The following is a 72,089-nucleotide window of genomic DNA, read 5'->3' as shown; positions in this document are numbered from 1 at the left end:
TTTAATAATCTATTCTAAAATATTGAAAACTATTTTTCAATATTAATATATTTTATTCAAATTTTCGAATTTCTGAGTTCTAAACTATGACTCCAACTAGTATCCATGTAGATGCATACTGGGCAACTTTCCTCTAGATAATTAACAATCTATCTCTTTGTGTGTGGTTGTCTTTAGGGCTAACACTTGTTGGGTCGACCAGGGTTGGATAGATGGTTCAAAGGGGTCCAAACATGTCAGGTTGTTCTATTACAGTAGGATCTCCTTTTGCTGGGATTATGCCTATTATAAAAATATTATATCTCACTCTAACCATCAAGATTGGGATTTATTCATAAATTTCTGACCTAATTGTATTATTGGTGAATTATACATGTATTATGTTGTATTATTGGGAAATTAGGGGTTACTCTTGTCTTGTATACGTGTATGTCAATTTATGACTACCACCATTCTATATTTCCTTCATGATTATGGTGGGGGTTCAAAAGTGGATATGTGTATCTAGAACTGTTTAAATCTGAATACCTTAGGCACATAAACTTGGATATATTTTATTTTGCCAAATTTTAAATGAAGAACTTGAAACATACTCATACTCGATGCCCAAAATGTCCACCTTTGAGATGGATAGATATATGGACATCTTTGATTGCAGGCTAGATCGTATAAAAACAAGCTTAAGGAGAAAATCAATGTTGAGGGGATAATTAAAATAGTTTAAAGTTTGACATATATAGGAAATGTTTTCGGTGGGACCAACTAAATTGTGGGGCTTTGATGGTGATCAGCCAATAGGAACATATGTATAGGACATCTTCATGGTTAGCAGAAGCCATATCTCAAAGATTTAAGGACCACATAGGCACATAGGACATCTGATATGAGTGATATATTGTAAGTTCTTTAAATAGATGATTAAAAGTTTAATAATTGGGATGACTGGATGATGATGATGTTTGACCTTTCAGAGACCCAATTAATGGTGGGAGAATGTACCTCATCAAATGGTAGCATGGTAAGTTGTGATCCGCAAATAAGTCAGTAAGGGAAAAATTCGAAAAATTCAAAAATAATAATAATTTAGATAGAGTTTTAGAGCTGTGCATTACTCTTGCTAAGTTGTGTTTCATCACATCCCATATATAAAAATATATTAATATAAAATTCACAAAACTTAATTACAGGTCTACAACACATTCAAGATTTATATCTATATTATTCAAAATATTAAACAAAAAAGATATGCAATCCTGAATCTAAGTTTGGATTTCTGGTCACCATCATTTTATTAATGTCATCTACTCCTAATGATTCAAATGGGAAGGTTGGAATTTTATCTAGGCTGACAAACTCTAGATTACTAAAACAATACTGAAATACCCCTTTTATGTTTTTCCCGATTTAATCGTGAAATTTGTGATTTAATAAAAAATTCGTAAAACCACGATTAATTGAAAAAGTCATGATTTAATTGTAATTTCTTTTTGTAAGTCACGAAATTTGGTGACCAGGGATAACAAGATATTCTCACAACGTGGAAAAAAAACTTATATTTGACAACTTAAGGCTGTTAAATTTCATAAAATTCGACAGATCAAGATAACAAATTTTTCATTGTCAAATAATTTTTTTCAATTGACCGAAATCGTCAAATTAATGGAGGATGAGAGAGATTTGATGGCTCTGAGCCATCAAATTGGGGAAAATAAAAAATTTCAACGGCCATTAGCCATTGAAATTCGGTTTCTAAAATTTGTGGGCCTTGACCCGTCACATTTTCTTGTCAAAATTTTCAGTTTTCACATAATGTCTTAGGATTCCTTGAAAAAAAATTATTGGGAAATTACATAGTAAATGGGTGAAAATTTACTTTTCTTGGAAAACATGATTTTCAAGTATATGATTGACTATTTTCCTTCTACGTTATTTTCCACCCAGAGTGATTTTTCACCGAAAATGACTTTTCCACCTTGTAATGTCACTCTGTCATGATTACCCATATCTCCAAAACTAAGAGTTAAATTACTTTTTCACATTTTCCTAGGTGCAATCAAGCAATCGAATTCATTATGAGCATTTTCTCAAGAAATTTCAATTCCCTTGAAAACGAATTCCCTACATTGATTTCTAGTAAACCTAGGCTTTTCTCTTTTTATGTTTGATACTTTGTCTCAAAAGTTGCTTGAGGCTTAAAAGGTCCTTTGAATAATGGTAAGAGTAATTATAAAAGCACCCTACAAATTAAAAAGGGCAACTCACACCATGGTCAAATTGTTTTGTATTATATGGATTTAAATTTCAAAATGAGCTGATTTTTTATGATCCTCACTAAAAATCAGCTTATTCCGAAACTTCTAACCCCATCAAAACTAGTTTACCAAAAAATGGATAATTGATAGGGTTAGAAGTTTCAGAATGAACTAATTTTTGGTGAGGATGATCTCCTCATCACCAAAAACCAGTTCATTCCGAAACTTTTAACCCATCTAAGACAAAAAAAATTCGGTTATGGTGTGGGTTGCCCTTATTAATTCGTGGGGTGCTTTTATATTTATGCTAATGGTAAAAGGAAACCTGAGAGGTTGGCTCAAAAGCAATTTCAGACCAATAGGCGGGAAATACCCATAGGTCGTGAGTTCGATGCTCAATATGAGCATTGATTCCTCAAGGGTCACCCTTAAGGGTGCATCCTCACTTACTTGGTGCATGTGTTGTACGTGCCTTGGGACTACTCTTTGGACGAGACCATAGTCTATGAACAAGGCAAAGCCCATATATGGCCCGGTCCACTGTCTACAGGGATACTCGGTTATCTAAAAAAATAAAAAAAAAATTGGTAAAAGGAAAATATCATTTTCAAACAATCTTCGATGCTCTACATGACTGCATCAAATGAATGGTCCCCAAAAATATTTGGAGAGATTCTATTGTCACACCAACTTTTTCTAATGCCACCCCAATTCATATGTTAATTACTAAAGAATTAGCATATATCTTGGGTGCCATTAGTAAAAGTTGGTGTGGCAATATAATCTCTCAATATTTATTCAAAATTATTTATCCCTAGAAAATTAGTTATAATATATAACAAATGTGTGTTTTTTCTCTTCTCTCTGTCGTACTCTTGTCTTGTTGTGTTTTTTCTTTGGCTTTCCAAGGCTGAGATACCAAACAGAGCCTTATCCTAAAGTGGCCGTTGACAACTCCTAACAATATTTCACCAAAATTTAAGAAGTTTCTCTAATTTATCGATATCCTTCAATAGATTGTGTACACGGAAGTTAACAAGAAGGTTTATTCTATATTTAGTTAATTTGGTTCAGATTGGATGGATATCTAGCTAGAACTGAATTTTATAAATAAAAAGAGCAGAGTTTGGTAAGCTTTCGACCAGTTCACATGCTTACTTCGATTGGTTCACATGGTTAGGACATTCCTGTTGATTTATTCATGCATAATCTGTTTTTTTATATTAAAATAAATATTCCTAGAAAAGGGTTTTGCTACATGAGTACAATAGCAAGATTTGATCAACCACACTTCAAAACCGACAGATTTGTTTATCCTAGGATTTCACAAAATTTGGGATGACCAATTGCACAAATCCTAATAAGCGTAATTTTGTAAATTGAGGATACCCTCGACACATACGAGCCAGTGTGATTGATCGATTTGAGATTCTGTGAGATATAAGATTGGCTCTTCTATAGGTAATTTACTTATTTATTTTTAATTCAAAACCACCATGACCCACTCTCATAGTGGACCTACACTAAAAGTAAGATTCATTGATAATTTCTAGCCATTAAAACATGGACAAGGACTCAATAGAAGAAAGAGGGGGATCACATAAAAAAGAATAATAATAATTAAAAAAGAATCGACTTAATGCAAGGTTGCAAGTTACCTCAATTTGTAGGTTTACCTATTTTCTTTAAATTGCTTGATGTGTGTCTTTTTCAGGAATTGTTTTTTGATTTTCAAATAGTACAATCATGATAGATTCATGCATATTCCTTTCAATCACCACGCTTCATGCGACATATTGGGGCAAATATTGTTGAAATTTAAAGGGTTGAATTTGAAAACCCTTTAATATTCAATTAGTTGCAACTATATGGTAAATCAATCTTTTAACCATAGGGTATTTCAATCCCATGTTTGCTTTATGCTTTATGCTTTATGTTTTATGTTTTATGCTTTATGCTTTTTACTTTATTGTTTTAAGTTTTGTTGATAGTTTTATTTTTGCCTTTAATAATTTTAGTCCCACATCGACTAGGAGAAGAATTGATTTGCAATTCTTAAATAATTGTGCTTTTAATAGCTTTAAAGCGGATAGAAGTAGTGGGTGGACTCACGAGCGCACACGGAGGGCCAATGAGGAAAACCCAAGGTTTCAATTGAAATTTGGATTCACCGGTCCGAAAACCTTAATGCGTGTGCGCACAGAAGGGGTGCAAAATCCAAGATTTACACCTCACGGGGGTGCACGCAAATGCCCATTTTTTGCTTTAATTTTTAAGGTCCACTTTTATTTAAAATTCTAGATCCTGCAGAACGAACGCCTACAGACTGTGGTACCGTAGCAGGAGCGAATTTCAATCCAAATCTAAATAATAAAAAAGTCAATATTTCGTGCATAGTCGATTCCAAATATTTTAGGTAAGATTTTGATTGGAGTGATGGTTTATTAGGAGGAACCAAAACATTTAGGTTCAATGAGCTCAAAATAATGTGCACAACGCATGTGTCATAAATTCTAATTTTCCAAAATCTATTTTATTAGTGTGTTTTCACTAAGTCAATAAGATCCATAGAATGAGAATGTTTCAAATATTAAGAAATGGATGATGGATCACCCAAAATAAGTTTCTAGTTGTACCCAAACCCGATCCGACCCATTTTCTGTTCTCATTGGGATTGGAGTTGGAGATATTAGAATCTTGATTTGGCACTAGTTCCAAGATAGCTGATTGTTTTATTTATTTATGTACTCAACTTCCAACGACCATATTGTCCCCAATCTGTAGTAACGTGTGTGTGAGTTGACTTTTCTACAGGTACTTCTATGATGATGGGACATTGACTTTTACCACCGCATCCATGTGAATGCTACGTATTTTATGCAATTCAACTTAAATACCATTTTCATATAGAAAAAAAAAAAAAATTGGTGAGTAAGTTAGTCACCAAAGTTTCATTTCTGCGTGTTTAGGTGGCATTCTAAAAATATGTTTGAATCTGACATGGATATAGAGTAAAAAATTAAAAGAATGGTATGTAGTCTTAAAGTTTGCCCTAACAACCAAGAAAACCTTGTCAAACAAGTTTTTTAATACATAATGCCTCTTAAACCCAAATTGAGAAGAATTAGTTAAATGGATATGAAGGTGTTTATGCATAAATGGATTTTATATTATATATATATAAAATAAAAAACAAAGTTTATATTAATGGATAAGTCTTGGTTGATGATGAGAGAAAATTTATTTATTTTATTTTTATTTTTGAAAAAAAATTACTTAATGGATCTTATGATGGAGTTTTTTTCTAAATGCAACTTGATTTCTTTTGGACAATAACTAGCTTAATTGTTGAATTTAGTATCACATCGGACACTCATTATCTTGTCTCTCTACTTATAAGTTCTTGAGTCTCTCTACTCATTGTCAATTGATTTTGAATTGGACCCCAAACTTATCATGGTATCAGAATAAACCTTCCTCTCCTCAACGTCACCCAATTCATATCTCCATGTGCTTTGGCCCAGTCCGACTCAGACATGCGAGGGCATGTTTAGTTTAGTGTATTTTGAATGCAACTCGACTTCTTTTGGGTGATAACTAGCTTAATTGTTAAGTTTAGTATCATATCAGACACTCATTGTCTTGTCTCTCTTCTTATAAGTTCTTGAGCCTCTCCACTCATTGCCAATTAATTTCGAGTTGGACCCCCAAACTTGTCATAGTATCAAAACAAATCTTTCTTTGGCGTAGTTTGACTCACAAGTGCAGGGCGTGTTGAGTTTAGTATATTCTACTCTTTGCCCGCTCCCCTCCCCTCTTTACAAAAAATAGATAAATGAATTGATGGATAAAGAGGAGGGGGGGGGGGGGAGAGAGAGAGAGAGAGAGAGAAATTCCCTATTTTTTACCTCCATCCCTAAATGAAAAAATGAAATACAAACAGGGGAAGACATTTATGAGCAAGCTAAAACAATAATTTTGACCTAAACAAAATAAAAAAAAGGGAAGGGGACTAGGCCTATCATATCAAAAGGGTTTGCAAAAGAGCATGGCGACCTATTTCATTCGATGTTTCGGGGTAGGGGTCCGCCCATATTGGACACTCATTGCCTTGTCTTTCTCCTTATAAGCTTTCGAGCCTCTCCACTCATTACCAATTCGTTTTGAGTTGGACCCCCAAACTTATCATTAGCAAGTCAATTAGTAAAAATTTTATTTCTTAATGCTCTCTTATGCCTTTAAAATGTCAAACTCAAATAGTTGAGATCAACCATTTAAATCATCGATCTCAATAGTTTGATTCATTAATCTCAATTATTCATATTCAAGCGTGAATGTAGGTTCTACGCATTTTACATGAAATTTTTTTATCTAGTGCCTTACTTTCCCTTCAATGCATTCCAATTGTGTGTTTTTTTTTTCTTAAAAAAAATATTTAATATGGGTTTAAGTGGTCTTACCCAAAGCCCAATTTGTATTAGGGCCGAGGGTCTGATTCAGGCTTGTATCTAGTTTGGGTTTGGTCCAATTAATTTTAGACCTAACACGTAAATGAAGCCTGGCCCAATTTACATGTCTGGCATATCATCCATTTGAAAATATAATGGACCAAGTGTCATGTAAAGAGAGGATTTCAAATTATTATTATTTTTCTATAGAATAAGGTGAATCAAAAGATGTTTTTGTCGCAAGATCATATTTTTATTTAGATAACAAGCATTTAAAACATAACAAATCAATTATTTTTCTCAAAATCATGTTTTATTAACTTGGCTGCTATTTTAAAAATATCCAATGAGTCATATTGGATCTAGGACAAATCAAGGTGATAAGTAATTCACATTGAAAATCTCACTTGTTCATGGGGATCCAAAGATAACTCATGCTAGTCATCTCAATCTAAAAAGATTTTTAAAACTATGGTTCAATCTCTAAAAATTGAACCTATGAGAACTCACCTAGAAGAATTCTAATTCCATTGCTTTGTGAATTTTTACCAATAGGAACTAAGAAGCTTACTAGACATAGATGATAGTCATGATCATAACTAATGGAGACACCCCAATTTTTATTCGTTCAAGTTGTCAATTTATCATCCTGATTGTTATAGATTCCTAATGACAAGTAAGAGCAAATGAGAACTTGAAAACTTATGTAATGTCCTTCCCATCTTTTCCTATATTCTTTTTGGGATGTTTCTCCAAATATTTTTTTTTTTTTGAAATAATGCTGAAGTGACCTCAGGTTGGAACCTCATAGATATCACTTCTTGTGTGAAAGTGTATGGGATCTATAGATGCTTTCATCGAGATACAAGTGAAAAAGTATCTGTGGTTCCCATACACTTTCACGTCAAGAAGTGCAGTATGAGATTCCAACTTAAAGTCACTCCAACACGACTTAAATTTTTATCATCCAATGATATAAAACCACACACGCATAGGTTCACATTCAAGAAATCCTTGAAATTTGTAAAACCTGAAACAATGACTAAAATATCTTTGACACCAAAACACATCCAGGGACTTCACTGCATATAGGAAAACACTTTGGAACACAAAAATGACAATCTAAGATCAAATGGACCATTTCTTCAAATTTCACAAAAATGCCCAAAATGAACATGCCCTGACAAGTCCGTGCACATTTTCCACATTTAAAAAATATGAAAGACCTAAAACTGTCACTTTAAACAAAATATCATGAAAACTCTTAAAAATAATCTCAGTGAAATATTTCAGCTGCCTATGTTTCCAAAAATCAAAGAAAATGAGAATTTTCCAAAAGTGACCCCATATTGCTAAAGCTTTTCGAATGAATGATAATAATGAAAAAATAATGTCAAAGAAATCAATTAGTAAAACATTTATAGAACAAAAAATTTTAACCAACAAAAAAAAATTGAGAGTTGCAATCTTACAAATAAAACAATCAACTAGCAGTTTCAAATCAAGTAAAATTTATAAAACAATAAAAATAAAAATTAAATAAATAACATTAACTATTTAACAAAAGATTAAAAATAACGTTAATAAAGACTAAATAATAATAGAATAATGGAAGGATGGGTTTTCCTAAATAAAATCCCTAAAAGACAATTTCACAGAGATCCCTAAAAAGAATTCATACAAAAAAAAGGATTATAATAGAAATGTGGGAACCAAATGTCTTGGGAGGTTCCACAAAACCTTTTATACAAAATCTTTGAGAAATTTCACAAAAAAGTCAATTCTTGAGAATTTTTTTTTTTTTTTCACTCAAAAGTTAATCCTGAATTTCATTGAGTCCTCATTGACCAATCATAGAACCCATGTGTATTAAAGAGATCCTTTTGTTACACCAATACCTAAATGTTAGGGAAGCCTGTAATACACGCAACAGCTACCATTGATCAATTTGAGATTTTGTGAAATCTCGAGTAAAAAAAATAAAACTTCTTCAGGCTTTTCTTAGTTGAACCCATTTTGATCTTATGGATAGTGAATGATCTCAGCCAATTATTCAAAGCATACACATTGTTTGGTATCAACACAAACATTTGCCTAGTCAACCTTGACTAATTATCTTCCTCTCCTCCTACTAAGTAAAACCTAAACTACTGGTTAAGGAAATCCTATCAAGAAAACCCATTCATTTGAATCACGCATGGTATGGCAATCCCAAAAATAGGTTATATTCAAATATATAAGCTGCTAAATTTTGTTAAGAGTGCTGATTTTCTAACTCAACCTGACAGAATAACTCAAAAACTCATTGACGTGGCATATGCAAGAACCGTAGATTTTTTCCTCATTATACACAACTGCACATGTTTATGGAGCTGTGCAGTTGTGTATCCCAAGGGAAACAATCTTTGGTTCTTGCATATGACACGTTAGTAAGTTTTTTATTTAGTTTGTTAGAGTTAAGGTAGAAAATCATTACACTTAGATTAAATATTAGATTAGGTACTAATTAAGTGGATTGATTTATGAATTAATAGTGGACTCAACAAAATCTACCCATCACATCTGTCAACTATCATGCCTCACAAATATCATATCAATCTATATAATAAAACACAACGGTTTATATCCCTCTATTAGAGTAATTAATTACGTTGTATTGCAATATAGTGTACTACAACACACTCTATCATATCTATTGAGATTAAGATAATGTTAGATTGATTTGGTTGAGATTTATGAGGGATATAATTTATCCCTAGATATGATTTAGTTTCTATAAAATCCTATTAGAGTTGCTATAATTTTTATCTAAGAGAATCAATAATATCTCATTCTTCTATGTGGTATTAGCGCATAGTCTCTTTTGAGAGATTGATCTAGCGAATCCACCTTCTATTGCCGACAGTGGCAACATTGTTGTCAAGTTGTCATTCATTAGATTTTTTTTTTCATGAATAAAATCTCCAACTCCTATTCAACAATTCTCATCTCTTTGATAGTCTTTATTTTTTGTCATTTATAATCTCAATTGAGATATTATTATCAAGCCATGTTACCCAATCAATGCTTTTGGGAAAGATCATATGATCTAATTTAGTGACCACCGACTCGTACAGACTCTATGATGAGCGGGATGCGACTGTGATGGCTTCACAGATGGTCAATGACCATCGAAAGCATGATGGATACTCATTGGCAACATCAAGCATTTAATAATTTCGATATCAAGGAATTTGATATTAACTAATTGTGAGTTCCTTATTCAAATGAACATGTGATTGCAAGAGGGTATTGGAGTAATTAGTTATATTGCATTGGTGTAATACGATACACCGTATCATATCTATTGAAATTACGATAAGGTTAGATTGATTTGGTTGAGATTTATTAGGGATATAGTTTATCTCTAAATATGATTTGATTTTTATAAAACCCTATTAGGGTGGTTGTAATTTTTATCTAAGAGAATCAATAATATCTAATTCTTCTAAGAGAATCAATCAATTTCATTTTTCATTATGGTATTGGAGCCTAATCTCTCTTGAGAGACCTATTTGTTAGTCCACCTTCCACTGTCGGCCGTGGAAACACAGCCGGGGGACAGTCGTGCATTGATTCTATCTCTTAAGTATTTCATCAAGCACTTGATATTCACATTCATTCATCATCAACTTCTCCATCACTTAAATTTTTCCAACAAGACATCTTGAGGATGAACTATTCTCATCAACAAAGTCAGTTTAGAGTGTTGAAACTTCACAGTCTCATGGGACGGCAAAAGCAAACAGTTTTACCCACAAAGCATGGTTTGTCAAACATCAGGATACTTTGCAATACATCATATCCATCAATCTGCAGTTCAAGGAGAAAAGTAAGGATTTTTCCATCTTGAGTTGTAATCGCTACACCAAGATTGGTTCTAGTGTGAGTTGCAAGAAAACCCATAGGGAAAGCAACAAATGGATTCCAATTACTTTCTTATAAAATCTCTTCCCATAATTCTCCCACCAACTCTTAACAATTCAAATCCGAATCATTTCTCTACAATCTAAATCTGAAGGTCTAATTTAGTGCATCAATCTTGATCTATTTTTGCCAAATTCTTGATTTGATCAATGCAATTCTTTTTTTTTTTTTTTTTCAAGATTAATTCCATCCACAAGTCCAGTTCAATCTTTTTGGCGTAAGAAGCCACCAAAAAAAAAAAAAATGCTAATGGTTTTTATACGACCCAAAGCATCATTAAGCAAGAACCTTTGAATCTCCCCATTGATCAAGTTCTTTATAGGCCCAAAAGCCTCTGAATCCTAGGATCAAGCTTATTTTGGCCCAAAATATGTTCTTGTTTTATGAGCCTCTAAATCATTTGTGATCAAGTTCATCATGGCTTGTTGAGACCCATTCTCATTTTTAGATTAAAACTTGACAAGTTTTGGTCTAAGTCTAAACTGATCATGACTTTATCAAGGTCCATTTGAGATGAGTTGTTTGCTCTTTTCTTTTACATGTTTGGATACCATCTCGGCAACTACTACATATTTGGCAATCAACAATTCTTCATCGACAACATGAATTTAGTAGACAAAGAAAATTGATTCAGGGTTTAGAGTTTGAGAGAAGTTATTAAAGTATTAGTCATGATGCATTGTAATAAGGTGTTCTATGACACACCAAATCATTTCTATAGAGATTTGGACAAATTTCATAGTAGATAGGATCATATTATAAGGGATTTGATTTTATTAGATTAGGAATATATCTCTTGGATTTATTTTCTATATAAACCTTATTAGGATTGATTGTATTTTATCTAAGAATCTAAGAGAATTAATAATATCTCATTCTTCTATACCCCCCCCCCCCTAAAGAGTGGTTAAAATCCCAAGGGGGTGGCTCAATGGCAATTTCAGATCTAATAAGCAGTGAGAGTTTGTAGGTTGTAAGTTCAATACCCAATATGAGCGATTTTCCTCGAGGCCACTTGCTAGGATACAGACACCCTCACTTACCTAGTGCATGTGATGTGAAGGCGTTGCCCATGCCAAAGGGACGGACCCATATGCCTTGGCTCCGACCCTAGCTCTTTCAGTCCCCCTAGTCGAAAGTCAGTTTGGACACCCCCGACATAAAAAAAAAATGGGTTACTTAAGATTTGATCTCATTATGAATCTCGACAATAATTATTTTTTTCTTTATTGTTTTTTTCTCTTCTACCCTTTTCCAAGAATACCTCACTCTATTGTCTTTCCTCTACCATCCTTTTTTAATAATATACCCTTCAACTTTAGAGTCTTTTCTCTTCTGTCCCCTTAATCCCAAAGAGGATGCCCTTGCCTACTATTCTCTACTGAGTTAATATTGTATGCACCCCATTTTACACTCGTTCAATTTATCAACTCGTCACCTTAGTTGTTGTAGATTATTAATAATGAGTAAAGAAAATTGATCATCATAAGTTTATAGGTGGCCTTATAATATTTTATCTGATCCCTCTTTAGATTTCTAGAGCCATTTTAGATATTATCATCCCTCTCCCAACCCCACCCCCCCCCCCTCCCCCGCCCCCCGACAACATTCCCTGGACATAGAAATTATGCATGTTTAGGTTTGCATTCCACAAACATCAAAATTCGTAAAACTTGACAAAATGACAAAGAAAAAAAAAAAAAAAACTCTCAATACTTGACGTATGCTTAGAGACCACGCTACGCTAGGAATACACAATTTCTAAGATCAAACAAAGCTTTTCGCAAAAAAAAAGTGAAAATTGACAAAAATTCCGTTAAAATTGAAAAGCACTTAGAGAGTATTTTACGCTTAGGAAAACCCTCTGGGACACAAGAAATGATAAATAGAGACAAATTAGATCATTCCACAATTTACGTAAGAACTTTCAAAAATTACTTAAATGTCCCTCGTGGAACTACCCTCTCTTCATATCGAAAAGCAACGAAAAACTTAAAAAAAATGAAATTTTGATAAAATCAAGGCAAAAAAATAAATAATAAATAATACACGAACACTCCTGCCTTGGATTCGAGAACCCACCTAAACGACAAATGCATTTTTTTTCAAATTCATATGTAATTTCGACATGATCCCACTTACACTTTAAAATGTTTAAAATTTTGATCAATAACAAAATATTTAAACATAAAAGATTCAAATATTTTTTTTAAAAAAATTTAACCACTTAAAGAGAAAAGCTTAAAAATTAAACAAAATTAATTGATTAATTAAAAAAAACATTGGAAGATTTTAAAATCCGAGTAAATAAAAAATAATTAAATTACATTAACAAATAAAGCAAAAAAAAATAAATCAAATTTGCATGCTTCATTGGCCATATATATATATCATAGTTTTTAAACTCGTCCGAGACTGAAACGTACCGCTCGAGTTAACTCGATATCAGAGCTGAACGAGACCAACTCACAAAGTCATTTTTTGACCGAGATTTACGAGTTACGTTCAAATTTTTTATTTGTCTCACGAGATGTTTCAAACGTATTAGAAAACTTTTCCGAGATGACTCGGTATCAGAGCTATATATATCATGGTTTTTAAACTTGGTATCGGTTTTTAAACTTGGTATCTCTTCTCGTCTCGTTCCGTTCAGCTTCGATATATATATATATATATATATATATATATATATATAAACTTTTCTTGTACCTCAGAAAATTAAAATGATAAAAAAAACATGACTTTTTGAAAAAGTCGCATTTTTTTAAATGTCATTTTTTTTTTTTTTGTTTAAACACTTACTTTTTTTTTAATATGGGATTTGATATATAATAGAATTTGGTGATTCATAATGTAGAAATATAGGTTTTCATGATAATATCTTGTTGCTATGATTTTTCATATTTTTTTCAATAGCTTATTATTTTGAATAAAAGATATGTTAGTGTGTAAACTTTTTTTGGCATCATAACATGTATAGATATGTTTGAGAGAATGTTATATTTAAAATATAATAAATTAAAATAAATATCTTATATATTCTTCAACACATATATTTTTCATAATTTCTAAAATATTTTTTATATTTTATGTTTCACGATGTTTCTGTCGTTTTTTTTTTCGTTTCAAAATTTTTCCTTGGCGTTTTAAACCCGTACTCCAACTTTGTGACTATGGAACTAGGTATAGGGAGGAGGAGGAGGGACAGGTAATTATCAAACTTTAGGCCTAACATAAATAAAGAGAGAAAAAAATAAAATAATAAACATCTCAAACAAATAATAATCCAAGATTAAAAATTTTAAACAAATGCTAAAACTTTGATGAACAAAAATAACTAAATCAAATCTAAAATATAATCTCAATATGAAAGTATGACCAATTAAAAGGAAAAATCATTTAAAAAGTTAAAAGGAAATAAATTTTAACAAAAGCAAACAACCCATCTCACGTCCATGTGAAAAGCGTCTATGGTACTGTGTCCATGTCAGGAAAGTGTGAAATGAGGTCTTTTAGCCCACTTAGCATCTTCCCATGGCTATGTGCGGATCCCACCAAAATGACCTTCTAAGACTTCAACTTCTTAATATATATATATATATAAAGAAACTAAGAATCAAATAAAAAAAAGAAAAAACCCACGTTTACATGCCTAAAGTTTTGCTTTAGAAATTTTAGTTAGTCTTGCTCTAATGGGACCCATCATTGATTCCTATAATTAACCTTGAAATCTTGAAATGGAAATAGCCAAATAAACTCAACTTAAAGAAAGGAAAGAATTTTTCTTAGTCGATCTACACTAGATCCCCACCATATCATTCAACTTTTGTCTTACTGTAATCTTTTCTAAATAATAGAAATTCTAGAAAAAAAAAAAAATGCTCTATATATAAGAGGAGGTGCACACATTGGAAGGCAATCAAAAAAAAAATCCAATAAAAGTCTTTCCCATTCTACTTCTCCACTCTCTCTCTCAACCCTCCCTACGCCTCTGATTCATTGTCCCTCAACGCCTTCCCCACATTTGTTTCTTATTTACACCCAGCTATTTCTACCATCATCTATTTTAAGGTCTTTGTGATCATCTGTCCTGGCTGCCTCAAAATATTATTCATTGAGCGTATTATCGAGTTTTCTCTGGAGGAATCGTACAACCCGGGATCCTTAGCAATTGTATGCTGCAGTGTTATATCATTCAACATTTTTAAGTATCTTCTTGACTAGCATCCATTGGATTTCAAACTTTGAGTTCTTGCTCCATCCATCATATTATTGATAGCTTGCCTCAGGTAATATTCAGTCCATCAAGTAAGGGTTTAGGTGTATCTATGTATTTTTATTTTTTTTAGTAGAACCATTATTTAATAAATCTGATTTCTGATTCTTCATGGCCTGAATTAATGGTTTCTTGCTTTTCTTGTTGAACCACCGATGTTGGGTTCCATGTTAGCTTAAACTTTTAAGACTTTATCAAAATCCAAGCTTATGGCCGAATTTCTCTCTCTTTTTTGGAATTGATATTCGGCTTTAAGGTGATTGCATATTCTAAGATTTTGATCGAATATCAAGGTTCATTTTGAATCCAAATTAAAACGAGTTTGAGGACCTGTTCGTTTGGACCTATTTCCGTCATGAAAACCATGATCTAGATAACCATTTGGTTTATTTACATTCTTGACATCGGTATTGTTATCCATAATGTTCTTAATCGTTTATGCATATATATGATATTGAGATTGATATATGTCACCGTTTGCATGACATGTTTGGACAAATACTACGATTTGTTAAAGTTGTTTCTATAATGCGGAGAAGAAAAATAATGTAGTAATGAAAATTTTGGAATTATCTCCATGGAAAGTGATGTTTGGTTTGAATATTTAGTAATTCTCTATTCGTGAAAGTTCAAGAATTGTAAAGGGAATCATCGACTAGATTTAATGCAAGTGTTGTTTTAGTCACATCGGGAAAGAAGTTCTCATTCGATTAGCTGCATTTGTCTGAAATAATGATGATGAAAATCCATTTATCCCAAATCCTAGCATTTCAGCATTAGATTACTTTGGTCGGTCTTTCCCATTGTCAATGGACCATAACAGCGAATAATTTTGAGTCGGGCAGAACTGATGCTTAACCCTTTTGGATTATATAAGTAGACTTCTTACCCATGATCTCTATGAGAAAATTCATTATTCAAACTAGGAAATAACAAGTGTAATGTAGTTACCGACTTAGGAAAAATATGAAAATACCACCTTAGGTAAGCAAGAAACAAACATATTTATCAGGTTTAATTCATTATAATGGTCTAAGTTAGAAAAATGGTAATGAAAGAACGTTTGAAAAGCAAATATGATAACTTGTTGGCTTTCTTTATTATGATGAAAAAATTAAGAAATAAAAAATATAAAAAATAAGAAAGAAAAAAACTACACAACTTATGGGAATGAAAGAAAGTGAATCATGGTTATGTACCAATTATACCATAAGAATTTTTTCTTCTTTTATTTACAAATACTAACATCATGGCAAAATCTTCCAAATTTAAGTAGCCCACATTGTCATATGTTTTACTTGATGCTAAAATTTCAAGGCCATTCTTCTATCTTGGCAAGATGGCCAGGACCGTGCCTCATGAAGCGAAGGTCTTGAATTACCCTCAAAGTTTTATCCTAGAAATTATCCAGAGCACGTGAGAGGATCAGGGATTGCATGTGCCTAAGGATTAGTAGAGGCCTCTAAGAGGCCTGGTTGTACACTTGGTTAAAAAAATGTTCTCCTTCCCTTTATATCTCTTTAATTACTTTTAGTTTAAGTTATATGAGGATCGAAGAATAACACCTGATTTATGAATTTACTGGTATTTACATTTGCCAGTAATTCCAAATATGATATTTCCTTCTATTATACGACAATCAACTTCATCACTACGCTTCACCTTTATTTGGTTCTTCTGTCTAGCATTTAAGTATGAAAGGAAGTACGATTTCTAAAGTGTCTAATTGCAAAAAGACTTTCACCATAAGTTTATATGTATAATATCTCCATTGTGAAAAGAAAAAAAAAACGAAACAACAAAGTGAACAAAAAATGCATAAAACACAAGGATTTATGTGATTCTGCAGTGTGTCTACGTTCATGGATTAGATCAACAACAATTATTATTTTCTCTCTAGTTTTGAAGTCCTAGAGATCTTTATTTATAAAATTGAGAGTTGCTAGAATATGTGTATCTCTCAAAAAATAGAAAACCCTTAAGAAAATATCACACAATTATCCTTTTTGTCACCTTAAAAAAATTTGGGTCAGGTGCTCCGCTTCTGAACCCCTGCTACTTTGTGTAGTGCCAAAAGAATACAAGACATTTACACAATACCCATAAACTTATAAAGTAAGTACCCACATTTTACTTTCTTTGCTTATAGATTGAATTTGGAAAAAAAAAAGTCTAGTGATAAATCAACTCACTAAAAAATATGGGGTCTGTACAAGGATAATATGGCAAGGGTACAAAATCGTAGATCTTTTTCCTCGTGTATCCCAAAGAAAAAGATCTATGGTTTTGTGCCCTTGCCATGTCATTTGTGTACAGACTGCATATCTTTAGCATGTTGATTTATCAAGACTCAATATATATATGTATCTCGTACACATCATCCACATTCTTTGCCTTACATGTGCAAAATTTTTACCTACATCATCTTCTTCAATTGGATATCTTCATAAAATATTCTTGAATTCATCTTGAAAACTTTTCAAAAAGATGTCTTTTATAAACCTTTGACATGTGATGCAAAAGATCTTACACTTAATAATCTTTTTTTTATAAATGGGTTTTACAAATGGATTCAAAATCCTCTCTATTTACATTTTTAAGGAACCATAATCATGCCTAAGTCTTAATATGTAATTATAGACTTCAGATTATTTTCCATCCCCTCAAGTCATATCTTGAAGAAGTTCTTTATTCTAAGAGATATTCCAATAGCTTCAGGATGTTACTTCGAAGCTTTTATTTGGTTTCAATACTCAACGAACAATGGAGATAGATACTGAGTTTTCAATATTCAATCAAATAACCTTAAAACTTGAACTTTAGAACACGAATTCAAGAAACATATTGTATAAGTTTAAGATTCAATGGAGAACAATATATGATAGATAACAACATGATTCTTCTTCATTCTTGATGCCAACACAATAATTCGAAAGCTTGAATTGATCTTCAATATTGCACTACCCTCTACTCTACACACGATGTATTCATTTGGATTAACAAGATTAGAACGTGTGAAAGCGGGGATGGCCTCCAATTTAAATAGATATAGAATTTAATTTACACTCATCATAGAAATCAAAAGGAATCGAAGATATCTCTTTGATTAATTAGGAAAGCACTTAATCCACATAATTAGAAATCTAGTAGATTGTGAAATTATTGGTTTTTAAATTGTATTATATATTTCATTTAAAACAATATCTCAATCCAATCATAGAACTAATTTATTTATAGAGTCGTGATAAAGGGATGTGCTAAAACATACGCGGTCCGTACGTGGTTGACATGGCAAGGGAACAAAGTCATAGATCTTGTCATTCGGGATACACAAGGAAAAAAGACGTTTTGTGCCCTTGCCACATTAGTCGCATACAACCTGTGTATCTTTCAGTGCATTGCCGTTTCATCATTAGCTAAAAATATATAATGGCCATAGGTGAAAAGAAATACATGAGTGCATTTTTGGTGTTTCTTTAAGAGTTGTGATAAATTAACTTGCTTTTTGCGCATGTACTTGACACAATTTTGCGTGGATACAAAGTGTAAAGATCCAGAACAGCATGTCGTATCTAACAAAGGTTAGGTGGCACCCCATTTCATACCACGTGGTATTTTTGGGACCTACTGACCGTATGGATATGAAGTCCATCCCTTGTTAAACCTACCCACAAAATACCAACTTGATTGGTGATGTGAATCCATTGATTTTAGCATTGTCTTAAGAATGATTTCGAATCGTTGGATTCAAACTCTTTTTCAAGAGCTTAGATCCAGTGGATACAAGTTATCAAATACTATGATTTTTGGTATGTAGGTTCATTAAGGGATGAACCACATATCCTACGGTCAACAGGTCCCACAAATACCACATGGCATGAAATGGGGTGCCACCTGACCTTTGTTAGGTATGACACACTGCTCTGGATCCTACCTTGTCTATTTACGCCAAATTGCATCAAGTGCGTGCATAAAAAACACGTTAAACTATTATAACTCTTTCTTTAAAAGGGAATACTAACGAGGGTGTTAGTATTATCTACCAAATTCACTTTCTAATAATACATCTCTCCATTTTGTCTTTTAATGAAAACAACAATGGTAGATTAGTCTTTTACATAACAAATACATTTATTATTTCACTAACATAATAAATGCATTTATTATGTTGGCATTGATGGTTAAGACATTTAAGTTAAAAGATTAAAATGCTCTTAGTATTTATTATGTAAAAGACCAATATATCATTGTTTTTTTTACTAAAAGACAAAATGAAGACGGGTATCATTAGAAAGTGAATTTAATAAACAATGCTAATGTCCTCATGGGTCTTGAACGTTAGTATTCTCAATCACATTTTTTCCAATAATACCTCTACTCATTTTATCTTTTAATGAAAAAATAGGGGTATGTTGGTCTTTTACATAATAAATGTTTATTAGCATTGATTGTCTAATCATTTACTACAAACAAAATATTTAAATAAACAAAATTAAATAATATTAGCATTTATTACATAAAAGACAATAATTTATTATATAAAAAGATCAGCATACCCTTGTCTTTTTCACAAAAAGAGAAAATGAGTAAATGTATTATTGAAGAAAAAAATTTATTAGAAAATGCTAACATCCCCATGAGGTGTTGGATGTTAACATTCCCCATTTTTACAATAAGTCAAAAATTAAAATCAGATTAAAGTAATATCCCAAATTTGCAATAATATAAAAAATGATAATTATGAATCAAATTGTATAATATTCTAAAATTAAAAATAAATAAATAAATATTAAGAATCCATAAACTCTCTTCAGCATAGTAACAAAGTCTGGATTTGGCAATTCAAATCTTTATATTTTTGTTTTTCAATTATCTTATTTGGTTTTATAGAAAGACAAACACGTACTTACAATAAACAATTGTTCAATGGGTAATTATTTGCTTAACAATATCGCGAAGATCTTTCCAATTAGAGTTGATCAGTGCCCATCTCTTGAAATTTTTTGATTTTTCCTATCATCTTTGCCGTTCAATGATTAGAAAAGTACCATATTAAACCTGATGTGAACACAGAAGAATTATCCAACTTCTTAATCTAATGGGTTTTTGGTGAAAAATCCATCATCTTCGATCTCTCAAAAAAATCCTCTTTTGTTCTAGAGATTCAAAGGTTGAAGAAGATTTTGAGGTTGACCCCATTTCGGCAATTTTTTTTCCCGAATTTTTCAGAAAATTCGGTTTATTTAGGACTAAAGGTATGTCCGCTGGACAGTGTCTGTCCAACGACGCTGAACACTAGAGCAATCTCCTCGTTAAAATCTAACCTAAGCCAGGTCATCTCTGGTGGCTCTCCAGTACGACAGTGAGGAAGATTTGAAGGTGTTCAAAATCTCTCTCTTTTTGTTCTCTGCTTCTAACCCGCTACTGTTAACGCCAGGTTCTCTCTCTCTCTGTCTCTCTGTCTCTCTTTTTTAGAGTTTTTATTTCACGTGGAGCATTGCATGAAAACTTTTCTGAAGTTTATTTTTGAAGTATTCTACTTCCAAAAGCTTCCATTTTCATTACTGTAAATCTTTCTAAATTTGCATCTCTTTTGATTCCTCTGTCTCTTTGAGTGAAGAAGAATTGGTCCTTAGGGTTTTGCTTGCATGATTATAAAGAGAAGAGAGACATTGGTTTAAACTTGGTTTCTTTTGTTGAAATCTGATCATTATTTGGTCCAAATTTTAATTTAACTGAGAAGTCAGTGTATGCAGGTGCGAAATCTATTTCTTGATCTTAGTAGAGAAAAAATATTTAAACGGTGGGTTTGATCCATTATGATCGTTATTCTTTAGTTCTATTTTTTTTCTTTTTCTTTTTCTTTTTCTCTTTGTTTTTTTTTTTTGGTTATTGTTATTGATACCTGGTAGAGAAGCATAATTTAAACAGTAGGTTTTATCCGTTATTAGAGTTCTAAGTTCTTCTATCCATTTGTTTTTCTTTTTTTCTTGGTTCTTGATCCTAGTATAGAAAAAAATAAAAATAAACAGTGGGTCTGGTCCATTATGAGTTTTAGTTCTAAGATCTTCCATCCATGCTCTTTTTTCTCTTTTTTTTTTTTTTTTTTTTGTTCTAGATCCTAGTAGAGAAAAAAAATTCAAGAAATATCCCCAAAAGATGATCAACCCATTCTGGCTCACTGTGCACTTTAGTTCCCAAAACGTGAAGAGTTATAACACAGGTTTTTCAAGGGACGATCGCTGATATGAAGTAACGAGATCGCTGATATTTATTTGAAAAGTGACAATCTCACTGATTATAAAAGTGACAATCTCACTGATTATAAAAGTGACGATCTAGCAGGTTTGCTATTTTTTAGCGAGATCATCACTATATAAATCAGCAAGATTGTCACTTTGAAAGAAAAAAAAAAATCAGCAATTTCGCTACTTTATATCTGCAAGATCGTCACTTTGAAAAACCTGCAATGTCTCTTCTTGTTTAGGGAATAAAAATGAACAGTGAGTTGGAATTGAAATTTCATCATATTCAGCTCACGAAATGGTAATTTACCCTTAGTTTTAAGTTCTTCTATCCATCCTTTTTTATTTATTTATTGTTCTTGGTCCTAGTAGATAAAAAAAAAAATTTAAGCAGTGAGTCTGATCCGTTATGAGTGTTAATTTAAAGTTCTTCTGTCCACCTTTCTTTCTTTTATTTTTATTTTATTTACATTTCTTTGGGGGTTCTTGATCCTGATAGAGAAAAAAAGATTTAAACAATGGGTCTGATCCATTATGAGTGTTCCTTAGATTCTTTTTTTTTTTTTTTTTCTTTTTTTGTTCTTTATCCTACTAGAAGAAATCTTTTACATAACATGCCGTTCTCGTTTGAAAAACCTGTGTTTTCTTGCACTTTCAAATCGTAAAACAATGAATTTTTTAGTTTTTTATGATACTCTTGTGCCCAATATGTATAGAGACTTTTCCTGACTCCTTCGGCATCTAAGTTCTTGATATATTGGAACAGGAGGGCAGACTAATCGGATGATCAATATCATACCTAATGGTGGTACTCATAGATTGAATTAAACACCTTATTAGTAAGACATTGCTTGAATTTGTAGTTTTATTTTCTGGCTTGTAGGCGCAGTTTATGGTAAGTACGATGAATGACACATTCTTATTGTTTGTAATGGGGGGATTTTAATGCTAATATAACCATTCATCAATCACAGCCAATAACTCCAATGAAGCTTAGTGCATCAATAGCTTTGCGACCGGGTTGTTCATTCATCGTCTTGGTAATTCTATCTTAATACCCCAAAAAAATTCTTTGGATGTATGATAGATTTTTTTTATCTTTGATTAAGATATAACACAAAATTTGACATCATTTTTATACTCTATCAACAATGAAATGTAGGCATTTATCGTGTTGTTGATTCCCACTTTAGTGATCTCGGCATGGTGTGTTATGAGCAAACGAGTTGAAAATGCCGCTAAATTTGCTTCTCATTATGTCCACAATGCAACATTTTCGGAGATTAGAACTACAGCAAGATCCGTATTTCCTATTAATTCATCAACATTGAACCTAGCAAGAGTTTTGAGGTCGTCTCTAAATGCAACCCAAATGTCATTATCCATTATAGAAACTCAGGTTAGTGTTTGCTTATTAATCTCATATTCCAAGTTGTATTATTGGTACAATAGTAAAGTAAAATTGAGATTTTGATTGATGTGTAATACAGGTGGCTCCAAATATGTTTCTAGCATTTTCGGCACTTCCAATATCACAGATATCTTTGATTCGATCAGATGGTTTGTTCTTTTCGTATTACAAGGAAGGAAATCAAACTTTTGTTGTCTACTCCCACACTTCGTTTATCAAAACTACTCCAAATCCATCTATTGTGTATTATTGCTTCAGTCAAGTAGTAGACAATGACACGGGGATGCCATATGGTGAAGTGAGCATTTTGAATACAACAGTCTCCGTTGATTCAAGTTGGTTTCAGAAATCATTGAATAGTACTAATGGATACGCTTCATTAGGGAAGGGATGGGGCAAAACTAAGGAGCATTTGTTCCTTAGCACTGCCGCTATTGATGATGGAGGGGTGATCTCCCTTGGATTTCCGGTGAAAACTTTTACTGATGCCATCTCAAGCATTGATCTTCGCCTAGGGGACTTGTATTTGGTTACCAAACATGGGAAATTACTCACACAAACTGGGCCTTTCAGCATTAAGGTTTATGACGACCTAGTTTCAGTCCGATTCAATAAATCTAGTGGTGGTCTTTCAGATCAAGCAGTTAATATTCCATGTGAACCGAACAAAAATCCTTTAAGAGATTCCAATTCGAGCATTGTGGGTGCAGAATATCTGTTTTATTGTGCACCAATTGAGATAGCCGGAGTTCAATCGGTATGTTTTAATTATTTACCATAAGTAACTAGCTAATATTCTACATTGCATTGCTTATTAGATGTATTTGCACAAAACTTCAATTAGAGATGTCATAAATCATGATTTTGATTTTCCTTTTTCTTTTTCTAATCTCTTGCTCAAACCATCTAAACCAATTATTAGTTGCATGATATCTCTCCCATTTTGAATTGTTTATGTTCCAAGTTTCTGTAACAATAATTGATAACTTTACACAAAATTTAGAGTTTCTCTATCTTTGATAAATTTATAACATTGAAATATTATATCTCACAATCATTACCTCTATTGTCTATTCCATATGCATGGTATTTTCTCATTATATCTTTCCCATTTTGAATTGTTTATGTTCCAAGTTTCTGTAAAAATAATAGCTAACTTTACACAAAATTTAGAGTTTCTCTACTTAGAGATTGGGGAATAACTTTTATCTTTGATAAATTTATAACATCGAAATATTATATCTCACAATCATAACCTCTATCATCTATTCCATATGCATGGTATTTTCTCATTATATCCCTTCCATTTTGAATTGTTTATGTTCTGAGTTTCTGTAAAAATAATTGCTAACTTTATACATAATTTAGAGTTTCTCTACTTAGAGATTGGGGAATAATTTTTATCTTTGATAAATTTATAACATCGAAATATTATATCTCACAATCATAACCTCTATTATCTATTTCATATGCATGGTATTTTCTCATTATATAGGACTGAAAAAGCACAAACGGGAACCTTATCATCGATAAAGGAGGACCTTAGATTATTTTCTTTGATAAAATTTAACTTGTTAGCTATTTATTTTGGAAGCTTTATCCTGTTTTGCTATACAAGAAGGAGATTAGATAAAATGAAAATTTATAAGTAAATAAACTATTTATAGTTGCTACTTGTTGTTCATTTCACTCACATGTATAGGAACTTAGGAATCTATTATATTAGTTTTCTCCATATAGAAAATAAAGGATAATTTGTAAAACAAACAGGTTGTTATTCAATCTTCCACAATATGACCAAAGAAAATATTTAAAAAAATATAATCTTAGAAGTTAATTCTTCCCCCTTTTAGTCATGTAAAACTGAAGAGTAATAAACAAGATTTATAGACAATTTTATCTACATTAAGGTCATCATAATAAATTTTATAAAGGTAGTATGTATGTGCATAAATGCATAATAATGAAATTATTATGCTTGTGTAAAATTTCTTTCCAAAATTTGGAATGTTCCATTGAAGCTTTTCAAAATGGGAGAAACTTTGAACCATGTTGCGGTACAAAAACTTTTTATTTTCTTTTATTGTAAATAATTTGTTCTGATTCATGCATATTTGATATTCACATTTACATGAGTACTCTTATGATCATTTCAAGCCATCATTGCCTTTCATTATGGTAGTCGCCAAAGGTCATTGTCCAAGCATATGTTCATGACATGTATGTGTGCATAAATGCATAATAATGAAATTATTCTGATCGAGTAAAACGATTCTGAAAATTTGGAATGTTCCGTCAAAACATTCCAAAACGGAACAAAACTTTGAACCATGCTAACTTTTTTTTCTTTGATTATAAATAATTTTTCTAATTCTTGCATATTTGGTACAATACATTAACACCAGCAATCTTATGTTCATTTCAAGCCATCATGAGTCCATGACATGTATCACTAGAGATAACTACACATGTTATATTAATCCATCTCAAGTTGAGGTCATAATTCTCACCCAAAATAGTTGATGTTACCACTTTTGGCAATCAATATAATTTTTGTAATCTTTTGTTTTGCAGATATCTCTGTTGGCTTTCCCTCGCGGAGAATTATTGGACCTTGTTCACAAGCGTAGCAAGCTAGCTTCCATGCTTCTATTGCTAATGCTCGCATCTGTGATTCTCTCTATTTCCTTCTTTATATTCGTCATTTTTAGAGCTGCTAGAAAGGAGATGTTCCTGTGTGCCACACTTATAAAACAAATGGAGACAACCCGACAAGTAGAAAGGAAGAGTATGAACAAGAGTCTCGCATTTTCTAATGCCAGTCATGATATTCGTTCTGCTCTTTCCAGTATTGATGGTCTAATAGAACTCTCTAGCAAAATGGTTGATCATAATTCTGTGTTACATTGGTATTTGGATCAGATGAGAGTTTCGGTTTCAGACCTTCTAGGTAAGTTATATTTTTTATCGTATTATTTCAAGTTGGCTAAATGAACTTAATCAATTATAACATCGTTGTTAAGTGATTTTTTTTTTCTTTTTTGGTTAAGAGATCTACAAGGTGGACATTACTGATTTAATCAATCAACAAAGCATTCACTTTTTGTAGATGTAACCTCACCCGTGTGCATGGTGACTTGTTTCAGCAATACTGAACTCTGTTCTTGATACTAAAAGAATTGAAGAAGGAAAAATGCAAATTGAGGAAGTTGAATTTGATTTTGCACAAGTCCTTGAAGAAGCAGTTAATTTGTTCTATTCAATTGGTGTGAAGAAAGGCGTAGATTTAGTGTTGGATCCATGTGATGGATCGATTCTCAAACACTCTTTCGTAAAAGGTGATCGTGGAAAACTTAAACAAATTATGAGTAATCTACTCCATAATGCTATAAAGTTTACGGAAGAAGGGCATATCTCTATTCGTGCTTGGGCCAAGAAGCGAAGTTTAGAGGACTCGATACTTGCTTCTAACAATGTTGGTATGTGGAATTGTTTGTCATGGTTATCATGGTTGGTTTATAAGAATAATGAAGACTTGAGTGCACTTCGTTCGATTCAACACCGAGATTCTGTGGAATTTGTGATTGAGGTGGATGACACCGGAAAGGGAATCCCAAAGGAAGAACGAAAATCGGTGTTTGAGAACTTTGTTCAAGTAAAAGACAAAGATGGTCGTGAACAAGGAGGCACAGGCTTAGGACTTGGGATTGTTCAATATATGGTATGTATTCACACTTTAATAAAAATTATAATATTATGTTATTAAAGAATCTGGATATTTTTTTTTAAAAAAATTTGTGTATATGTTGTTCATGAGCAATGATTGCTCTTAAATAGCATAAAACTAAGGACAGATTTGTCCAAGTCGTGAACTATTGCGAACGCTTGATTATGTTCATCCTTAAAAAGTTGGTTAAAATGGCTATGATGTCAAGTTTATTTATTTCGTTTTTTTGCTAGTTCAAGCTTGCTAATTATATCATAACTTATTTGAATCATCCCCCAGGTGCGTCTAATGGGTGGGGATATCGAAATTGTGGATAAGGAACTCGGTGAAAGAGGAACTTGTTTCAGATTCAACATTTTTCTTCCCACATGCGAGACCACATCTACTACCGTTGAAGAAGGAGAAGGAGAAGGAGAAGGAATTAAATTGCTTGGCAAACACATCTCAAATGAGTCGTATTGGCATTTATGGCAAGATATTTGGAATCGGGCTCCCACGAGACAAGCATCATATGTGGTACTATTAATTCAAGGAGATGAAAGAAGAAGAATCTTACAGAAATTCATGCAAACTCTAGGCATAGCAATCGCGATTCCAAGCCAATTGGAACAACTTTTTTCTACTCTCGAGGATATAAAACAGAGATTGTGCCTCACCCATCTTAGTTCATCTTCACAACAATTTGAGTTTGGTCCACTTAGTGAGTACATGCATGAATCGACATCTCGTGATTTTAATCAAGGAACAAGAGATTCGCCTGTGAGCACAAAAGATAGAATGGATCAAATATTGCCTCTACACAGAAAGACAAGTTCTAAAAGTGCATCAAGTTTCGTACTAATAGTGATTGATTTCGGTTTTGATTCTCTTAGTGATGATAAATTCTCCGAGGTATGTTTGTTTCTGGCTAATTTTAGAAAAGACCTGAATGATTCTCAATGTAAAGTTTTCTGGTTAGGCACGCCTGATAGACGATTTGAATTGAGAAGACACAATGAGGAAATTCTAGCGCAATGTGAACACATTATTGTTAAACCATTTCATGGGTCTCATTTATATCGAGTGTTAAGATTGCTTCCGGAATTTGGAGGTACCACTACCACTGACGGATCTATAATAAAACCCGTGGAGAAAATTGCAGAGCTGTGGACAGATCTTGGTCCATCTACAGAACCGACTCCTATCGGATCCGGTTCAGAAATTTTAAAATCTCATCACCGCCGTGAAGCAGCTAGTGATAAGCCCTTGAGTGGAAAGAAAATTTTGGTTGTTGAAGATAATTTTGTCCTTCGCCGGATAGCTATGTCTCTTCTTTCTTCACTAGGTGCAGTTGTTGAATTTTGTGAGAATGGGGAAGAAATTGTAGCACAAGTCTGTAAGATTCTACGAGAAATGGATCAATCTATACAAGGAGCTTCTAAAACTTTTCCTTATGACTATATTTTCATGGATTGTGAGGTAAAGTATAATTCATTTATTTTGAAATTTTCACTTGAAATTGTGCATCCTCTACATTGCTTTTATTATGTATAGCTCATGAAATTGTATTCTTAGTATATAAAAAATTCTCTGAATTTTTCCAAAAAAATTTCTAATAAGGGACAAGCAGATTAAATTGGCAATATATCTATTAATCACTGAACATAATAACACTTTCCTTTTACCGTTCAACTTCAAAAATGTATCTTCTTCGATCTTCAAATATCAAGAACAAGGTGAGGTTTCAATGGAGTTTAAAGATGATGGAATTCAGGAAGAAACCCAAAAAGATAATTTGTATGATCCTCGAAAAATTAATGAACTTAGTAACCATTCAAATATTTATATATGTTCTTATATGGGAAACATTATTTTGATTTTCTAACTTAATGTTTTATGCTTATCAGATGCCAATAATGAATGGGTATGAAGCAACGAGACAAATACGGATAGAAGAAAGAATTTATGGTGTTCACATCCCCATTATAGCACTAACGGCAAATACAGACAGCGAGCACGAGACTAAGTCCATGCAGGCTGGAATGGATTTCCATTTAACAAAGCCAGTGAAGTTGGACATGATATTGGAAGCCACCCGTTTTATTGATGGTAATCAGCATATTTGAGTAATTTCTTTTGTGTGAGTTTTTTGAGTTATTTCTTATGGTTATAAGCATATCTGTGCGTGTGCGCACGCGCACGTTTTTTAAACCTAGTCTAAACCCTGCATCTTAGAGTGCTGAATTGTCATCTGAACCAACCATGTCCCAAATATTTCTTGTGGAAGCTTAGAAAAAAAAAAACTCCTATAAAACTATTTCTCAAAAAGATTTTGATATAGTTTTGAGAAATCTTCAAAAACTGCAAATGAGTACTCTACAATGTCTTGTGTAACATTTTCTAGACCCTTAATCCTATAGGCCAATCTTATACTGGCTATAAGTAGATAATCATCTTGATCAGTGACTCCTAGTAATTAGATTGAAAAAAAAAATAATGGTTGATTCCTAATAATTGGTTTAATCTTTTTTTTTTTGTTTTTTTTTTTGGGTAGAGAAATTTGGATGTACCACTACCACTGATGGATGTATAATAGAACCGGCGGAGAAAATTGCACAGCCATCTACAGATCCTGGTCCATCTGCGGAACCGACTCTTATCATGCCTGATTCAGAAATTTTAGAATCTGATCAGCATAGCGAAGCAAGTAGTGATAAGCCCTTGAGTGGAAAGAAAATTATGGTTGTTGAAGATCATCCAATCCTCCGAAAGGTAGCTGTGCATTTTCTTTCTACACTTGGTGCAGCTGTTGAATTTTGTGTGAATGGGGAAGAAGTTGTTGAACAAGTTTGTAGGATTCTTCGAGAAATGGATCGATCTATACAAGAAGATTCTAAAATGCTTCCTTATGACTATATTTTCATGGATTGCGAGGTAAAGTATAGTTCTTTTCCTTTTCAGAAATTTTTCATTATTAATTACATCCTTTGCATCGCATGTGTTTTATATACTTAGATTAAATTTGTCGACTAAAGGACCAATTGATTAAATTGCTAAATAAGTGATATTTTTACCCTTCAACCTTAGAATTTTATCTTCTTCATACTTCATATATAAAAGTTCTTAGGGAGGTTGAAGATGATGGATTTTGGTGGAAGAAACCTAAACTATAATTTGAATAATACCCGAAAATATTTATTTCCCAAAAATTTTGTGAAACTTTCATTAACTTATCCGAATTAGCCACCCGAATCCCTGTAAAATTCGAACATGATTAATGCAATTGAATTTAGAAATGTGTTAGTTATATGTTCTTCTCTTGGAAATATTCTTCAAGTTTCTAATTATATATATATTTTTTTATTTAATTCTTATAGATGCCAATAATGAATGGTTATGAAGCAACAAGACAAATTCGAATGGAAGAGAGAATTTATGGTGTTCACATCCCCATTATTGCACTAACAGCAAATGCAGACAATGAGCATGAGACCAAGTCCATGTTGGCTGGAATGGATTTTCATTTAACGAAGCCAGTGAGCCAAGACTTGATATTGAAGGCCATTAGTTTTATTGATGGTAATTAACATTTATGAGTTGTTTATATATATTGTTGTTTATTTCGTCTCTTCTATGGGATTATATTAGTTATTTGAAGATAAATGCATTTAGTGATTTTCAATTAATTGCAATTTCTAGCTTCATTTGTCTAAGTGTAGGGAATTTGTTTTCAAGGGAATATGAATTCCTTGGGAAAATGAATGCCGTGGAAAAATTAATTCCACTTGCAAAAACCGTTTTTAAGCATAGATTTAAAACTCGGTCAAGTAAACTCCACTCAATTAGATTTGAGGTGGCTTGGACTCAAAATTTGGTGGAAACAACTCGTTGAATTAGCTCAAAAATGTGCCTAGTCAGATCGAAAACTCGACTGAGTTAATTAGCTGTTTTTATGATATTAAATCAATGACAAAAAATAATCAAACTTTTGACTATAATTATCGAAAATGTACAAAGAAGTTGTTTTCCTAAAAAACTCCTCAACAAACAACAAAGGACCAAATTTTGAAGTTGTAAGACTGACCAAAAATAAAATGTTTAAAAGTTGATATCAAAGGACCAATTTTGTTACACCATCAGAAAGTCTAACAATTGAGACTTTTTATTTTAACAAAATTTATGAAGATTTTTGAAAATGAGAAAAATCTAAACATGATTTTTATGACAAAATTTGTAAAAAGCATATTACAAAACCTCTAGAGAATTAATTCAATGGGTATTTGCAAAAGAGTCCGGAACAAATGTATTTACATTAATTCAAATCCTAGACCTTTAAATTGAAAAATCGATAGTACTCGTCGCAACAATATAGATGGATCCTCCCACATTTATTTCGAATTGCCTTATATCAATTTAATTAGGATCTCTTTGTTACAGATTTCAACTTCTACTTCAAAATTTTATGCCTAGGAGAAACAAATGCTTAAAATCTGGAAAGTTGTGTCTAAGAGACTCTTGTTTGTTATAAAAGCTGACGAGAACAAGTAATAAAAAGATGTCAAATTGATTTTGTTGTTTGATCGATGAGTTAAGAAGAGTGATGGATGAAATTATAAGCGGTGAGGGTTCATAGGTTGTTTTCAATACCCAATATGAGCAATATTTCCTCAGGCCCACAGTGAGGGCGTTCACTCACTTACCTAGTGCATGTGATGTGCGGGTGTTGCACGTGCCTGGGGGAGGGTCCCATATGCCTTGGTTCCGGCCCTAGCTCATCCATTCCCTCTAGTCGGACCTAAGTCCGGACACCCACATTATCAATAAAAAAAAAAACAAAGAAAACAAGAATAAGGGGTTAAATTGTCATTTCACCCCCCGTAAGTTTTTCAGTGTTGGCTTCTCATAGTAGCTCTCATGCAAAAGGCTTCTCAAAAACGCAGTTTTAAACTTCCCGCAAAAGTTATTGAACAAAAAACCATTACCAACAAACGTAATTTTCTGACTTTTTCGACGCAAAGCCCAAACAGCTGCCAAATAAAGCTGTAACAAACTTACCTTAGATTTCTCAAAACTATTCCCAGAATCCTTTGGTATGTTAAACAACGGGGATATTAAGAACAAGTTTACATCTGAAACATATGAACATCCCTAATTTCATAAACATCAATTAATACATTATTATAGTTAATATGAACATAAACAGCACGGATCGGTATGATTGTACATGGAAATAAGTGTGAAAATGATTTTCCCAGAAAAATAATTTTCAGGTGTATGATTGCATATTTTTCCTACCCAAAGAAATTTTCCACTCAGAGGGAAAATGTTTTCACACTCCATTCCCCAAAATACCTCCTAACGTTATTCTCTTAGGATTGCCCCCCACCTCAAAAACTGAAAAACAACACCCTCCTTGACATTTTCAAGTGCAATCACATGGTGGAATTCATCTTTCCATAAAAATTTCCCAAAGAATTCATATTCCCTTGAAAATGAATTATTCCCTGAAATCATACAGATCTTAAAACAAGAGCATAATAATTAGGCCAAGTGTTGTGTAATATACAACATATGCATACAACTGACCCATGTGAAAATGATAGAACTCTCGACTCATGACTGCCGATCCTTTGATATAACCCTTGGAACCGTCTTCTATTTTGGTTTCAGTTTCAGGGAAACACTGCATAAATGACCACATTAGACACCAAGTTGATACAAGACTTGACTTAAAGAATGAGATGTAAATTTATAAGTGGGAAGAAATATTTTTTTACCTATTAATACAATATCGCTTTCCAGTCGGTGGTGGCCCATCGTCGAAGACATGACCAAGATGAGCCCCACAAGCTGCACAGACAACTTCCTGACGGGGCATGAAAATGATCGACATATCTAACTTTGATTTTACATTTTTTTCTATAGGCTCATAGTAAGATGGCCAACCAGTTCCGCTGTCAAATTTTGTGGATGATCTAGAGAAAATAAAGCCATATAATCAATTTGAATAGCTTAATCAAGGTCGCAAAAGGGAAGGCTTCCCAAAACTCACCCAAATATATCTACTTCATTCACTTTGTAAGCAAGGCTTTTATGAAAAGGAGAAACTACTTACTCAAATAGGGGAGTGTCACAACAGATGCAATGATAAGTTCCTGGGGTTTTAGTGTTCCAGTACTCACTGAAAATGAGAAAATAATAATAAAATAGATTAAGAAAATTACAATGACAGCATTTGATGAAAAATGATGTAGGCCCAATAGGAGAGAAACTAACAGAAAGTTGATTGAAATGGTTTGATCAGGTGCAACGAAGGCTGATTATTGCAATTTTTTTTTTTTTTTTGCAAGGAAAGTGAGATTAGTGGTCAGTAATTAGTACGTGAAGACGGATTAAAAAAAATCATGATCTCAGGGTACAGGATAGGGCCATTATGCAGTAATAAAGAAAATCATGTATATTAGCAAATCTTTCTAAGAAAAAAATACAGATTTTAATGAAACAGTAGCACAATGGAGCTACTGTAGGCAATATAAAGCATACCCACTGAAAGCCCTCTCGGTTCCCTTCTGACGAGTAACGTAAAATTGTTCACTTGTAAGCCGCTGCTTCCACTCTTCCTCGCTTGTGGAGGCATAATCCACCTTGCCTGCCTCTGCTTAACAAAAGGCAAAACCAATACTTGATGGCAGAATACTAGAGATATTAAAGAGCAGTGGCTACAAGACTACAGTATGAATTGATATCTTGTAAACACATCATAAGGATTGCAAGTTCAATCATAGATGTTAATTGAACTTCACCAGTGAAAGGTAAGTGTCCTGTTAAAAGCCTGGAACAGAACATGAGGAAGGGAAACATAAAACCATGAAAAATCTCAAAAATAATTACGATAATTCATGATTTCACATTTCAAAATTTAAAACCCAAATTTCACATTCATCAAAATAAAACTTAAATTGACCCAGATCCATAGATTCATACTTCAAATTTTCCAAGTTTCAATTTCTCAAACAAAAAAACAACACCTAGAGTGTCACAACCACATTAACAAAAAAAGAAGATAACACCACTCTAACAGTAGAATTAGTGGACTAGGCTCGCCGACGAGAAACAACTACAAATAGGGAATATGGAAAAATAGTGGATGTAAAAGGCAGATAAGGGCATGCAAAAATTAAAAGAAAAGATGAATGATATATTATATATATACACAAAAATGGTGTGTGCCTCCCCTAAAGCCTAAGCTTGTTCAATGTCTTAGTGTAAGGTGTAAACCTTCGAGGAAAAAGAGCCGTGCCTCAAAGCGCCCACAGCTTTCTGATTTTTACGCCATGAGGCCCTCAGCACAAAAACCATTTTCTCGATTACAACCCTCCACATCACAAAAACCAGGGAAAAACTAGAAGCGAAGAACACCACTCCTCAACTCCGGTTGTCATACGAAAACAAAAGACTTGAGGGATCAAGGAAAAATGATGATCGATGCGATGATAACAGCATCCATTTTAGGGCATATCTCCCACTTTCCTGACTATCAGTGTGCTTTTTATTATTCTCAGTTTTGATGAATGACAAGATTATCACGGAATAATGAACATACTAAATAGGAGAATAAAAAGGAGTTCCCCACACGCATAAGTTAGGTCTGTAAGAACTTGGTCAACAAGTGGGTTCATTCATTTTTGCTTTTTACAGGTATGGTCAAAATCACTTTTGTATTACAAACATGCCAAATGTTATCCCAAAAAGGACAAAAAAAACAAAAACATAGCTCCTACTGCTGAATCTTGACTATGTAGGTTTATAACAAAGACAGGGACAGATGTCAGAGTGTGACACAACTACAAAGTGTAAGACACTGAGCCCCACAAACTGGATATACAAACGCTTTGCAAGGTGAATAGTCATGTGTCTGACATGCGGTGTGACAAAATTCATCGAGAATATACACACACAAAAATGTGTCACTGTCTGGCATGTGTGATGTGCACCTTGTATATGAGGAGGATGTGGAAAAGAAAGAAGTAAACAAGCAATAAATAGTAGCCACTGCCAATCAGCAAAGAAGATTCAAAGGAATTCTGGAAAGAGATTTTGTGATGACATGTATCTATGAAGTGAAAGATCTCCAATACTTACTTATCATAAGCTTAACCCACAGAAGATTGCATTATGTTGTATTATCCAAAAGATCAAAGATAATCCTCGTGATCTTGAGTTTCAAATGGGAATGAATGCACCACTATTTAATGTTGTAGGAATGTTAGGGACGTAATAGGCATTTTTAATCTTTTAGGTTGGGGTATATGATGTATGTTGGGGGCAATATTACATTTTTAGCAATTCCTCTCCCCTACAGTGTTTAAACAAGATGCCAGCCAGCTTTTCTGCCTTTGGTCGAGATCTTTCAGAAACCTTACATACATAGCCAATTTCAATTGAAAATCCCCGGGTTTATGGTCACTCATAGTGTTCCATTAAGGGAATTGTGTAATTATACATCCAAGAAAAATAGCATTTACTGTAGAAAAGAATCTAATATTCCTTCCCTTTCTTCCTCTCTTCTTTCTCTTTCTATACATGGTATTAGAGATTCCAGACATGATTACTCTATGAATATTCATCCAAACCATCAATTCCAAAAGGCTTTCTACCGTGAAGAAATATTTATACAGTGTAACTAGAAATTAGTCGTAGGCTCATAGCCATATAATCTACTGAAGTCAACGAGATGTGCAACGAACATCAACAACTCAGACAGTCAAATCATGTCGAGATTAATGTGGTCTGACCTATTTCGCCTACTGTCTCCAAATATAAGATCAATTTCTCCATTCAAATAATCATCTACCTCATGTTTAAACGTCCTAGCAAGGCAAAAATTGTGTTTTCCTCTGATCTGATTCCTTCTTGCTTGCTTTGGGGAGCTGTATTTGTTGATTATTGGGTTGTTCTTTCATGAATAACCTGTTAAGTGCAGTGCCTGGTTGACATATGGATATTTTGAGCACCTAATTGCATTATTTAAGGTTTCATCCATGTTTTTTATCTTCGCTCTATGACTGATATTGATGATATTCAAATCTTGCCTTCCTTCTATAATTGCTAATTGTGCCTAGGGGCGGAGCCGGGATTTGTCTTCGTGGGAGAAACTAAGACCCTAAAAATATTTAAAAATTTTGTGGGGGCAATAGCGGCGGATTTTGTTTTCCACCGCTGTTATTTGTCGCAGTAGCATATAAATCATTATATTTTTTTAAAATTCTTGTGGGGGCAAGTGCCCCCACTGTAAATTCACCCTTGATTGTACCCTATGTCAATTTGATTGACACTCAATAAGCCCATAATCATATTTCTTAAAATTTGGTTATTTCAGTTTTTTTTCTAATTCCTATCCCCATGTGTTGTTCGTCCCATATCCTTCATATTTAATATTGTGCTCTGTTAATCTTCCTTGATGGGTACTATTGTTTGAGATATTACAAGTGAAGATACTTCTTCTAATTCCATTGTGGACCATAGTATTGAGAGAATCCCTACTCTATCTTTTGGCGAGGCTCACCCACTTTACATTATTACATTCCAATTGAATGGAACAAATTTCATGCAATGGTTCCAATCCATCAAGATTTTTTCTTACTAATAGTAACATTTTGGGCTGGCTTCTGTACTTAATGAAACGCCAAACGAGCAATGGGCTTTAGAAATGTAGGACTACCAAAGAGGTTGAGGGCAGTGTTACTATGTTATTAGACCTACTCATGCTAAATAATGTGGCACTGATGCATCAACTTCATTGTCGAATAGAGATACCAAGGGAGAATTTACACTGGGGGCACTTTCCCCTACAAGAAATTTTAAAAAATATAAGGATTTATATGCTACAGAGACAGATAACAATGACGGAAAACAAAATCCGCTACTATTGCCCCCACAAAATTTTCAAATATTTTAAGGGTCTTAGTTGCCTCCAAGAAGACAAAATCCTGGCTCCGCCCATTTGAGAGTCAATTCTTTTTGGCCTTGGGATGTGGATGAGCAATGGTAACATTTGAAGAAAGTAAAGTTTTTGAGCTCCAAGGATTAGAGTCCAAATCATCAATCAACCTAGTCTCTCTACCTTGGATTCGGGCAAATTTGTTGATTGGAGAGAAGAAAAGCAATACTATTCATACATTAAGAAGTCCCAACAGGTGGTTCTAATAGCCGTGAGGACATGGTCCTTAGCAATAGCCACAAAACAGTCAATGGAGACCTTAGACAGATTAGCAAAGGTCAAAGGGGTAATCAACAAAATAGACATGCTTGTAAATTAGGAGGTCCAAATAATGGGGGTTCCAATAGAAGTTGGGGTAGGGTCCTTAGCAATAGCCACAAAACAATCAATGGGAATGTCGACAGTTGACTACACATTGTCAGATGCCTAACCATGCAGTAAAACATTTTAGCACTTACTGTCAGCCTTTACGATGGTGGAAAACATTTATCTTCCACTCCGGTGACTAGTGGAGAGACTTTAGCCACCCTAAAAGCGTCTAGTCAAAATACCCAAATTTCTTACAACTCCTCTCACTCATATGATAAGAGTACAAACTCCTGGAATTGATTTCTAGCAAGTTTAGTGCCTAGATCGGTGAGCGCATCCTTTATATACCTCATCTTGCTCATAGGGTATTGATGCTTTCACTCTTATGTCATTGACTCACTCTTCCTCTTAGGTCATTGATTCATAGGCCACTTATCCATGACTAGTATGTTTAACCTTTTTAGCTCACTTCATTCCCTTCCCATGCCTACTTCTATTCAAGTAACTGATGGATCCTAATTTCCCTTGTTAGAAGGGGCAGTTCAAGTTTTACCTTCATTGTCCCTTAAACTTTACATGTTCCCAGACGTATTGAAGTTAATTTCCACTACATTCGAGTGGCTCCTAAGGCTAGATCTTCAAACCTAGTGACCAATATCTTGACTACAACTTCTTCCTAGTCCACAAATTTAGCAAGTATGTCTGAGCTCGTCATGTTTGATGTATATTTTCTAACTTGAAGGTGAAATGTAAGAAAGCCAAAGACATAATAAGCATCGTGGGATCAGTAAAATTTTGCATGACCTAAGCAGGACAAGCAGAACCTCAATATACATAAATTAAGCAACTTGACCCAACCGCAATAGAAGACCCAAACTGCTAATATTATTGAGATGCGTAAAATCAAATAGTACAATGTGCGCAAGATGGCACCCAATGTCGACTCTCAAGTATCCGATCCCGAGTCCCCCAATCCTAGATTGAAGATTACCCTTGGTCTTTGCTCATAGACCACTCTCAAGTCTAGAGATCATTTAATCCTAATATTACTAGGTCCCTAATTCGAAAGTGATCAATTACTCGGTCCCAAGTGCAAAAATTATTCAAACCAAGCTAAAAGTTAAAATCAGAATGCATCTCAAGTACTGATAATGCGAGATAACACGATTGCGAGAAAGATATGATACAATCAAAAGACATAATTTGACTTAATTGATATGAGGAATCATCATCAAATTAATTCTTTACAACAATCATTACTCAAAGCATGTTGATTTGATGTTTCACCTACCCTGCCTACTTTTAATACATTAATAAACAGATAAAAGATCTCGTGTAAGGAGGAGACTTTTTGGCACAAGCAAAAAGTTCTACGAATGTAATCAAATGAAAAAACAATTAATTGACTTAGGAGTCTAGCGATATAGTCGATGATTTGATCTAAAGTACAGCTGGCCGAAGATCTGTTCCACCAAAATGCAATTTTTATTTGGATCAATTAGTAGGGGGCTGGTTGGGGGGGGTAAATGCATCTTCAAATTCAAATTTGAATCAAAGACACATGGTTGGCTCTTACTTTTTAAAACAAGACTTCTTGATGACCCCCTACTTCTGGAATTCTCATTAAGGAAAGGATTGATAACATGTCTCTTTCAAGTTCGAAAGTAAAGAAAAATTACGATCACGCTGTGGGTTTTTTGCTACATATGAATAGTATATGTCATTTTCTCTTGAATTGTCTTTAATGCCAACAACTTTTGTCTTAGCCCTTCCTTTTTATTTTTTATCACTTTTTCTTATGGAACTAGCCTTCTTTGTAACAAATACTAAACCCCAGACAAAAGCCAAAGGTTTCTCCAAATATTGTGATAGAAACTGCAAATCCCTTTGTTCGTTATCTATGACAACCTAGAAATCATAAATCATCTTCGTCATTCTTTGGTCTTTACTTCAAAACTATAATATTGGATTGTTTATACCTTGACAATGCCAAAACTCAAACTTTGAACTTGTTTCCACGGGTTTCTTCAACACAACATTGTGGTGGTTTAATGATACGATGAAATAGGATTGGACATCAATTATAATCCGTTTCTGGAGCCACCAACTCCACTTGCTTCTTGACAAGACTTTGTGAAAACCGTTAAGATGCCCCATGGATAAAAGCTTGGTCAAGATGAGTAATCCCTCTTCTTCTAGGTCGAAAAGAGTAGCTCCTCTAGCAAGTTCTAAGCTTCCGAGTTTTCTAGAAGAAAAGAACTTGCACCATCTATTAGATGTAAACGATTTATCACACAATGCTTATTGGTAGAAACACGAATTTTTTTTGTTCCGGTTGAATGAAAAATTTCCCATAATGGTCGTTGATTTTTCAGAGTGAATCTCCAGGCAACCATTCATAACTCAAGATCCACTCTGCCAAACATGATAAAATCACTTACCAAATATTAAAAATCAAAAATAAAAAGAACGGGAAGAACACAAAGAATTTACGGGGTTCGTCACTTGAATCATCACCACGTCCCCCCACTTTTGAGCAAATTCATAAATTTTCTATTCACCTATAATTGTAACCCCAATTTTGTGTTGCGAGAAGCCCCCTTACAAGAGATGTTGCCTCTATTTATAACACAATGAAAATAGGTAGGATCGGTGAAACATCAAATTAATATAGTTTGAATAATTAGTGTAATAGGTTAGCGGTCAGACAAATAGTTATTTATCATATCAACCAAGTCAAGTCGGGCTTCTTACTTGTATCACAGCTTTTTTCAAAAATTGTGACATCATATACAAACAGTACTCGAGATGCATCCCAACTCTAACTCTTGACCCAATTCCAATAATCTTCAAACTTAGGATCAAGTAATTGATCATATTCGGACTTGGGGCCTAACCAATTTAGGATCAGATAATCTTTGGATTCGAGAACAGAATATTTCTGACTTTGGACCAAGGATAATATCCGATCTCAAGACTACGGGGTCTAGATCAAGTTTTATCCTAGTAGGTTGAGCTATACGATTTTACGAATCTCAAGAAAAATAAATTTGGATCAGAACTTTTGTTACTATAGTTATGTCAAGTTGCCTAATTTTATGTTGGGGGTAATCATATCACTCTCATTGTCCTAACCCAAGGCAACATAAGTAATTACATATCCAAGCATAAATAACACTTCGGGTAAAGAAGAATCTAAATTTATCTCTCATTCTTCTTCCTCCTTTCTATCTTTTTCCCTACAAGCATCTCTAATAAGTTGCTTACAACAAAGAGTATGGAGCTATTGAGAAAGAATGATCCACCAAATTGGACTCAAGTTCTTCTAAAAAAATATTGGGTAGTGTTGCATTTTCAAAAAGATTGGCCATAATGCTTACCAAGTAGAGCTTATTTTTTGTTATAAAAAAGCAGAGCTTATTTAGAAAATGAAGATTCCAACCATATTTAACGCCTCAAACATCGTACCTATCAACAAAGACTGAAAGCATTGAGGAAGAAATGTATAATGAGCCATTTCCAAATTCTTTTAAACCATGTAAGAATGATGTCGTCACCAACCTATGACAAGATTATAAGTCAATATGTTTTAGGATGAATTTTAGAAAGTGGTTGAATAGAAATGAAGACAATGACAGTTTTTACTTTAAAAAGTGATATTGTCATGTGAGGAATTCTGTCTGAATATAAGTAATTTAGCTAGTACAGTTATTAGCAAGTGTTAGGAGCTTATTTAGCCGAACCCAAGTCTATATAAATATCAAACATCCCATGCACACAGAATTAACTTGTTTTGCTTTGTTGGTATTTGGTATTGAAACTCTAAAGAGTCTGTTCATAAGCTTTGCACATAAGGTTAATCATTATTGGTGCATACTCTCCACTACGAATTTTCTTTTCAATGCATTTGGTTTCACCTACCTCCCCATAAGTTCCAGATTGACCAAAGATATGCATGGAGAAGAATTGCAAAAACCATAAATTAAAACCAAGCTTCAAATCTCAAGGAGGAACTCAACAACCCAAAAACAGTAGAACAACCTATCCAAGATTTTTGATCAATCCCACACCAATCCAATCCAAGTTTTCAACAGAATCATTGAAGAAAATAACAAATTCCATCAGAAAATCAGCACAAAAAAATAATAGATAACAATAAAATCAGCAAAAGCTTCAAACATCATGAAGAAACTCAACCACAAATCCACACCTATCCAATTACAATTTTAAACATACACAAAAACAACTAGAAATCCCATAGGAATAAGAAAACTTGTCATCCAAAGCTGCAAGCAATATAAATAAACTCACCCACAACGAAAACCCAATAGAATCAAAAGAGATTTCCATGCTTTTAGATTCAATTCCAATAGCAAAACCAATTCAAGTTTTTGACAGAAAACATTAAATAAAATAAAATTCATGAAATTTACAAAACTAGATTGTTTATAAAACAAAACTAAAAACACAAGAAACGAATTACAGACAAAAAGTAAATAAATAAATAAATAATTAAACAAGATAGTGAATTACAGAACATCATATTCTTCAACAAAGCCTTGTCCCAAAAAAAAATCAGAAACAGAATTAGAGACAAAAAGTGAAAATTAATCATGATGATGAATTGGGTTTACAAATTAGAAGCTAAAGAACAGGTTACATATATATATATATATATATATATATATATATATATATATATATATATATATATATATATATATATATACAGAAATTAAATAATAATTAGTGAACTACTAAGAAAATATGACATTTAGGGATAGAGAGATTAAACCTTGAATGTTGTCTGGTTTCTGAGAAGAAGGAAAGGAACCCATTGCACGAAAGGTTCGTGAGAACCTCTGTGATTTTTTTAGAGCTCGAAAATTGAAGAAAACAATCTGAGATTTGGGTAGAAAAGGGGGCTGTGCGGAAGATATGTAGTCGGTAGGAAGGCTGAGACTCCTGACGCTATTCAAAGCCATTGCTGTGGACCAAACCACTACCTCAAAATCCAATTTCATATATTATTAAAAAAATGTTCTCTGGAGCGACAATCCAGAACTCTTCAGAGGAGCTGCAAAGTTGCGATGTTTTCCTCGCTTAGATGTTGAAACTCTCTAGCAAACAGACGGTCGAGATGCTAATGATTCCAATCTCTATGTATCCCTAGGAATATGTTCATTTAAGACCTTGTTAGGAGTGGATTGACTGTTTTAACTTCATTTTTCATATATAATTTGATTTTACCCTATACATGGAAAATAAGACTAAAATGTCGTTGAAAACTGATTGAAAAATAAGATAAGAAATTCATTTCTCTTTTTTTTAATCTTTTATATTTATATAAGATTTTTTTTTTAAGTATTTTATTTTTAATTTTTCAAGTAACTAAATTTAAGGCTCCTATTGTTGCTTCTGAATAAAGATGTCTGTGAGGGTTAAGGTTTGAATTGATTATCTATATCGATCTTTACTGGTTTACTATTTCGATTAGACTTCTATCCTTGTTTGGTTAGTATTTGAAGAGTCCAACTTTGAAGCGGGCAGCCCGCTCCAAATATTTGGTACAACCTCTTCACAGCATAATGTAGTACAATGATGAGTCGTGCTGGAGTGACTTCAAGCTGTAACCTTACATCGCACTTCTTGACGTAAATGTAAATAGGACCATAGATGCTTTTTCATTCGTATCTTGATGAAAAGCATGTATGGTTTCCATACACTTTCACGTCAAGAGGTAAAAAATTTATCGTATTTGAGGATTGATTGATTAAGGGTCGAACAACTTGTAAATCACTTACAGCTAATGGCACTCCATCAGTTGAAAAATACTCCTTCCGCTCCCTTTGTATGGTTGCACTTCAAAAATAACATGTTGCACTCCTCCTTAAATGTTGTCCGCCACCATTTTTAGCATCTCATTCCACATCCATTCATAGTAGGGAGGCACCCCACCGGTTCATGTTGTGGTTTCCAATCTTGGTTTGCCATCTCAACTTGATCTCAAAGGCACAAATTTTTCAAAGTGAAATCAAGAGAATACCACACACAGGGGGGGGGCATCGTTGAACCCACCATAGTTTTAACAGCAGAGCAGTTCATGTTGTGGTTTCCAATCTTGGTTTGCCATCTCAACTTGATCTCAAAGGCACAAATTTTTCAAAGTGAAATCAAGAGAATACCACACACAGGGGGGGGCATCGTTGAACCCACCATAGTTTTAACAGCAGAGCAGCTCTACATCAAGACAAAGTTGTTAACCGAAAACCCATTACCCTTATCCTTGTTATCTTGACCCTCAACCTTACCCTCTTGGCTGTTTGAGGATAAAAGCTAAGTGACTTGATCACAGACTATGAATTTCAGTTACAAATCTAAGACATGTCTTGCATATTTCCAAAGAGAGTCTGTAATCAAGGGCGGATTTAGAGTGGGGGCAATGGGGGCACTTGCCCCCATAAGAATTTTCAAACCTTCTTTGGAGTAATGAACTATTGCATTCCAATTTGTTTTACACTCTTAGTTGTCCTTACAAAACAGTTGCCATTATTATGTTGCCCCAAAAAAAAAAATTATAATCTTCATTGCCCTCACAAAAAAACTTTCACTCTTACATTGACCCCACATGAGTTAAATCCTGGCTCCGCCCCTGTCTGTAATGAACATCACAGCAACTACTCACTCTTATCTTATTAATATGTAGATTCGCCAAGTTAATTAGCCGGTCCCTTAATCAGGGGATTGTATGAACTTTTTTACAAAAAACAATTGTAGAATTTTGTGACCATTGTTGGTTCCATTGAATTTTGGAGTCATCACCTGGACTTCATTCGATTGAATTTCAAGTTCTAAACCTATGATTTTCGCATGTACTTATTTTTTTGTTTAGAATGGCCATATACCATGAAAGCAGATCTTGCTAGTGTAGATGGGCAAGGAATCCTAGCAACACCAACTTTTACTAATGCCACACCAATTCCTATGTAAATCATCAAAGAAATGCACACAGTTGATGTGGCGTAAGTAAAAGTTGGTGTGGCAATATTAACTCTCTTTATCTACAACTCTTTGATCCTTTACATTGGAATTAGTGTGACATTAGCAAAAGTTGGTGTGGCAAGAGTAGTTCTCTTTATTTAATTTAGAAACACTTTTGTTCAAAGTAACTAAGATTAGATATAAGTCACAATTATAAAAAATGAGAATAATTGTGATGCTTTAGAAATTTTAGTCCCTCTTTCAATGAGTAAACTTTTAAGCCCCTAGAGAGGCAGAGTTTAGCTTTTTGTATTAAGTTTACTGGTAAAATCCTTAATGGATGAGTCCATAATGATTTTTTTTTTTTTTTACATTCAATTATAGTTAGTTTTTCCCATTTCTTCAATCCTATTTCTAAGAGCACTTGTCAGAAGATATTGTTTATCTCTGCCTCTAATTTCCTAGTATATTGCCTTTTACTGGCTGATTATAATTCACTCCTCTCTCAATATTAATAAGCTACAAGACATGGAGTTACAATTCCATGTCTCCACTAATATCCTTCATTTGAGTACAAGTTTCCTTCTTGACATTTTTAGTCTTAAACTTCACATATGCAATCCATTAGGGATGCAATTTGGTCCAGTTCAAATCGTGAACCGAGCCAAACCAATAGCTTTGGGCTATTTTTGTTCGATTTAAAATAAGTTGTGGTTCAGTTCTAAGTTTAGAAAACGGAGAACTGGTCAATTTGGTTAGGTTCCGATTCAAGGTTTATATAGAATCGAACCAAACCGAGAATCAAATCTTATGTAATAAATAAATTTATTTTAGGAGTTAGGATATAGATTAATGACTTCTTTATAGATAAATTAATGATATTTTTATGAATAGAATAATAATTTATTATATGAAATTTTATGTTTATTACTTATTTATTTATAAAAAATATGTCATTTCCAACAAAGTTTATAGGATACTGGCAATCTATGGAACCGAACCAAATCAAATCAACCTTCGTTTGGTTTGGGTTGGTTTGGTTCTATTGGCATTTCAATTCTAATTCTGGTTCTTATTTAATGGAATCGAACTATATTGATTCGGTTTCGATTTATCCACAAATCAAACCAAGTTGCACCCCTAGAATCGTGGATTCTAGGGACTTGGGCTTGATTGATGCCATCACCGAGTTACATACATAATGATGAATAGGTGACTTTGAAATCTTATTTTGTATGTGAATTTTTTTTTTTTTTTTTGGGTAGCACAGGGAGTATCTCCACCTTAGGTGAGACTAGTTTACTTGGGGCTGTACACACCATCCCACCTTGTAAGTAGCCACTTTACGTGGAGATGCATATAAAGACTCGAAGTCACGACCTGGAGAGTAAATCCAATTGTGCCTTACCATCTTTCCTAACCCTTGGTGAGTATCTTGTATATATTTGATGTATTGTAAATGTCTTGTATTTTGTTGCGCTATGTAGAACTGCGAGCTTCCTAGGGGTGTAAGGACGAAGCCCTAGTTCTGAATTTTTTAAGGAATATGAAAGAGGCAATTGTGTAATATTTTCTTAAAGGATTTCCTTTTTTTTGTGGGTGGGGGGGGGGGGGCGGGGGGGAGTTTCTATTTTGAGGAGTTTTACTTGTTTTGTTAACTCTCGGTTATATAAATAGAGATCTCTAGGGATATAAAACTTAAGAGAGAAAATAGTAGTTGTTCATATTCTACTCCGTGAATGTAGGTATACTGTCAAACTACGTGAATCCTTATGTTTTGTATGATTTGTGTTATCTTTGCTCTTACGATTTTTTTCACAATTGATTGGTGTATTGTTGCATGTATTGATGAGTATAATTGAACTAGGATGGAGTTTTAAAAATACTTTGCAAGGTACTATACATGTTTTGTTAATGAAGATTGAGCTTTACCCTATTGAATAAAAAAAGTAATTCTTTTTTATCATTTAATAGAAAAGTAAAATTCAACGGCTCTTAGCCATTGAATGTTAAAAAAAATATTCAAGGTTCTTGACTGTCGAGTAACATATTCTATAGTAAAAGCCATTAAATATCTATATAATAAAATAGTTGTGTTGCAATGACCTCAAGATTGTACATCACATCACACTTTCTTGATGTCGAAGTGTGTAGGAAGCATAGATATTTTGTCACTTGTATCTTGATGAAAAGCATCCATTGTTCCTACACACTTCCACATCAAGAAAGTGCGATGTGAGGTACAATCTTGAGATCACTTCAACATTATTCATAATTAAACACAATTGTAAGACTCATTTTAGTGGGAGACAAATGCGATTAGGATAAACTTCCCAACCACTTTTCTCATCACTACACCCCCTCTAATTTTACTATATTTCATCTTTTATTCTTTTAACCCACTTTATTATTTTTTATCTTTAACTCCTAAACCTCAAAAAAGTTAATAATACCCCCAATTTTAATTTTTTTGATTTTTACTTTCTTAAATTTAATTGTCTTTACTCTATTCTTTTCTTTTTCAATAATACACTTCTAGCTTTACTATTTTTTCTCATTTACTCCTTTCATCCTAAAGGTTTTTCTTATAAATACCTTTTTAATTATATTATTTTTTTCTTTTTTATCCTTTAACACCCAAAGAGGATGCCCATGTCGTAGGCACGGGTAACTCTAGTTTTCAATAGGCAAAGGCCATCAAAAATCGATCAAGAGTTAAGATTGCCAAATTTATTTTTCAATAAGAGACAACATTAATTGTGTTCCACAACAAAAGTTGGTAATAATGTTCATTACATTTATCTCTAATAGCCATCACATAGGTCGATTTTTAATATTTTAAGTACTAAAAGAACTCATTGAAATGCACCTTAACCTAATCATTTCCATTATTATTATTATTATTATTATTATTATTATTATTAAAATGCTCTAAAGAATTTTTTTATATTATCAAAATACCCTCAAATACCTATTTCCAAGGAGTATTAAATGTAATGTTTGCCCTTGGGGTGTGGGAGGAGGGCTCCAATCCTCCACCTTGGGTGCATACGATCCGCACTCTTTATAGAATATCAGATTGACCAATCACACAAATCCATGTGTACTGAAAGCATCCCCAAATTACAAAACTACCCTCATTAGACTACGTGGGATTAATCATTCCAAATTATGAGAAATATTGAATTGATTTTGTTTTAAAAATATATATATATCTCTCAAATTTAACATAGACGGACAGGTACAAATATACGGGTTGATGATGGTGATGCAAGAAATACTGGATGCACGTAGATGCATTTAAAATAGCATGCGCGTCGGTCACGCAAGCATCCCTCTGTTTCTGAGCTTGTGTTGGTGCATATATGGACGAATGTAAAAGTATCGAAACATAACTCCAGTGTCTTATTAGCCAGACTAGTCCAACTCTTCTTACATTAAACAACCCTCTTTTTCAGTAATCTGTCTCCAAGCCCACGTCACTTGTTTCTTCTCTTGCTCCCTATCCTAAGACCTCTTTCTCTCTCTCTCTCTCTCTCTCTCCCCTTTCCTCACAAAAGAAAGAGATGGATTTCTCTTCTTCTTCTTCTTCATTATCTTTAATCCTTTGTATCTTCTTACTATTCAGTCTCCTTTCATATCCATGTCAAGCCATGAGAGAACTTAAAGGTAAAAGAAAAGATAATGAAACCCATTAATTTTTCTCTCTCCCCTTCCCCCCCCCCCCCTCTCTCTCTCTCTCTCTCACTATTTTCTGTTAATTATTTGTAAATGGGTTTTTTTCAGTTGTTGAAATTGACTCGGTGAAGGGATCATTAGTTGGTGTTGCAGACAAGGTAAGAGATGGTTTTCTATTTTTCTTCTTCTTATTCTGATTTGCTGATTATTTATTTTTGTTAATTCAACCTTTTTTTTTTTTTTTCATTTTATAGTTATTAAAGGAAAGAAGCGACCATATCCCAAGAGTGGAGTTACATGAAGTTCATTCAGGGCCAAATCCCATAAGCAATTCCTCCCCAGTGCGAAAAAAGATGACCAGCTTAAAAGGAAATCCTTGACTCTCTCTCTCTCCAATAATTTTATGTTATATAAAATTTTGTTACCTTGCTTTGCAAATAAAGGATGAGTTATTAATGAAATCGACTTTGGAGGTGTGGACCTATTAAATTAATGGGTTACCATGATATCAAAGGAAGTGGAAACCAAATTGGTAGCTCTTTTGAGCTTTGAATAGAAAACATTACTATTATTTTTTCATGTTTTGAAGCTCAAAAAATCTATTATTCCATTTATTTTATTTTTTTTAATAGAAAAACTCAATTGATATACAATATTTGAAGGTCCAATCAAAATGTTATTTTAGGTTGAACTTTCATGTTAATTTTGCTAATTTCGGAATGAGCTGAATTTTGGTGATTGATTAAAATTTAGCCTCGTATTGAAGATTTCTACCATCAATCGGGTCATTTTTCATGGCACATAATTAGAGCCATGAAATTCGTTAGGGTTTGATATCTTGAAAAAAATGTTAAAAAAATCCAATTGTTAGAAATTACTAAACAACCTCCAAGGGGTGTAGCTTAGTGGTAAAAGTAGCGATAGGTGTTTGCTCCTTCTAGTCTTGTGTTCAAAATTGAGTGGCTTATTGATTTACCCCGTTACACGGTAAGAAATTTCTTAGGGTCGGAACATGCAATTGTAGAGATTATTCCATATCCCAAAACGAGTGTGAAATACCCTACGTTATAAAAATTAAAAAAATTATTAAACAGCTTGATTTTAAGTGAAGGTCCAACAAATGAATGATCAAAATATTAATGGGACCAATGGAAAAAAAGAACCATGACATCCGTTAGGGTTTAGAGCTCTTGCTAAAAATGCTAAAAATCCAATTACAAGAAATTATCAACCTACCAGATTTTTGTCAAAAGTCCACAAAGGGGATAGCCAAAGAAATAATGGGGTCAATGGGACAAAAGAATGTGTATTATGGAAACAATTTGTTGGATTAAAATTTGGGAAGAAGTTGCAATTTTTTTTAAACAATTTGAATCTGTCTAATTCAACGTTCACGTGGTTAACTTTATGAATAATTCATTGTGTGATTGTGTTCATATTGATCTCACATTGACTTCAAGACTTGGTGCAGATTAAACATGAAATTATACAATAATCGTGATAATATGACTCGCCAGGTGGCATACTCAATCGACTCCCTGACGTGACAAGTTCAAGAATTGTAGATTTGTATGCATCGGGATGCATGATTGCACTTCCCCATGAAAAAAGTGCATCTTGAGGTATACAGATCTACTGTTCTCGAACTTGTCCACTTGGCGAGTCATATTATCAATACTCATTATATAAATGTTAGAATACGTCACCACAATTTTTTGGTACACAAAAAAGAATATATTAATAGGGCTTACAAGGAGATGAGTTGAAGTTTTTTCTCTTGATTCGATGTTTTGTGAGGACTATATGTTCTCTTTTAAATGAAGATATGAAGATAATCTTGATAAAAAGTCGATCATATCTACCATTTAAACCAAATCAACATGGAACTCGATTAACTTTATATTAAAATGGAATCTGCTTTTGATAAAGTTAAAAGTGTACGAATCAATTGATTTCGTTGAAAATGAACTCAATGATGAGAAAATCATTTGTGCCAAAAATCTAAGAAGAACTTTAGCATGACTGTGTTAATCAAGCTAGAAGCCTTACTAAGACTTTTGAGCATGCATGCCATGTGGAGGGAAAGCTGGCAATAGTTGGTTACCTAATACTAAGTAACTATTGTTGCTTTTCTCTTTCCGTAGCATGTCCACCAACTTTTTTTTTTTAACATCATGTTAAAATTCAGATGTTAATTTATCATTTTACACTCTTATTATTATTATTATTTTTTTTTTTTTCAAAATTAATATTTATGAAAACGTGATCAACTTTTGACTATTCCTGTTTATTGTTCAATTTAAATTTACGAAATAGTCACTTTAAAACTTTCAAATTCGTTACCAGTTCACATTTTAATAATTAAAACGAACAATGGGTTAGAATTGAAAATTCATCCAAAATTGATCACGAAATAATAATTTATTCTTTTTATTTAATATAATTTTTTTTTAATTTTTGTGTTTATGCATTTACACTCTCACGCTTGAACCTATTTATTCACAGAGATATTTTTATTTAAATAAAAAATATATATTTTAAAAAGGTAAAATTATCTTTACACAAAGTAAAAAAATCATTTTTTAATTCTTTGATTGGCAGCAAGTAGAAAAAAAGGTAGTGAGCTCATTAGTAACTTATAATGGAGGTAAATGGAATTGTTAAAACGTTACGTGATCCGTTAGGGGTTAGATATAAAATTATGATGGATTTTGTTATAATACATGTTAAAGTGTAATAAATACACTTTGGAATTTGAGAGTATTTTGATAAAAATAAATAACTTTATACTAACATTTCCGATATAAAATTCAATTTCCAAAGTGTATTTATTGAACTTTAAAGTGTGCCTTAACAAGACCCAATTGTGGTAAATCACAGAGTTGAAAGTGTAATTTACCCTATTCTATATTCACAAAAAAACACATGTAGGTGTATGTCTAAATAGGATCATGGTAACGTAAAGTACCCTCAAATGCTATTCCCAAAGTTTATTTATTGCACTTAAATGTATGCGTTTAGAACACACGTTAACAAAAACCCGTCTTAATAAAGCATATTGTATAGGGCTCCCTTTCTACTAAATATTTAATTCTTCCCCCTTTTAAAGAATGCGGTCATTTGGAGAGTGAAGACCGTTGTTCACAATAATCCATGCCACCATTTCCCGCTCTTTTTCGGAATTTGATACCTTTCTCAAGTTCATGTGTTGGATTCTCGACTGTTGTCAAGAAATCCTCCAATTCCTTCATCTGTACCATGAATTACGTCAAAATGGTTACTTCGTCGCATAATCCTATGTTCTCGGAGCACCTAAGAAATGATAGATTAGACGAAGCTCGTGGGATTTTCGATGAGATCCCATCTCCTGGTGTGCATCTGTACACTATGATGATCATGGGTTATTGCCGAATCAATAGAATCGACAAAGCGCTTCAATTGTTCTACAAAATGCCGATTCGGGATATTGTTTCTTGGAATTCCATGATGAAAGGGTGCCTTGATTGTGGGGATTTAGAAATGGCTCGCAAGCTTTTCAAAGAAATGCCGCACAGAAATGTTGTCTCTTGGACAACAATTATAAATGGGTTTGCACAATTTGGAAGAGTTGAAATGGCAGAGGAATTGTTTGGTATGATGCCTTGGAGAGATATGGCTGCATGGAATTCAATGCTTTTTGGGTTTTGTAGTAATGGTAGAATTGAAGATGCTTGTAAACTGTTTAAGAAGATGCCTCATCGAAATTTAATTTCATGGACTACGATGATTGGTGGGCTTGATCAGTGTGGGCAGAGTGATGAAGCATTGTCTTTCTTTCAGCAAATGCGAGCTTCAGGGGTTGAACCCACTTCGAGCACGTTCTCTTGTGTACTAACGGCTTGTGCAAGCATATCATCTTTACATAGAGGTGTTCAACTTCATGCCCATTTAGTCAAGTCCGGGTATGTTCTTGACACTTTTATTTCTACTTCGCTTATAACATTTTATGCAAACTGTAAGCAAATTGAGAATTCTCTCAAGGTTTTTCAAGAAAATTTGCAAACAACTGTGGTTACATGGACGGCTCTTTTAACAGGTTATAGTTTGAATGGTAAGCATGAAGATGCTTTGGATGTGTTCCGTGACATGGTAAATGCTGGGATCTTACCCAATCAATCCACTTTTACTAGTGCTTTAAACTCTTGTTGTGGATTAGATAATCTTGATAGAGGGAAAGAGATCCATACGAAAGCTATTAAACTAGGCTTGGATCATGATGTGTTTGTGGGTAATTCTCTTATCGTTTTATATTCCAAATTCGGAAACTTATACGATGGAGTGACTGTGTTCAACAACATGAGCAAGAGAAACCTTGTTTCATGGAACTCTATCATTGTTGGGTGTGCACAAAACGGGAATGGCACATTGGCTCTCGAATTCTTTGATCGGATGGTAGGCTCTAAGGTAAAACCAGATGAGATCACATTTGTTGGGTTGCTTACCGCTTGTAGTCATTCTAGGATGCTAGAGAAAGGGAATTACTTATTTCAGTTATTAAATCGAGATCCATCCATCAAAGTGAGTCTTGAGCATTATGCCTGCATGGTTGATGTCTTGGGTCGATGTGGAAAGTTGGAGGAGGCAGAGGAGTTCATTAAAAGGATGCCCATGAAAGCCAACTCCATGGTTTGGCTAGCTTTGCTTAGTGCTTGTAGAGCACATTCTAATCTAGAAGTAGCCACAAGAGCCGCACAATTTGTTTTTGATCTAGAACCACATAATAGTGCAGCTTATGTTTTATTATGTAATATATATGCTTCCGCTGGTAGATGGAACGATGTCTCACGAATAAGGGGAATGATGAAAGAGAGAGGGATTGTAAAACAACCAGGTTCTAGTTGGGTTACACTAATGGGTGATGGGCATTAGTTTCTTCGTGAAGATTCATCCCACCAATTGAGTAAGAAAATATATTGGTTACGTTCCTGATCCGATCAACAGTTTTCTTTGCATGATGTAGAAGATGAGAAGATGGAAGTGATGGTAGGAGGCTTTCTTTTGGATTTTGGGTTGGTGTTAGTATCACAAAGGGACGTAAAATAAGGGGGATGAAGAACCCTCGTGTATCTGGGGATTTCCATTCTGCTATCAAGCTTACATCGAGGATTTGTTGGCGTGAGATCACTATAAGGGACTCAAGTTGCCTCCATCACTTTAGGGATGGAAACTGTTCTAGTGGGAGTGATTTTTTGCTCACAGAATTTTTGAAAAGTATAATATTTTTCATTAAAGATGTTGAATTTTAGTAATTTTCTTTGACTCAAACCTGTTAGGGCCGGATTAGGGCTTAGTCGGTGGGCAGGTCAAATATTTCATAGGAGCTAGTCACCTCAATTGAGCCAACTCGGGCGAGTCACATATTTATACTCCTATTGGGCCTAAGTAGACTATGTCAGAGCTTTACCCTACAGCCCCGAAACAGGTTTGAGTTTATTTTTGGGTTTTATACAAAATTAAATTTGGAGATATTTAGAATCATATATATATATATATATATATATTTAATCAAAATAGGGATCCAATATCCATACTAATTGAGAGAAGGTTAGAGATAAAAGTAATTATTATTTATGATTATGTTTTAATTATCATTTATTACAAGATCATACATCTAAAATATAATAACTGGTCAGCGAGGTTAACCATTCTTTGGCCCTAACCTGGTCGGGATTTAAATGGTTGAAAATTTTGAGCCGAGTCCCGCCTTCCATCCTACCTCTGCAGGCTCTAGATCAAGGCCCTAATCCTTTTTTTGGGGGTATAGCAAGCCAATGGACTAAATTGGCAGTAGGCCTAACTTAGGGTATAAAATGGCCTTGGACCGGATTTGAATATATCCATATTCATTTCCAAATTTTTTTTATTTGGATCTGAATCCGAATCGGATTAAAAGAATGACAGTAAGTTGGATCAGTTCCCATCCAGCTCAGTTGTAATAAAGATTACTTTTGTATCAAATCCATGAATGAAGTTAGTTAAAAGCTCTTTCCTTTCATTGCAATTATTTCTGCACTATGTGAAAACTAAACAATTTGACAAAAAATTCGACGGGCCAAAGCCCACAATTTTAAAAATCTAATTTCGATGGCCCTTGGTGGTTGAAATTTTTTATGTTCGCCAATGCAACGGTTTAGAATCATCAAAATTTTCCCATCCTTCATTAATTTGATGTTTTTTGTCCATTAAAAAATAATAATTTGACAATCAAAACCTTGGTCCATTGAATTTTATGAAAATTTATGGCCTCTGATCAACAAATATAGGCTTTTTCTCACATTGTGCTGGGCATATGGGATTTATAAGCACAAATAATATCAAGACATGAGGCACATATGGAACACTTTGACCTTAGAGATACCTACAGTGGGACCTATAATGCAGTTGGTCTTGACCTTTGCACGTAAAAGATAGTTTAAGTGGTAATGTCACTATGTCTAGAAGACTTAAACTAATACACCAACCATAATGGTTTATGGTTGTTGAACTATCTTGGTGTGTCTGGGCTTTTAACTTTATGAGATAAGAATCAAAGCTTGTATCGGGAGACAAGAATTTATAAAACTAAACTTCACTTTTGGAAAGTTTTGCCTTTTAGAGAAAGAATGATGTGTCGGCAAAGGAAGTTAAATACAATTTGGGGAAGAAAAAGTGTTCTCTTTCATTTATACAGTGAAAGGTTAATGAAAAGTACATTTACCACAAGACTTTCACTTACCCTTGAATTTAAAACATCTCCCTATATTTTATTTTTTTCAAGCAATCCATTACAAATTATTATTTTTATTCTAATTAGCCCATTTCGTCTATTTGTTTTCGTTGGTGCTGTGGGGACAATTGTTTTTGTTAGCATCAAATATACCTCGAGATGCATGTGCGATGTGCTTAAGATGCTGCCCTAACACGATCAAAACTTGAACTAGACGACCTTCTATTTTCTCACCACTTGTTGCAAAGCAGGATGATGGATCTCCTGTACTTCTCTTGCTTTTATAGGTAAAGATTGGGACCATCCATTAATGTTATTTATGTAGAATGAGGAGGTTTCCATTAACCTAGACTCATGGTTCTATGTATATCTCTAATAAATGAATATGTATTGGTATGTGAGATGGTATTGCATACCTTTATGTATTAGGGTGCTCCACTTATAAGAAGTGATACATTGCTACACACCTCAATATATTAGGGTGTTAACACTTTCAAAACATGGTTAATTATAATCTGGTTTTTATAAAATATGAATAATTATTGTCAGATCATATAAAATTCTTACATTCTCCCACTTGATCTAATAATACTTAATTCATAATTACTTTTTAAAAATATTTGAAAATGACTCTCTGAATTTAGAACTTTGAAAAGACATTCAAGTGTGTTCTCTTTTAAAAAACAAATTAGGGTGGATTAATATTTCATGAGTTGAAAATGAGTTATTTACAATTCTAGCTCGCAATTCATATTAATTATGAAAACGTGAACAATCACGTTTTCGTTAAAAAGAAAAAAAAAAATCAGAACAAAGTGACTATTTCGTAGGTTTAAAGTGAAATTATCACTTTAAACCTACGAAATAGTCACTTTAAAAACCTCCAAATTCATTATCATTCATGTTTTGGTAATTAAAATTGACGGTAAGCCAGAAGCGTAAATTCGTCAAAAGTTGATCACTTTTTTGTAAATATCTTAACATATTATCCATATTTTTTGGCATCACTTGTATCACATAAGATGGAATTCTTGGTTTTTTTAATCTTGGTAGAAAGTTAATGTTTGATTACTTGTAGGGAGAAAATATGGGAAAGAAAGCATATTCTTAGGGTGTTTTAATTGAACATGTTATTTGGATAGCATGTGGCCTCTCCTTGACATGTAGTTAGGCATTGATTGGGTGTCAAAAAGATGCCTAACCCAATGAGGCACGATCCACTCAATGCTCAGTAGATTGGATATTGTGATAGCATTGTGATTGCAGTTATTTAATTAGTAGGTATCAGAGAATGCACATATAAAGTATTATTTATTTTTTCAATGCAAATAAACATTTATTGTGTAAAAGACCATCATATCATTATTTGTTTTCACTAAATAACAAAATGGGTAGAAGTATTATTGAAAAAAAAAAGTGTTGGTGAATACTAACGTCCCCATGAGGTCTTGGACATTAGCATTCCCCTATATATATATATATATAAATGCAAGTAGGTAAGTAAAAATAATTATATATTTGTGTGGTTTTTAAACCTCATTTTGTGTTGTCTATCGTCTTCTTTTAAATGAATTTTCTTTTTATAGACAAGAAGCCAATGCCATTATCGATGACCAATTTTCAGTCATGCTCATAGTATTAAATTTGATATATTTCTATGAAATATTTCTATTTTCATTATTTATTTTGAGAAATATTATGATGAATAGTGAATTTCAACTAAAGAATTAAATTTTAAGTAAAGTATAAAATTTGATAAATAGTAAATTTCAACTGAATATTATTTTAAGATTATACAATTCAAAAAATTCTGATATAAATTATAAATTATATTTAGAAAGGACTTATAGTATAATACTAATATTTATTAATAGAAAATTTGTAAATAAAATTCATTTACTAGCATCTTATGTTGATGGATTGATCCATCAATACATTTATGTAAACATTTACACAATCATTCATGTTTTAATTAGTAAGATATATGAAAAAAAATTTCATATGTATTTCAAGATAAAAACGTAATAACACACAAATATAATTCTTAATAGTTACTTTATTTAAACAACTATTTTACATATTAAGATCATGTAACTAAGTTAACATTCATATTCTCTAGGGTACTTTTGTCATTCACCGTCAAACTCTTAAATATTTGCACATAAGTGTAAGTATAATTGACATCGTTTATCTTGATTCCCACACTTTTTTTTTTTTTTGCTTTGGCAAGACACACCTTCCAACCATCCTAGCACGTGTTAGCAGTTAAATATAGTCACTTTCAAGTGGAGCAGCATATAGAGATTCAAAGGTGTGGCTTGGGGAGCATACTCAGTTGCCCTTCAAATATTATATTTTATTAATTTATTGATTGAATTTGAATGTTTATTTTATGAGTACTAATGTTTTTTTTGGTGCACGCTTCTAACATGTTTGCTCATAGTCCAACATACATTTGACATGTGACATGAATGACATCATCAATAGATATAATTTCTCTCTTTTGCTCGTTGCCCACATACTTATATTTTAAGATTTCAAATCTTAAAAAAGGTCGTTGGGACCACTTTGAGTATCACATTGACAATCTAATAACACAACCTTTTTAGATTTCATGAATATATATATATATATATATTTCATGAAATAATTTTTAAAGTTCATATAATCTTAAAAAAGGTCGTTGGGACCACATAGATTATTACATTGACAATCCAATAATACAACCTTTTTAGATTTTATGAAAATATCTATATTCAAAAATATCTATATCTATATATATATTGTTTTTTAAACTTAATCAAAGGTGTTGAAAATGAACGGCCACTGAGCACTCAAATTTAAAAATAAAATTCAACGATAAAAAATAATCATTTATTATTATTATTTTTTTAAGTTCATATAATTTTGTCGTCTACAACTCCGTTGCATCGGATCAAGTTTTTGAATGTCAAAAGGTGACCAGATTTGACAGTTCTCTATTTTTTTATTATGGGCAAGAGAGAGAAAGGGGCGTAAGGGAATGCGTCATATTATCAAAATTCTTATATTATTTTTCACAATTTTAATAAAATTTCATCAATATTTATATCATTTTGTATAATATGTTCATCATTTCAAAAATTGTATTAATTTCAATATTTTTTATTTTGATACTAGTCAAAATTTAATGGGTTTGGTTAACGTGTGCCCTGGGCAAACATTTAGGGTTGGTAACGGGACAAGTGTGGGTCAGGTAAGATTTCTACTGAATCCATACCCGAATTAAAACATACACTCATATCTAATTTTTAACCCGAATTTTAGGATAATACCAAAATCCAAATTTTTACCCAATTTTTAGGTGGATAATCATATCCAATTTTTTAATCGGGTCATCCAAATTTTTACCTTCTGGTCTGATAATGAGTAATCAGGTAGGATATGGCGTATATTCATATCTGACCCAACAAAGTTTTTGAGTAAATGGGTATCGAGTAATATTATCCAAATTATTAATGAAGTAGGCAAAACCTGGGCCATATCCGATTTATTCGGATCGGATGAGGCAGCCCAACACAAGTTATAGTCAAATAAAATACACTTTGAAAATTGGAGTCACTGAGGGTATTTTGATAAAAAATATAATTTTAAGGGCATTTTCGATACAAAATCCATCCAATTTACAAAAGTGCATATATTGCACTTTAACGTGTGCCCAAGACCCAAATTTAATACCTATAACATATATTATATACAATAAAAGTTAGAACCCAGAAAGTCTCCCGTTCCTTATAACATAGAAACGATATCTACGTGGCGTGTTTTGGTATGAGTTTAAGACACATTGGGCTTCTAACATTGGCTGAGGTCCTACAGGTGCACCAGAGTACAGCGCACCAGAGTCTGGTTAGTGTCATTGAAGACAGAAAACACTATAACCCACAGATAGCAAATTTTGATAGCCAAGTTCCTAATTCTGGCACGTGGCACCTTCTTCCTTGACCGCACTACATGTGGGCCACCCAAATTTTAGGCTACCAAAATTGAGTTTGATTAATAGCTTTTTACCCATTGAATTTTACCACCAAAAATTGCTAAAAAAATTAATAGAGACAAAAATCACCAATCAGACTAGTTTGGTTTGTGGGTCCACTAAATAATCGATCAAACATATAGGATCATCAGTCACTTCTATCCAGGGTTTGAGAGCAAAGTTTTTCTCCCGTGTTTTGTGTTATTGTGTCAACGGACGCCAAATGAGATTCAAATTCAGCCAAATCTTCAAAAATCATAGAGCCATCTCTCTCTCTCTCTCTCAATTATTTTCTGCTTTTTTTTACTACTCTCCTCCAATCACCACTCACTATTTTTTCTGGTAAGGGAAGAGTAAGCATAGAAGAAACAAATTTCTCGCTCCTCACGTTTCTTCTTTCTTTCTCTCTCTAACTTTCTCTCCTCGATTGCCACTTGATTTCGTTCGAATCTCTGAAAGATCCACATGCAATCGATTCCTTCCAACTGTTTATTCTCCGAATTTAAAGTTTCTGTAACTTAATTTTCTTCGTAAGACATTCAATTTGATTTCGAACTTCTAGGGTTCGGTGTGGTAAGTAAACGATCTTTGTTCTTCTTTGTAGAATACTGTTTAAAGTTGCTGTTTTTGGGTTTTATTTTATAATTTTGGATTGTGATCAGTGAATTATAGCTTGTAAAGTAGTGATCTTTCTGCATTTTTGTGTGTTAAAACAGTTAAAAATTGTTGTAAAGATTGAATCTTCTCATTGTTTGAGTGGTTAAAATTTGATTTTTTTTGTTTTGTTTGGGTGTTAAAGTTGAGTGATGTAGTGGAAATTGGGTTTCTCGTGGAGTTTATTTGGTGTAGTTTTCTATCATAACCGAGCTGACCAAGTGATCCAAAGTGAAGTTACCCTGGGTTTGTGCAATCTGCTTGTTGAATTTGGTAGTTATTTGGAAATGTGCATAGTTGTGTGTCATGAAATGGTTTCTGGGTTTTATAGTTTGAAAGGTTCATCTAATTTTGGCTTGAAGACTAGTTGATTTGTGGTTTTTAAGTTTCATGGCCCCGTGTCTCTAAATGATCTTTTAGAATTCGGTCCTAACTCCTGTGAAGCTGATCTTTGTGGGGTGTTTTTTTTTTCTGTTTGTTTGTTTGTTTGTAATGTAACTTTATTTTTAGGATTTTAACTTACCCGCTTTCTTGATTAAGCTTCAAGTGATTTGTTTGATCGTTTTTTTCAGGGTACACCTTAGTTTCACAAAATGTTTCAACAATAAAAACTAATGTATGCTCTTTAAATTCCTGTCTAGACCTTGTAAGGACATTCTTGTAGTTGGGTCTAAGCAGCAATACCAAAGAGGAGACTTGGTAATATCAAGTACTACCAGTTGATCCTTGTATAAAGCAAAATTCATAATAAAATAGGTTTTTTAAAGTGTCAATATGGGCACATGGGAAAGTGCATCTTACATTTCAACCAATTATTATTTTTTGATAAGTATGATTGTATTAAAAAGAAAAAAAGAGGAGGACAAGGTGGCCCCCTTACAAGAAAGAATACAAAGAAAAAGGGGGAAAAAAACAAAACCCAACGCACATTACAAATTACCTAACTCAGCCCATTTGAACACGAAATCCTTGAGTTATGTACATAACATATCAACCAATTATGTACACCTGTACAATCTTTTGCTCCATTCACGATTGACACAATTATGCTTACTGAAGCCAATATGAAGTAACCTGGTATGTTTTACCTATGCTAGCTAAAAACAATTGCCATAGTGAATTGAGAATTTCATTAATGGGTAATTTTTCTTTTGTCCTTTTTGTTTCTAATAGCAAAAGGTGATGTGATGGAGCCAACTTCAGATAGTTCACTTTCAGGTATCTCCCTCGGCCTTTCATCTTTAACTCTACAATCATAATACAATAGTACATAAATAAGTACTTATGTGTTTATAACATTTTCTTGATCGTTTATTCTTTTAGGTCCATCCAAGATTCCATTTATGAAAAATATTTCTCAAAAAGTGGGAAGCGGTGCATGGGGGATTCCATCTGGATCTGATGAATATCATGCATCAAATGATGCTAGCTTGTTTTCAACTTCATTACCTGTTCTTCCACATGGAAAATGTATGTACTTCATCTGCTTTGAATTTTTTCTCATAACAATAAGCATTACGGAAATGGTTTCCAACTTAGTTTTTGTTAACATGCAGTGAACTTTGGTAATTCGGAACACAGTGGTCAATCAGTTGATGATGCCACCTCTAGCTTAAATAAACTTCATCAAGATGTGGAGGGTAAGAATTTGATTGAAGATCCTGGAACAAACACAATTAGAAGCCTTCTTCCTGATGACGAGGATGAACTTTTAGCGGGTATAACGGATGATTTTGACTTAAGTGGGTTGCCAAGTCAATTGGAGGAATTAGAAGAATATGATATTTTTGGGAGTGGTGGGGGTATGGAATTGGACTTTGATCCACAAGAGAGCTTGACTGTGGGTATGTCAAAAGTGAGTATTTCTGATGGTATTACTGCAAATGGAACCATCCATTATGGAATTCCAAATGGTGTGGGAGCAGTTGCTGGGGAACATCCATATGGGGAGCATCCTTCTAGAACATTATTTGTGCGGAACATCAATAGTAATGTTGAGGACTCCGAACTAAGTGCCCTCTTTGAGGTAATTCACTTTAGAGGGGATCTCATTTCAGTTGGGCTGACTTTTGGAATTTTTAGTTTATCATTCACTATCCTTGGTTGTAGTACTTTTAGTTCTACATGCATGTACACGCATCATCATTATTGCCTTATCCATAGTATATGGGAACAACAATTCAAATTTTGAGAACCATAGAATGGGAAGAATTTTGTTTTTGGTGTAACCAAAACATTAGGTGTGAGGCTTTCTTGTGATTCTTCTCCCCTCTTTGTTTGTCAAATGACTCCATCACCATTGATGTTATTGCATGCTTTTGGCCAGCTTTGTTACTGACTGAGGCATGAGTTCATTATTTTGCTTGAGTATGAAAGTTTAAACCCAATTAGAAAATTTCCAAATTACTTTGTCTAGCTATACTGAGTTTTTAGAATAAAATGTAACTAGGTATTTCTTCTTCTTTTGGGAAAATTTCCACACACTATTGTTTTTATGAGAGAAAAGATCATGCATTTAAAATAAAAATAAAACAAATTTTAAATGTATGTCTCTGGAGAAAAAAAATAATAATAACAAGCAAACGACACCAATTGCTTATGCTTTCTTACCCTGGTCCTCCAACTGCTGGACCTTTGACCTGTATTTCTCATTAATGACAACCACGTACAAATACTAATTAGAGCAATTGAAAGAATGAAGGACAAGTTCTGTGGAGAAACATTGATATGTTGGGGGCTTCTGTGCTAGAAAGGAAAAATTTAGGTAGTTTTTCTAATGGCTAATGAGTGCATGTACATCAGATTGAGAATTAATTCTAACAACCGTGGCATTGTCTATAAGATTGACATAACGAGGCCTATGGTTATTTTAATTGGGGCTTTCCAGACTAACTGTTGAGGAGATTGAGTTTTGGGCTGAAGCAGAGAAAATGGATCAAGTGGTGTCTATTTGCATCCACTTGTAGCCTATTACTTCCTATCAATCCACAGGAATTCAAGATTTCGTTATGAAAAGATTTGATAGGAAACGTATCTCATTGAAATTAAATATTTGTCCAAAGGGGGAAGGAGGTTTTTGTTTAAAGCATATTGTCTAGCTTTCCCATGTATTATATGTCTCTGTTCTTGCCTGTTACAGATTAGAGGTGCCAATAAGTCGGTTTTGGTTCAAAAATAAAGTATCCAGAACTAGAACCCAATATTTATGCCAGTCAAGTAGCCAATGTCTGGTTGATGAGTGAAAACCATCAACAATAACGTTATAAACAATGATTCGCTAGCAAAACCAAAAAAACTAAGAAAAGAAAAAGATTGACTTTTATATCAATTAAGTTGTACTAGAAATCACAGTTATAATAGTTCCTTTGTCAACTTGATGAACTCTGGAAGTCTAGTCCAATACTACTAAAGGAACAGTAACTAACCAGTTTAGAGGGAAAACTTGTTAAGAGAACATGAGAAAATAACTTATTCTTGGCAAAATTTCAAACTTTGTGAAATGCATTGTAATAATTTTGGAGAAAAAAAAAATGAAGTGCCAACTTAGGTAAGTTCGTAAGACGTGTGGAATCTTGTTCCCACATCCTAGGTTCAAACCCCCTTGAACCTGATTTTTTTTTTGATAAGTATAAATTTTATTGAAGAAAGAAGAAATTAGAAACAGGAGGACGTGATCGCCCCCTTATAAAGCCAAAGAACAAAAAAAGAGAAAACCAAAAAGACTTCACAAAGAAGGACCATCTATCCCACCCCAATCACTTATTACATAAAGCATCCCACTTGAAAACAAATTTTTCGAAAAAAAAACCATGAAACTCTTCCTTCAACTTGCTTCAGTAATAGAGCAGTCCCAAAATCTTCGAAAAGACTTCTCTTCACCCTGAAACGCTCTCCTGTTTCTCAGTCCAAAGCCTCAACTTACTGCCAAGGGAAGCATAGCCCAAAGAAGTCTTTTCCTGCTGGAGAATAAGTTTAAAGACCATCCAAGAAAAATGGATAACACAGAATTAGGGAAAGCCCACTCAACATTGAAGAGAGAAGTAAAATGGTTCCAGATGTGAGAAGAGAAAGGACAATGAATTAGAATATGGTTCCCTGAGACACCACTTTTTTTGAGCCCAACTTCACCTTGTGCTAACCACTAACCCTTTACCTATCCGGAAAAAAAAGGGAAAAATGTAGCAGGTGATTGCTAGCTTAGTTGGTAAAGTTGTTGGGTGATGATACCCATAGACCTGGGTTTGATTTGTAATATCCTCCAGGAGGGATAGGTAAGGGAAGACATACCTTAGATTGTAAGTTTTCTAGTTGGGGTCTTCCCTAACCCCCATTGCCATTCAAAAGGGAAAAAAAGAAAGAAAAATGACTTGGGTTTGATTCCTTCCAGTTCTAAGTTACTGACCTCATTAAAAACAGGCTTACCGATAAAAAAATAATAGTAATTTTGGAAAAAAAAGTCTCTAGCATCATGGTTCAGGTCATTTGCATTCCAAATTTTATTCTCTATGTCTAAAAACACTTCTAAGTTTTACAGCTGAGTCCATACCAAATTTTTTGCTTGCAACAATCTTTCTTCATGAAGATTTTTTTCCATGCTTTCTAAAATAGCCCATCTATTTCTCTTGAGACATTTTCTAATATATATTGGTAGAACCAGTACTTTTGTTTATTTACAAGTCAAATGCTTGCTGATCTCTTGGAATTTTTGTTATTTGTAGCAATATGGTGCTATCAGGGCTCTTTACACTGCATGCAAACACAGAGGCTTTGTTATGATATCTTACTATGATATCCGGGCTGCTCGAACTGCTATGCGTGCATTGCAAAATAAACCCCTACGGCGGAGAAAACTTGACATTCATTTTTCAATTCCAAAGGTTTTAGTAAAATTTCTGCATCTTATTATTCAGTTGTTCAATGTAATGTTAGCCAAGGATTTAGTAAAACTTGACATTCGTCTTTTTTTTTTTTTTTCTAGGATAACCCGTCCGACAAGGATATTAACCAGGGAACTCTTGTAGTTTTTAATTTGGATCCATCAGTTTCAAATGACGATCTTCGTCAAATATTTGGGGCTTATGGGGAAGTCAAAGAGGTGCTGAGTTTGTTCAACTTTTCTGCCCTGTTCATTTGTTTCATGGTTTTTCCCACTGGTATTTCTTCAACATGATTTTGTTTAACTTGTGTTCATTTTTTCTACTTACTTGTTTACTAACAAGCAGATAAGGGAGACACCACACAAAAGGCACCATAAGTTCATCGAGTTTTATGATGTCAGAGCTGCAGAAGCTGCTCTTAGGTCGTTGAATAGGTGTGACATAGCTGGGAAACGCATAAAGCTTGAACCTAGTCGTCCTGGTGGCGCACGTCGAAAGTGCGTATTATGAATTTACTTAGAGCTTTTATTATCTTTTTTATCCCAAGGTTATAGATGGATGAAGCTTAATGTTTTATCATTTACATGGGTTAGCTAGTTACTAATTATTATATTTAATACTTAATTCAATTCAATTATGGCAAACATGGATATTGCTATAAGTATAAATTTTGCTAGAATAGAGGGAAAATACAAAGAAAGCCACAAGCTAACGAAAAGGTCGAGGATACCTATTGAAGAAAATAAACACACACATGCTCACAACCACCTACTGTTTAGCAATAAGGTCCTATATAAACACAAAATCCTTAAAAAAATTACCCCTTAGGTTCAGGTTCCTTTCTTTTTTTTGATAGATAAATGCACATTATATTTGAGGTGGTCAAGGTGATCAACAAGAAGGGTACAACAAGACACCAATGCACCGAGGACTTACATAGGATCTATGTTACAGACCCACCTGCACCTGACCATGGAGTCCTCAAAAAATATGCCTCTAAACCGACCTTGCACCAAAAAAACAAAATATCAATTGGGGACAACATAACCGCACTACTTGGATTCTCCTTCTCTTCAAAGATTCGGATGTTCCTCTCTTTCCAAATAGCCCAGGAAACAGCAAAAGGAAGAAGCGACCAAAGAACTCTTTTTGCGGCAACAAAATCCAAGCTCAAGAAATCCCATAACTCCAACGAAGATCGCACTTACTTGGGAAATCAACAGCTAATACCAAAATATGGCCCCATACCTCATACACAATCGGGGCAATGAAGAAGAAGATACCTCACTGTCTGCTCATTCTTTCTACACCAATAACGAAAGTTCGGCATACATAAGCCTTTGGAAACTGCAAGTCTGTCGTCTGGAACTTGTTCAACGTTGTGGTTCACAAAAAGAAAGCCACCTTCAAGGGAACCTGACGCCCCTGAATACTGCTAAAGGGAAAGCTTCTATCCTTCACCCCTGTAGAGAGAACTCACAGAAAACTTCCCACTCTTAGACCCTCTCAAATCCACTTTAGTTTAGGTTTTTCATGACTTGATAACTTAGACCCCTCTAAGTTGTCTTCTTTGCCTTTCCTTAAATGGATTATTAATTGGGAGGGGGCAGGGGGAGGTGGAGGGGCCTAAAAAGGTTTTATGCTCAAGTAAGTCGTGTAGTCGATGGGTGTCAATGGTAAAAGTACTATTTCCACTGAAATCTTGCATTTTTATACCTAAAATTTGATTATTTCATTCAAAATTCTCTATGCACCAGATATTTCTCGAAATGGGTAGTGATTTCCATCGAAATTTATACATTAAGAAACTGTTGGTTAAATTTCAGGTCAAACCTTGTGAAAATGGGAAATTTTCAGTATATTTAGTGGAAATATGTAAAAAATTAGTACTATTGTACCTACTAAGAGAGTGAACTTTATTTTTTGCATCCATTTCTCTTTAGCATTAAAAGTGTAATGATTTTTATTTTTCCACTTGCACGGGCAATCCTGTTAGAATGGCGAAAACAGTATTGAAGCATGATTTATAAGAAACAAGTGGTAATATGCTAGACGTTGACAAATTGAATGGGATATGGATTCCCATTTTATTGTTGTTACTTTTGTCAAACTTCTAATATTGTGTGTTATTAGATGATCAGTGAATCCCCACTAGGATGAAGAAAATTAAAAAAAAAAGGGTATCATATGCCTATTGGCTTTTGAACCAAAAATGCTTCTTTGGTGCATCAAGCCTTTGTCATGGTTTAATGAGATGGTAATGGTATAAATGGCCGAGAGATTTTAGCTTTTACCTCTGTCAAATCATTTCTTGTTTAGTATATTTTGAGGCGTGTTGAAGCATTGTTGGACTACAACTTACATTGTGGTCTTAATTGCTTCATAGGGCACATTAGACGCAAAATGTGATAAGGGGGTTCTGGAGTTAAATCAAGAAAATACTCTGTCCAGTGATTGGACTTTGGTCATTTTAGTGTGCGCTATCCATGATGGTTGCATAAATTCCACGATGTAGAAGGGAGAAGTGCCAGGGACAAGGTCATCATACTCCATGGGGTCAATTGAACTGCAAATGTTGTGTACTCCCTGGGGATTTGCAGGGAGGGCACACATAAGACAAACTGATAGAATCATATTAAGATAAAGGCCCAATGTTCTTGCTTATTCACAGAACCTTACCCTTATTGCTCTATCACTTCGTCTATTATATGTTATTTGTATTTGGTTTGAAGATCTTGTCAGTATTGTCTTTTGGAATGCCCAACTGATTTCCTACTCCTTGATGGTCAAATTCTGCACACCAAACATACATAAATTTTCTTGGAGTCGTCTCTTGGTTGACCACTCTCTATTTCACTTGGTATTTGAACTTAAACACAATATGGAATGAATGTATTTGGGTTAATTTGATTATAAATTATATAAATATTTGCTGTTCTTTTTTTTTTTTTTTTCATAAATTAAGTTTTGTTTTGGAAGTGTTTGGGATGTCTGACATGAACATGAAATGATAGCCAGCCCACAAATTCTTAGAGCAAGCAAGGGCAGTCTTATTGCATAAGTAATAATGTTTTCTGTTGGGAAATGAATGGTTGTAGGGGGGAGTATAAGAATTATTAATGTGTGGTAACAATGCTAGGACTTGTCCCTAAAAAAAATGCCGTTGAAACTACACTTGTTTGCTGCAGCTGAAACCGTTCAAATGTGAAGGAATTTTTCAATTGCCCCAAAAACAAAAAAAAAACTTGATAATTTGTTGGTAATGAGTAATAATATCAACCAAGGATTGTTTGCTGATGGCTATATGAAGATTTTGAGATTAGTGTTCAGCAACAATGACAATGTTGGCTGTGGCCTTAGCAACGTTGAGTGGAAAGCAACTGAGCTATGGGCATGCATCTGACTTATAGAGAAATGAGAAGGCATTAGAAACTAAGAATTCCCCAAAATACATATTTTAATTACTTATATTGGCTCTACACCTAGACCATGTTGACAACCGTTTACCCCAAAAGACCGATCTGATGAGGAAGCACAACTATGAATATAAGAGGGTCATGAATCGAACTGGGGCACGATACATGAGCACATGACAACTGGGAGCGGAGGCGGATAACACAACACTCAACATCCCCTCACCCATAAGGGTGGAAAATTCCCTCGAGGAGACTTGAACCCGTGACCTATACGAACCCAGTGCTATGATACCATGTTGACAACCATTTACCCCAAAAGACCGATCTGATGGGGAAGGCACAATTATGAATATAAGAGGATTCCGGGTGTCACGTGCTCATGTATCGTGCTCAGGTCAACTTGTGACCCTCTTATATTCATAGTTGTGCCTTCCCCATCAGATTGGTCTTTTGGGGTAACTATCAACAGTAATCATGGCTGGAAAGAATTTGAACCAAGCGGAATGGGGACTCGTTTACTAAATACTTGTATGAGACACCTTTGAGTGCATATCCCTCTCCTTCTGGACACTTTGGTTCTAATAAGATCATCATCTTTTTCTTTTTGTATAATAGCTGTTTCCTCTCACGGGAGCGTGGAAAAAATATTGAATTGCTTTCTATAGGTTATTCGGCATTATCATTCATTTCCATTATATATTGTTTAGGCTCAAATCATATTCTGTGTTTGTCCTGTTGCATGCTCTTCTGTACTTGTTTACTTCTTAAGTTTCTTGTCTATAATTTCCTGTATTATTAAATCCAACGATTATACCTTCTGTTTTCAGCTTGATGCAGCTATTGAATCAAGATATAGAACAAGATGAAACCAGAAGCTTCCTACACCAAGTGGGTTCACCAATAGGCAATTCTCCACCAGGTATGCTTTTTATTTACTTACATGACGATGTTCATCATCATTATTTTCATTCAAGTTCCTTATCTAAGTTCAATGTCAAATCCATGACAGGTCACTGGGCACAATTTGGCAGCCCGGTTGAACATAGTCCTTTGCAAACTCTTAGTCAATCCCCAGGTTTGGGAATTATTAGTCCTATGGCCAACGACCATTTACCTGGATTGGCTTCAATTCTCCCTCTTGAATCAAATCCTGTGAAGATTGCACCTATCGGTAAGGACCAAGGAAGAGTTAACAATTTAACACCTGGTGCTACCTTTCAACATTCACATTCCTTTCCAGAGTCAAACTCGAGTGCAAGTCCTGGGACCATCTCTTCTATTGGGACATTGTCCGGGCCCCAGTTTCTCTGGGGCAGCCCCTCTCCTTACACAGAGCACACAAATTCTTCTATGTGGCCTACACCATCTATAGGACATCCATTTACATCCAATGGACAAGGGCATGGCATTCCTTACTCTACTAGGCATGGATCTTTCCTTAGTTCATCACACCACCATCACGTTGGATCTGCTCCATCAGGTGTTCCTTTCGAGAGGCACTTTGGATATTTTCCTGAGTCACCAGAAACATCATTCATGAACCCAGTTGGTTATGGAGGCATGGGTTTAAGCCGCAATGAAGGGAATTTCATGATGAACATGGGGGGTGCTCGTGCTGGACTTCCTCTTTCAGGAAACATGTCTGAAAATGGTTCACCAAGTTTCAGAATGATGTCCTCTTCAAGACTGGGTCCCGCATTCCTTGGTGGTGGTCCATATCCAGGACCAGGAGCCAACAACATTGAAGGATTTGTTGAACGTGGGAGGAGTCGACGACTTGAGAACAATGGGAACCAGATAGACAGCAAAAAGCAGTTTCAACTTGACTTGGATAAGATTGTTAGTGGGGAAGATACCCGGACTACTTTAATGATTAAAAACATCCCAAATAAGTATGGCAGATCTTTAGTGTTGTAGTAAATTACTTGTGATACCAAGTTTTGTAGGATCAGAAGCTGAGTTCTTTGACAATATCTGCTTCCTTTGTCTTCGTTTCAGGTACACCTCAAAGATGCTGTTGGCTGCAATTGATGAAAATCATAGGGGTAACTATGATTTTCTCTACTTGCCCATTGATTTTAAGGTAATTCTATTATTGGGCTTGAGAAGAAGTTTTGATAATTTCCCGTAGTTGAAGAATTGCTACTGATGATTAGTGGTTGTTCGTGATTGCAGAATAAATGCAATGTGGGTTATGCATTTATCAATATGGTGTCTCCTTCACACATTATTCCCTTTTATCAGGTTTGGTTTGCTATCCTTCCGTTTTTGTGGCCTCAAAAAGTTTCATAATTAAATTCTTGAATGTTTTCTTTACCTTTTGACTGAGTTTAATGTAACCATGATAAAAATTATAATATAATAAACTTAGTTGCACTTCTATAATTAATGAAGTTTGCAGTTATGTTTTAGGCTGTTGCATGCGTTGTTTATCTTGCCACAAACAAGCATGATTACACCATTGGTGGCAACCCTATAACATAGATGGTTGCTGTATCGTTGAAAAAATTACCATCACCACCACATCATCATCTCCATAACAACCATCATTCGTCGTCATTGCCATCATTACCATTATCTCCATTATGATCGCCATCCCCGCCATGACCATCATCATCCTCACTGTTGTCAGCTATTACGATCATTACCCTTCTCCATCATCTCCACTTTCATTGTCATCATACTTATTGTCATAAAGTCATCATCGCCATCTGTACCATTGTTCCCATGATTACCACCACCATCATCATTAAAACACCACAACTTTCTTCATCATTATTACCATCGTGACTATGATCATCATTGCTCCTTTTTTTCAACTCATCATTGCCGTCCTCGCTGTGGTCATTTCATCATTACTTTATTTTAATTACTGTATTGTTTTTATTATCCAATGGGAGAAACATGACCAACGAAACCCTGGCTTCACCTGCTTGTATATCCCGTCAAAAGAAACAGAAATCTCACGAAACATTATTTCACTTCCAGTAGATTTTGGTCTTAGTGGAATTTTTTTTTATTCCTACTAAATTCCAGATGCAAGATTTCTTTTAAATTAGTTTTTGTTGTCAGAATGCCAAAATAGAAGTCCGCACTATCTTTTAAGATTACAATTACAAAATTCTTGATTTTTATATTGGTTGCAAAATTGTGCATTAGAACACCATGCTTCCATCACATAAGTTCTAAGAGTTAAAGTATGATATTAATGTCTACATCTTTTGTCTAACCATGGACCCTATTTTTGGTGAGGAGAATCAATATGTTATCAGTTTCAGATTATAGCGGGCCACAGAATTTTGGCATCTCTATCTCCAGTAAAAGGCCTTTCGTAGCCCAAAACTTTGGCAAGACTTCTTATGTAAGAAAATTGGATAGCCCCAACTCTAACTCAAATTTCAAATGCATGCACAGGCATTCAATGGGAAGAAGTGGGAGAAGTTTAATAGTGAGAAAGTTGCTTCACTGGCATATGCTCGCATCCAGGGCAAGGCAGCTCTTGTTACCCATTTCCAGAATTCAAGTTTGATGAATGAAGATAAACGTTGCCGCCCAATTCTATTCCACTCAGAGGGCTCAGAGGCCGGTGATCAGGTAAGCTATGCTTTATAACTGAGTTTTTCCAAAAAAAGTACAGTTTTTTTATTATTAGAAAAAGTACAATTTTATAAACTCATCTTATAAATGCTTGAACTACCCTTGGATTACTTGTGCCAAGAGAATTGTGAGCTTTTCTAGTTTCTGATTTTCATTTTGTAATATAATATTGCCCATGAATGAATTAGTTTTTCTAAATCAAAGCACTAACTTGTTTGTGCTGATGTATATATGTAGATCATTGAGGAACCTTTCCCGTCTAATTTGAACATCCGTGTGCGTCAGCCAGATGGGTCTTATATGGGAGACTCGTCTTATTTTGGAGATTCACAAGAAAACCCTTAAAAAAGCAATTCAGTGACGCCAGAGAAGAGTTAACAGCTGATTGGAGATTGCTATTGGGTGTTCAGTTTTTCATAGGTATTTAATTGTACAAAATTGGTAAGAGAAAACCACCCCTCAAAAATAGAAAAGAACAAAAGAAGAAAGAGAGCATGTGATGCTTGTATTATAACAGTGCTCACTTTTGAGCGATGGATGCACTAGCGCATTTCATGGGAAAGCTGCAAAAGATGAAGCTGAGGGAGCTTTTTGTTTATGCGGGATTTAAAATTTACCAAAAAAAAAAAAAAAGAAAAAAAAATTTGAGGAAGAGAATAAGGTGAGAAAAGTGAATTCTCCCAGCTGTCCAAGGCATTGTTCCAGTTTCTGTATGATTTCTCTCCTTTTTCAGTGTTTTTGGTGTGGAGGAGGGGTTTGAATTAGCTTTATTTGCAAATATTATCGCTTGTTTATATTGGGGGTGTAATATATATAAGGGTGTTATTAAGAGTGGGGACTAGACTGGTTTAATTGTACAGAGGAGAGACAGTAAACCCTACTGTTTTGTTTTTGTGCAGTGTTACATACTTGGAAGTATAACCATGTGTATTTAATGAGATAAAGGCCATTGAAACTGTGCCTTCAAGTTTTCTTTATCTCTGTTCTATTAGTTTCCAATAGTAGAACAAATGAAAGAGAAATCAAACCACTCCTTTCATGAGGCTATTTCATGTCTCTAAGAATCATCTCAGTTGGGAGATAAATCAATTTTTTTTACAGAAAATTTTTCAAGTATCGATGGTTCATTTCAGGCTTAGTTTCAATGTTTCAAGATGATATGAAACTTTTAAATTGTACATCCAAATATAAGAGTTTTCAAATAAATGCTAAGGAAACACATGTGAATACTGATCCAATTCATCAAGCAATCTTCATTTAGTATAATTAAGGGTTAGATTGAATCGAGAATCATTGGAAAAATTTTAAATCTATATGATTTAGAAGTCTTTATAACCAAGATTTCTTATTTGAAGGGCATTTGTAAGAGTTATGGACTTAGGACAACTTTGATTTCACGAGTCTTACAAATAATCCCAGCATTATTCACAAAATTTAAAAATTTAATTTTGAGGTTCTTCTATATACTTAAAATTCAAGTATGGGGTATTTTAACTACAAAAGACATGGATAA

The 72,089-nt window shown here is 33.8% G+C and overlaps 4 protein-coding genes and 1 long non-coding RNA gene across 9 annotated transcripts; 4 read left to right on the top strand and 1 right to left on the bottom strand.

Moving 5' to 3' along the window:
• The first annotated feature begins 20,030 nt into the window (after positions 1–20,030).
• CKI1 (Signal transduction histidine kinase) lies at positions 20,031–30,357 on the top strand. 5 transcript variants are annotated; one of them, XM_086417465.1, is made up of 11 exons: positions 20,031–20,379; positions 21,954–22,026; positions 22,162–22,227; positions 22,350–22,586; positions 22,678–23,355; positions 25,173–25,548; positions 25,745–26,319; positions 26,605–27,783; positions 28,212–28,413; positions 28,859–29,238; positions 29,682–30,357. In XM_086417465.1, the coding sequence occupies exons 3-11, from the start codon at positions 22,174–22,176 to the stop codon at positions 29,889–29,891; spliced, it is 3,891 nt and encodes a 1,296-aa protein (XP_086273591.1). In that variant the 5' UTR covers positions 20,031–20,379; positions 21,954–22,026; positions 22,162–22,173; the 3' UTR covers positions 29,892–30,357. The 5 variants fall into 5 exon arrangements, with proteins under 5 accessions (XP_086273591.1, XP_086273587.1, XP_086273590.1 ...); XM_086417461.1 differs by having other exon boundaries at positions 21,954–22,082; XM_086417466.1 differs by lacking the exon at positions 20,031–20,379 and adding an exon at positions 20,544–20,698.
• Positions 30,358–31,723: 1,366 nt separating this feature from the next.
• Positions 31,724–41,667, bottom strand: MSRB1 (methionine sulfoxide reductase B 1). The gene is made up of 5 exons (XM_086458052.1): positions 41,409–41,667; positions 32,848–32,959; positions 32,420–32,485; positions 32,082–32,279; positions 31,724–31,987 (listed from the first exon to the last, which is right to left on the bottom strand). The coding sequence occupies exons 1-5, from the start codon at positions 41,635–41,637 to the stop codon at positions 31,960–31,962; spliced, it is 633 nt and encodes a 210-aa protein (XP_086314178.1). The 5' UTR covers positions 41,638–41,667; the 3' UTR covers positions 31,724–31,959.
• Positions 41,668–47,057: 5,390 nt separating this feature from the next.
• LOC147390582 (uncharacterized) lies at positions 47,058–47,925 on the top strand. Its single transcript, XR_015183204.1, has 3 exons — positions 47,058–47,263; positions 47,381–47,430; positions 47,527–47,925. It is a non-coding gene; the product is annotated as an uncharacterized LOC147390582 (long non-coding RNA).
• A 2,398-nt stretch (positions 47,926–50,323) lies between these two features.
• On the top strand, positions 50,324–52,362 carry LOC147390581 (Pentatricopeptide repeat (PPR) superfamily protein). The gene has a single exon (XM_086417395.1). The coding sequence runs from the start codon at positions 50,426–50,428 to the stop codon at positions 52,178–52,180; it is 1,755 nt and encodes a 584-aa protein (XP_086273521.1). The 5' UTR covers positions 50,324–50,425; the 3' UTR covers positions 52,181–52,362.
• Positions 52,363–58,327: 5,965 nt separating this feature from the next.
• Positions 58,328–71,553, top strand: LOC147390580 (protein MEI2-like 2). The gene is made up of 13 exons (XM_086457645.1): positions 58,328–58,605; positions 59,860–59,904; positions 60,010–60,156; positions 60,243–60,712; positions 63,405–63,563; positions 63,665–63,781; positions 63,909–64,060; positions 67,807–67,898; positions 67,989–68,871; positions 68,978–69,062; positions 69,155–69,223; positions 70,394–70,573; positions 70,814–71,553. The coding sequence occupies exons 2-13, from the start codon at positions 59,874–59,876 to the stop codon at positions 70,919–70,921; spliced, it is 2,493 nt and encodes an 830-aa protein (XP_086313771.1). The 5' UTR covers positions 58,328–58,605; positions 59,860–59,873; the 3' UTR covers positions 70,922–71,553.
• The last annotated feature ends 536 nt before the right edge of the window (positions 71,554–72,089 follow it).

This window comes from Akebia trifoliata, chromosome 11 (genome assembly GCF_017979445.1).
Source record: "Akebia trifoliata isolate Shusen 1 chromosome 11, ASM1797944v1, whole genome shotgun sequence".
NCBI classification, from domain to species: domain Eukaryota; kingdom Viridiplantae; phylum Streptophyta; class Magnoliopsida; order Ranunculales; family Lardizabalaceae; genus Akebia; species Akebia trifoliata.
This window is presented reverse-complemented; position numbering and strand designations above follow the sequence as displayed.

What these genes read in the sequence shown, in the direction of transcription:
- CKI1 (XM_086417461.1), top strand. An exon ending in TTGGGATTGTTCAATATATG is followed by an intron (nt 26,320 to 26,604) that starts GTATGTATTCAC and finishes ATCATCCCCCAG; the next exon opens with GTGCGTCTAATGGGTGGGGA. An exon ending in AGCCACCCGTTTTATTGATG is followed by an intron (nt 28,414 to 28,858) that starts GTAATCAGCATA and finishes TTTTTTGGGTAG; the next exon opens with AGAAATTTGGATGTACCACT.
- LOC147390581 (XM_086417395.1), top strand. Translation starts at nt 50,426, where the DNA reads ATGCCACCATTTCCCGCTCTTTTTCGGAATTTGATACCTTTCTCAAGT.
- MSRB1 (XM_086458052.1), bottom strand. Translation starts at nt 41,637, where the DNA reads ATGAAATTGGATTTTGAGGTAGTGGTTTGGTCCACAGCAATGGCTTTG. An exon ending in GAAACCAGACAACATTCAAG is followed by an intron (nt 32,960 to 41,408) that starts GTTTAATCTCTC and finishes TTTGTTAAGCAG; the next exon opens with AGGCAGGCAAGGTGGATTAT. An exon ending in ACCGAGAGGGCTTTCAGTGG is followed by an intron (nt 32,486 to 32,847) that starts GTATGCTTTATA and finishes TCTCATTTTCAG; the next exon opens with TGAGTACTGGAACACTAAAA.
- LOC147390580 (XM_086457645.1), top strand. Translation starts at nt 59,874, where the DNA reads ATGGAGCCAACTTCAGATAGTTCACTTTCAG. An exon ending in ATTAAAAACATCCCAAATAA is followed by an intron (nt 68,872 to 68,977) that starts GTATGGCAGATC and finishes TCTTCGTTTCAG; the next exon opens with GTACACCTCAAAGATGCTGT. An exon ending in ACTTGCCCATTGATTTTAAG is followed by an intron (nt 69,063 to 69,154) that starts GTAATTCTATTA and finishes TCGTGATTGCAG; the next exon opens with AATAAATGCAATGTGGGTTA.